Here is a 72089-nt window from a genome sequence, read left to right as displayed (position 1 = left end):
CTCGCTCCAGTCGAGGCGGCGGAGGCGGAGGCCGAGGCGAACGGTATCCGGCGGGAGCGCCGCGACGAGGTGGTCCACGACGCGGGAGTACCCGGCAGGGATCGTGACGTGCTCGCCGGGGAAGTCGCGGTACTCGCCCTCGGTGGCGAGGTCGAGGTCGCCGAGGTCGTCGGCGGAGGTGTCCGCCCTCTCCCGGTTGATGTGCATGGCGAGCAGCGCGTCCTCGACCTCCTCCAGCTCCTTGCCGCCGCCCGGTCGCGCCGCCTGGAACGCTCGGAGGCCGCGACTCAGGTACTCCTCGACGCCACCTCCGCCGCCGGCCTCGCCGGCGCGCGCGGCCTCCATCATGCCCCTGTACAGCTCCTCGATCGGACTGGCCACCCGGTCGGCGTCGACCTCCTCGCCGCCCTCGGCGACCGTGAGCACGCGGCCGGGGAACCCGTCCATGCGCTCGTACGGGGGAAGGTCCTTGCCGCAGGCGAGCGCGCCGGCGTCGCGCGCGAGCGCGTACACGGGGCTCCCATCGACCCCCTGCACCCACGTGGCGCCCATCTCGACGCGGTGGCCGGCGAACTCGGACGTGAGCACCCGCCCGCCCGCGCGGGCGCCGGCCTCTACGACCGTCACCTCGAACCTCTCGCCGCCTGCGGCGCAGAGCCGGTGCGCCGCTGTGAGCCCGGCCACGCCTGCGCCGACTACGGCGACCCGCGGCTTCGTGGCCACCATTCTCGCTCGTCGTTACACAGCGGCTCGGTGCCTGCCGGGCGCGTGTCGGTGTCGCACACCCGACACAATGCAAAGTGTCTCCCACGACTCCTGCGTTTGTTACAGAAACCGGCAGAGCTACGAGTCGTTTAAGGGTCTGTTAGGTTATCTCGGATTCAACATCCGGAACAATTCCACTTGGAATGATAGTTTAATCTATAAAGTAATTGATCATCTAGAATAGTTCCTAGTCTCGTTCTGATGTAACCGAACAGGCCCTAAGGGCTTCGGTTACACCAATCCGGAAGAGAATTAAAGGTGTTTAAATACTTTCTAGTCATTTTTGACTAGAAGAAGATTTAATCTTTTTCAATCCCCTTTTAAATTAGTGATTTAATTCCTTTCAATCCTCTTCTAGATTGGTGTAACCGAACATGCCATAACAAGGCGATGAGCAGTGCGAGCACCCCGGTAGCTACACGACTCTCGGTGAATGAGAGAGAGGTGCAGTGCAGGCAGCGCACACGAACAGCGAGCGTCTGTCTTGTCGTTGTCGTCCCTCGGACTCTCGGTCACCATCTGCGAACTGTTGCTTTCTTTCAAAGCACCAGTGCTTCCAAGTGGATTAGCTACGCTACTGGACCGCTCCGCAAACTCACCTAGGGCCAGTAGCGAAGCTAGCAAATAATTTATCGGGGTCATCAGTATTATCTACTGGATCTTTACTATAGAACTTTTGTTATTAACACCGTTTTTCTATTAGATATTCAAAAAATTACCGGGGTCAGCTGACCCCAAAATAAGGGCTGGCTCCGCCCCTGCCTAGGGCATGTTCGGTTAACATATTTTCATTCCAGAGAGGGATTGAATCCAGAGAGGGATTGAGTTAATCCTCTCTTTGTCACTTGAACCCCTTGGGGGTATAATCCCTTTCAGCTGTAATCCCTGGCTCAAATTGTTGTTCGGTTAATCCAGAGTATTGTCAAGTACGAGTCACGCTGTCAATACATAGCACTTCAGCTCCATAGAGACATGCAAGTTTTGTTACGATATAGACAACCTTATTACAACAAGCATAATAATCTCGTGTCTGTTGACACTAATAAGTTGCAAAAGACTACATCACTAGTGTGATGACCATGACGAGATCATGGATCCATATAATGATGCACCTCTCTTTGACAGAACAAGTACATAAAAATAATTTAGAAAATGTCTTCAATACATTAATTAGAATGAAACTTATATAATATAAATAGAAAAGACATTTTTTCTCTAAAGACTCGAGCTACTTCATGCATGACTTGACCCTTGTACCTGTCATAAAAATAAAAAAATACCATTGTGAATATATGTCAACAACTATAAACTCTTGAGGTGAACATTCAAAGTTTTGCTCCAGCGCAAGTCAACATGACTGTGTAGAGGTGCTCAACTGCTAGATTACAGTGCTCAGTAGAAATTTCATCGCAAGTTACAGTAGTAACGAAGTTGATTTGTCCTTGCAGGTAACAATTCATTTGCAAGTTCATAACAGTCCATTTGTGTCCCATCTCACAAAAACATTAACTTCTTCAATAGCAGACTAGCACACTACGTTTGTGTTCTAACTTTTAACCATTTTTGTTACTCTCTCCATCAATAATTGCAATTACCAAAGTGACAGGATCTCAACAAATTATACAGGATGTGAACCACACGGATCCAATCACGCATTGCATCTGGACGCCGTTGGTCCCTGCCACGGCCTCCGTCCGCTACATCTCGGAGAGCCGCCCTATCCGCACGGCCATAGACCCAGGGCTACTCCATTCTACTAGATCCAAGAAGAGACGCAAGAACGAAGAACCCTAAACGCACTAGTTGAGACATGGAGGAAGAAAAATACTGGTGAGACGTGGCCACCAGAGGGGATCGACGCTTGACAGAATCTTGTGTCCGTGCCGCCGCCGTCGCTTGCCCTTCGCGTGTGGCATGTGTCTGCCACCGCTTTGTCCTTCGCTGTGTTGCCCTGCGTTTGTTGCCTCGGGATATTTTCCACCCCTCACGGACCGGGTTTGGTTCCCAGGCCAGAGCGACGAGGAAAAGACGGGATATGACCCACTCAGGGCTTAACCGAACGCACATTTTTTCTGGACCGGGTTTATTTCCAAACAGGGTTGAGCCACGGGGTTTAGGCCCAGATCCCGGCCGGGAACAGGCTAAACGAACAGGGCCCTAAGGTTGTCGGCAGCAGCCTATTTTATGCCTTTTGGATTATCTGTGAACCTCAAATCCCTTTCGGAACTGAAGAAGATTGAGGCCTTGTTCGTTTGTCCAGAAATAGACCAGAAATCGTTTCGGTTGATCAAAACTTATATTAATTAGAGAAGCAAACCGGATAGAAATTGTTCCATGCCTTCAATCCGAAAAAACGAACGGCCCCTGAGGTGGAAAGTTGAAATGAACTAATTTCCACTCCAATCTCCTTCAATCCCGAAGGTGATTTGAGTTTCCAAACTAGCCTTTTATCTCACTCACTATTTTAAACTTTACTCTATAATTTATAGTGTTTTATATGGTATACGATAATGCACACGATCTGTTGAGCATGATCTACATGTCACACTCAAATATTTGCAGATTCGCAGTTGTCCACTAGGGTAGTGTTTAGTTTCGGAGTCCGTTGGGAAAGAACAACTCCATTTTAGAGAACAGCTCTATCCGAAAATTTTTAGAAAGACATATAGTTTAACATTTGGGCATAATTTAGTTTTTTTAAAATCACTCTATCCTACATAAAATCCATTTAAAACAAAAAATTAGAGCGAAGCGGCTCTATCCCAACCAAACACTACCAAATCAATTTTGTGGACGGTGACAGTTCTGCTGGCTTCACGGGTCAGTCCCGCATCGCCGTAAGGATCAGAGAAACTTGAGGAATTTTATCTGCCTTAATCCCCTCCAATACCTATGCAATCAAGATTTGTCTGGGAGAAAAAGAATAGAATGGCTAGATGATTTTAGCCCCTCTATTTCCCTTCATTCTTATTGATCTTAAACATGCCCTAAGAACTGTTAGCTTCTCCTATCTCTCGCATATGCCACGCATCAAGTTTAGAATCAGATAAAAGTAGAAAACACAAAAGAAAAGGATGGGTATCCCGATCAATGGCCGACGAAAGGAACCTACTTTTGGAAAAGACGACATTCGCTCAAGGTTCAGGCGCTCGCTTTCCGCACGGGCTCTGCTTTGCCTCTCGAGAGAGTAGTGAGTAGTGACGATATGGCGCGTGCAGCACTGCTGCGTGCAGGAAAGGCAAGGCCGGCACTGACCCCATGCAACAGAGGCCCGGGATACAAAAGTAATAGGGGCCTAATATTTAATATATATATCACAATATAATACACTAGTTTATATTTTATAAAACTCATCCAACCAAATAATCCATGTACTCATAATCTTACTAAATCTATCAAACAAATTGCATTCATATTTAACACAACATAAAAATCAACGGTTCAGATCATTGAAAAAAATCATCTTTTTGTACACTCAAATTTAATGGACAATATTATTTAGATCATCCTTCGGCCCTTTCGTCCTCATATCCACACCGCCGTCAACCCCTCTCCTCGTGTCACCACCATCGTCGTTCACCTCACTCTTCCCCTTCTTAGGAACGTAGCGTTAACACAGACTATATACTAGTAATAAAATAGTATATGTAGCTAACAAGTCGGTAGGGCTGGGTACACGGACCACGCGACATGTGTTGCCCACTGCCTAGTCATGACGCTCACGTCGTCGCGTGTCTGTGCGACCATACCCTCCACGTGATCGTCATTTACCATCTCGCCAATCCTGTGCCCTAGGATTCCAGGGCGTTCGGCACCACTCCTTCAGCCTCCAGGGCACGCACGGTCGAGCAATCAGGATTCATGTTATTTTGTGGCTGTCATTCTTATTTCTCAACTTGCAAAGTGCTAATCTGCACCGATATATATTATCTAGCATCTTAGATATTTTAAAAATCAATTTAAATGCACATCATCATCAGGGCCGGTCCTGACATTTTGGGGCCCTAAGCGAAAACCAATATAGAGCCTTATATGAAAGTTTGATTCTGCTATTTTTTCAAATATAATATCTGAAAAATAAAAGAAGTTGATGATTTACACATTTTTTCAAAATGACATGACTGGAGACTATTATAATATTTTATGAGTTATAAAATTATACAGATTATGTAATACAACTCTACATTTGCTTTGAGAGCGAGTATTTTACTTTTAATTTTTCAAACTAGCTTAAACCTTAAAATGCACAGTAAATCAAATTTAAATACATTAGAGAAAATTTTCTGAAAACAAATTTCAGCAAACTAAATTTGGATTAAGCGACGTAGGTTAGCAGGGGTGGGCCCTCCGGTAGGCTAGAATTAAGCAACACGAAAGGCACATGTGTACAACACCTTACGTCCTTCCCACATCAATCAATCTTTAGTATTCGTCATAAGAATCGAAGAGATGATTCCAAAAAATTAGAGAGACGCGACAAAGAAACGAGAATAGAGATTTAACTGTACCATATATATATTTGGACATAATATGGACAAACGGGGGCCCTACTGATCTTGGGGGTCCTGAGCGGTCGCATACCCTGCATACCCTCAGGGCCGGCCCTGATCATCATTTACATACGAAGTACTACTTTGCTTCGCTGCATATTATAGAATTTTTTATATAGTTTAGAGTGCCTACTATGAACAGTTTGTCTTGGGGCCCTCAAAATCATAGGACCGAAACTAGAGCAAGGAGAAGCCGAGGACGACGAAACCTACAGCGCTGGCAGCAATTGAGGCAGGGGGGTTGGGTTTCGGAGAATTGGTGAAACAGGGAGAAGTCCTTCTTCCAGGTTTGCTGGTTTTAACTTCTTAGAGCATCTTCAATATAGTGACTCAAAATTGTATCCTAAAAATTTAAATACTACATTATTTAAAGTGTTCAGACCTGTCGGGGACCATAATTAGAGGTACCCTCAAGACTCCTAAATCTCAGCTGGTAACCCCCATCAGCACAAAGCTGCAAAGGCCTGATGGGTGCGATTAAGTCAAGGATCGGTCCATTCAAGGGACGCGATCGCGCCTCGCCCGAGCCCAGCCTCGGGCAAGGGCAGCCGACCCCGGAGGATCTACGTCTCGCCCGAGGACCCCCTCCAGCAACGGACACACCTTCGGCTCGCCCGAGGCCCAGTCTTCACCAAGAAGCAACCTTGGCCAAATCGCCACACCAACCGACTAAATTGCAGGGGCATTTAATGCAAAGGTGGCCTGACACCTTTATCCTGACGCGCGCCCTCCAGTTGACAGAGCCGAAGTGACCGTAGTCACTTCGCCGCTCCACTGACCGGCCTGACAGGGGGACAGCGCCGCCTGCGCCGCTCTGACTGCTGTGCCACTCGACAGAGTGAGGCTGACAGCAGCCAAGTCCAGCCCTAGGTGCCATGGGAAACTCCGCTTTGCCCAACCCCAGGGCTCGGACTCGGGCTCAGCCCCGGAAGACGACGAACTCCGCTTCGCCCGACCCCAGGGCTCAGCCCCGGAAGACGACGAACTCCGCTTCGCCCGACCCCAGGGCTCGGACTCGGGCTCAGCCCCGGAAGACGACGAACTCTGCTTCGCCCGACCCCAGGGCTCGGACTCGGGCTCAGCCCCGGAAGACGACGAACTCCGCTTCGCCCGACCCCAGGGCTCGGATTCGGGCTCAGCCCCGAAGGACGACGAACTCCGCTTCGCCCGACCCCAGGGCTCGGACTCAGCCCTGGCATCAGTCGACGGTCTTCGCCTCGCCCGACCCAGGGGCTCGGAATCGACCTCGGCCTTGGAAGACAGACTCGACCTCAACCTCGGAGGAGCCTCCACCTCGACCAACCCAGGGCACGGACCAACCACGTCGACAGGAGGCGCCATCATTACCCTGCCCCAAGCTGACTCAGGCTACGGGGAACAAGACCGGCGTCCCATCTGGCTCGCTCCACTATACGAGTAATAATGGCGCCCCGCACGCTCTATGACGACGACGGCTCTCAGCCCCCTTACGGAAGCAAGAGGACATCAGCAAGGACTCGACAGCCCCGACAGCTGTCCTTCCGCCAGGCTCCGGCGCTCCTCCGACGGCCACAACATCACACGAACCGGGTGCCAAAACCTCTCCGGCTGCCACGATGGCATGTACTTAGGGCGCTAGCTCTCCTCCGCTAGACACGTTAGCACACTGCTACCCCCCGTTGTACACCTGGATCCTTTCCTTACGCCTATAAAAGGAAGATCCAGGGCCCTCTTTACGGGGGTTGGCCGCACGGAGAAGGACGGGACGACGCTCGCGTGAGGCCGCTCCCTCCCTCCCGCGTGGACGCTTGTAACCCCCTACTGCAAGCGCACCCGACCTGGGCGCGGGACAAACATGAAGGTCGCGGGATTTCGCCTCTCACGCCCGTCTCCCTCCGGCTCCTTCCCCCCTTCGCGCTCCGTCTCGCGCCGACCCATCTGGGCTGGGGCACGCAGCGATAATTTACTCGTCGGTCCAGGGACCCCCCGGGTTCGAAACGCCGACAGTTGGCGTGCCAGGTAGGGGCCTGCTGCGTGTTGACGAACAGCTTCCCGTCAAGCTCCAGATGGGCAGTCTCCAGCAACCTTTCCAGCCTGGGACGGTGCTCCATTTCGGGAGTCTTGAGTTCATGTCCCTCGACGGCAGCTACGACATGATACTCCTTCCCCCGCCGCGCGACAGCAATAATGGCGGTCGACAGCCCGCCCGCCGGCGGCGGAATCGACGACGTCTTCCCCACGTGGCGGAAGAACAACATTCAAGCTCACTCCGTCCCCTCCCCCGCCGACGGAGGAGGAGGCGGGGCAACCAAGGCCAAGCAGGAGGCGGCACCTCGTCGGCTGTCGAGCAAGTCGACGGCGCCGGCGCCCCAACGGGGGACACGTCAGGCATCGACCTCGCGTCTGAGACGAAGACGAGCGCCGTCTCCCCGCAACACGCCAACCCCGAGCGAACGGACGACGCCAGCACGCTCACGAAGGACTTGCTAGGCGTCACCCTCGTACCTGAGACGACGGTGCAGTCAGTCCCTGACGTGACTTCGTCACCGCCCGTCGACCAAGAGGTACCAATCGATTTCCATCTCACGCCTTTTGGATTCAGCCTCGACCCGTTAAACGACTTCGCTTTGGTGGACGCTCTAGTAGAGGCGAGTCCAAACCCTCTGGGTATCGTATGCGGTCACCCTGGGACCGGCTGACGGCCGTCTCGACTTACGGGCCCTCGGGGCCTGAGGAAGATGACGAGCCCGACTTCTGTTGGGATTTCTCCGGACTTGGTAACCTCAGCGCCATGCGGGACTTTATGACCGCGTGTGACTACTGCCTTTCCGACTGTCCCGACGGTAGCCGCAGCCTCGGCGACGAGGACTGCGGCCCAAGTCGTGAATGTTTCCACGTCGATCTAGGGGGTCCCGACGAAGGCAACCATCTTGGTATGCCGGAGAACGGCGATCTCCCTAGGCCTATGCCTCGCGTTGACATCCTTCGGGAGCTAGTTGTGGTCCCCGTCCCGGCGGGGGGTCATGACCCACAGACCGAGCAAATCCGCGAGATGCAGGCCAGGCTCGACGAGGGAGCAGGAACACTTGAGCCGATCCGCCGGGACATCGGGCAGGAGTGGGCGGGCCAACCTCCGGCCGGAGAAGTGTGTCATCTCCCCCAGGGCTTCTAGCACCGCATCGCCGACGATGTCAGGGTAAGGCCGCCACCCACTTCCAGTGGAGTCGGCCAGAACCTGGCTGCAGCGGCAATGCTTCTCCGCGCGATGCCGGAGGCATCAACCACCGAGGGGCGGCGAATTCAGGGAGAGCTCAAGAATCTCCTGGAGGATTCCGCGGTCCGATGGGCCGAAAGCTCCGCCTCCTGAAGGCAGGGGTACCCCTCGGAACATCGCGTCGCGACTTCCTGATTCATGCGGGAAGCCTCGGTCCACACCGGGCGCACGCGCAACACAGCGCCTGCGGCCCCGGGTCGCCTCGGCAACGAGCACCATCACCGCAACCGTCGGGCCCACCTCGACGAGAGGGTGCACCGAGGCTACCACCCCAGGCGTGGGGGACGCTACGACAGCGGGGAGGATCGGAGTCCCTCGCCCGAACCACCCGGTCCGCAGGCTTTCAGCCGCGCCATATGAAGGGCGTCGTTCCCGACCCGGTTCCGAACCCCGACTACTATCACAAAGTACTCGGGGGAGACGAGACCGGAACTGTGGCTCGCGGACTACCAGCTGGCCTGCCAACTGGGTGGAACGGATGACGACAACCTCATCATCCGCAACCTCCCCCTGTTCCTCTCCGACACCGCTCGCGCCTAGCTGGAACACCTGCCTCCGGGGCAGATCTCCAACTGGGACGACCTGGTCCAAGCCTTCGCCGGCAATTTCCAGGGCACGTACGTGCGCCCTGGAAACTCCTGGGACCTCCGAAGCTGCCGCCAGCAGCCGGGAGAGTCTCTCCGGGACTACATCCGGCGATTCTCGAAGCAGCGCACCGAGCTGCCCAACATCACCGATTCGGATGTCATCGGCGCGTTCCTCGCCGGCACCACCTGCCGCGACCTAGTGAGCAAGCTGGGTCGAAAGACCCCCACCAGGGCGAGCGAGCTGATGGACATCGCCACCAAGTTCGCCTCTGGCCAGGAGGCGGTTGAGGCTATCTTCCGGAAGGACAAGCAGCCCCAGGGCCGCCCACCGGAAGATGCCCCCGAGGCGTCAACTCAGCGCGGCGCCAAGAAGAAAGGCAAGAAGAAGTCGCAAGCGAAACGCGACGCCACCGACGCGGACCTTGTCGCCGCCGCCGAGTACAAGAACCCTCGGAAACCTCCCGGAGGTGCCAACCTCTTCGACAAGATGCTCAAGGAGTCGTGCCCCTATCATCAGGGGCCCGTTAAGCACACCCTTGAGGAGTGCGCCATGCTTCGGCGCCACTTTCACAAGGCCGGGCCACCCGCGGAGGGTGGCAGGGCTCGCGACGACGATAAGAAGAAAGATCACCAGGCAGGAGAGTTCCCCGAGGTCCGCGACTGCTTCATGATCTACGGTGGGCAAGTGGTGAACGCCTCGGCTCGGCACCGCAAGCAAGAGCGTCGGGAGGTCTGTTCGGTAAAGGTGGCGGCGCCAGTCTACCTAGACTGGTCCGACAAGCCCATCACCTTCGACCAAGCCGACCACCCCGACCGCGTGCCGTGCCCGGGGAAATACCCGCTCGTTGTCGACCCCGTCATCGGCGACGTCAGGCTCACCAAGGTCCTCATGGACGGAGGCAGCAGCCTCAACATCATCTACGCCGAGACCCTCGGGCTCCTGCGTGTTGATCTGTCCTCGGTCCGGGCAGGCGCTGCGCCTTTCCACGGGATCATCCCCGGGAAGCGCGTCCAGCCCCTCGGACGGCTCGATCTACCCGTCTGCTTTGGGACACCCTCCAACTTCCGAAGGGAGACCCTCACGTTCGAGGTGGTCGGGTTCCGAGGAACCTACCACGCAGTACTGGGGAGGCCATGCTACGCTAAGTTCATGGCCGTCCCCAACTACACCTACCTCAAGCTCAAGATGTCGGGCCCCAACAGGGTCATCACCGTCGGCCCCACGTACCGACACGCGTATGAATGCGACGTGGAGTGCGTGGAGTACGCCGAGGCCCTCGCCGAATCCGAGGCCATCATCGCCGACCTGGAGAGCCTCTCCAAGGAGGTGCCAGACGTGAAGCGCCACACCGGCAACTTCGAGCCAGCGGAGACGGTTAAATTCGTCCCCCTCGACCCCAGCAGCGACGCCTCCAAGCAGATCCGGATCGGCTCCGAGCTCGATCCCAAATAGGAAGCAGTGCTCGTCGACTTTCTCCGCGCGAACGCCGACGTTTTCGCGTGGAGTCCCTCGGACATGCCCGGCATACCGAGGGATGTCGCCGAGCACTCGCTGGATATCCGAGCTAGAGCCCGACCCGTGAAGCAGCCTCTGCGCCGATTCGACGAAGAAAAGCGCAGAGCCATAGGCGAGGAGATCCACAAGCTAATGGCGGTAGGGTTCATCAAAGAGGTATTCCATCCCGAATGGCTTGCCAATCCTGTGCTTGTGAGAAAGAAAGGAGGGAAATGGCGGATGTGTGTAGACTACACTGGTCTAAACAAAGCATGTCCAAAAGTTCCCTACCCTCTGCCTCGCATCGACCAAATCGTGGATTCCACTGCTGGGTGCGAAACCCTGTCTTTCCTCGATGCCTACTCGGGGTATCACCAAATTAGGATGAAAGAGTCCGACCAGCTCGCGACTTCTTTCATCACACCCTTCGGCATGTACTGCTATGTCACCATGCCGTTTGGTTTGAGGAATGCGGGTGCAACGTACCAACGGTGCATGAACCATGTGTTCGGCGATCACATTGGCCGAACGGTCGAGGCCTACGTCGATGACATCGTAGTCAAGACAAGGAAAGCCTCCGACCTCCTTTCCGACCTTGAAGTGACATTCTGATGTCTCAAGGCGAAAGGCGTGAAGCTCAATCCCGAGAAGTGTGTCTTCGGGGTTCCCCGAGGCATGCTCTTGGGGTTCATCGTCTCCGAGCGGGGCATCGAGGCCAACCCGGAGAAGATCGCGGCCATCACCAGCATGGGGCCCATCAAGGACTTGAAAGATGTACAGAGAGTCACGGGATGCCTTGCGGCTCTGAGCCGTTTCATCTCGCGCCTCGGCAAAAGAGGCCTGCCTCTGTACCGCCTCTTAAGGAAGGTCGAGTGCTTCACTTGGACCCCTGAGGCCGAGGAAGCCCTCAGGAACCTGAAGGCGCTCCTCATGAACGCGCCCATCTTGGTGCCTCCCGCTACCGGAGAAGCCCTCTTGATCTACGTCGCCGCGACCACTCAGGTGGTCAGCGCCGCGATTGTGGTTGAGAGACGAGAAGAGGGGCATACATTGCCCGTCTAGAGGCCAGTCTACTTCATCAGCGAGGTACTGTCCGAGACCAAGATCCGCTACCCACAAATTCAGAAGCTGCTGTACGCGGTGATCCTGACGCGGCGGAAGTTGCGACACTACTTCGAGTCTCATCCGGTAACTGTGGTGTCATCCTTCCCCCTGGGGGAGATCATCCAGTGCCGAGAGGCCTCGGGTAGAACTGCAAAGTGGGCGGTGGAGATCATGGGCGAAACGATCTCGTTCGCCCCTCGGAAGGCCATCAAGTCCCAGGTCTTGGCAGACTTCGTGGCTGAATGGATCGACACCCAGCTCCCAATAGCTCCGATCCAACCGGAACTCTGGACCATGTTCTTCGACGGGTCGCTGATGAAGACAGGAGCAGGCGCAGGCCTACTCTTCATCTCACCCCTCGGGAAGCACCTATGCTACGTGCTACGCCTCCATTTCCCAGCGTCCAATAGTGTGGCTGAGTACGAGGCTCTGGTCAATGGGTTACGCATCGCCATCGAGCTAGGGGTCCGACGCCTCGACGCTCGCGGTGACTCGCAGCTCGTCATCGACCAAGTCATGAAGAACTCCCACTGCCGCGACCCAAAGATGGAAGCCTACTGCGATGAGGTTCGGTGCCTGGAAGACAAGTTCTACGGGCTCGAGCTCAACCACATCGCCCGACGCTACAACGAGACTGCGGACGAGCTGGCTAAAATAGCCTCGGGGCGAACAACGGTTCCCCCGGACGTCTTCTCCCGAGACCTGCATCAACCCTCCATCAAGATCGACGACACGCCCGAGCCCGAGGCACCCTCGGCCTAGTCCGAGGCACCCTCGGCTCAGTCCGAGGCACCCTCGGCCCAGCCCGAGGCACCCTCGGCTCGGCCCGAGGCACCCTCGGCCCCCGAGGGTGAGGCACTGCGCATCGAGGAGGAGCGGAGCTGGGTCACGCCTAATTGAAACTGGCAGACCCCGTACCTGCAATATCTCCACCGAGGAGAGCTACCCCTCGACCGAGCCGAAGCTCGGCGCTTGGCGCGGCGCGCCAAGTCATTTGTCTTGCTAGGAGACGGGAAGGAACTATACCACTGCAGCCCCTCAGGCATCCTCCAGCGATGCATTTCCATCGCCGAAGGCCAGGAGCTCCTACAAGAGATACACTCGGGGGCTTGCGGCCATCACGCAGCACCTCGAGCCCTTGTTGGAAACGCCTTCCGACAAGGTTTCTACTGGCCGACGGCGGTGGCCGACGCCACAAGAATTGTCCGCACCTGCGAAGGGTGTCAGTTCTACGCAAGGCAGACCCACCTGCCCGCTCAGGCCCTGCACACGATACCCATCACCTGGCCTTTTGCTGTGTCGGGTCTGGACCTCGTCGGCCCCTTGCAGAAGGCTCCCGGGGGCTACACGCACCTGTTGGTCGCCATTGACAAATTCTCCAAGTGGATCGAGGTCCGACCCCTAAACAGCATCAGGTCCGAACAGGCGGTGGCGTTCTTCACCAACATCATCCATCGCTTTGGGGTCCCGAACTCCATCATCACCGACAACGACACCCAGTTCACCGGCAGAAAGTTCCTGGACTTCTGCGAGGATCACCACATCCGGGTGGACTGGGCCGCCGTGGCTCACCCCATGATGAATCGGGAAGTAGAGCGTGCCAACGGCATGATCCTGCAAGGACTCAAGCCGCGGATCTACAACGACCTCAACAAGTTCGGCAAGCGATGGATGAAGGAACTCCCCTCGGTGGTCTGGAGTCTGAGGACAACGCCGAGCCGAGCCACGGGCTTCACGCTGTTCTTTCTAGTCTATGGGGCCGAGGCCATCTTGCCCACAGACTTAGAATACGGTTCCCCGAGGACGAGGGCCTACGCTGACCAAAGCAATCAAGCTAATCGAGAAGATTCACTGGACCAGCTGGAAGAGGCTCGGGACATGGCCTTACTACACTCGGCACGGTACCAGCAGTCCCTGCGACGCTACCACGCCTGAGGGGTTCGGTCCCGAGACCTCCAGGTGGGCGACCTGGTGCTTTGGCTGCGACAAGACGCCTGAGTGCGGCACAAGCTCACGCCTCCCTGGGAAGGGCCGTTCGTCATCGCCAAAGTTCTGAAGCCCGGAACATACAAGCTGGCCAACAGTCAGGGCGAGGTCTACAACAACGCTTGGAACATCCAACAGCTACGTCGCTTCTACCCTTAAGATGCTTTCAAGTTGTTCGTATACCTCGTTCCCACGCAAAGTTTAGTCATCAAGGAAGGGTCAGCCTTGCCTCGGCAAAGCCCGACCCTCCCTCGGGGGTTAAAAGGGGGGAACCCCCTCTGCGTCAAAATTTTCCTTGGAAAAAGATTTTTTCTGCCAGAATGTCTTTCGTGCTTTCTGACTACTTCGAAAGTGGATTCTGAAAACGACGGAGTACACGTAAGCAGCCAAGGCTGACCGAGCCGAGGGATTCATACGCCTCCGGGATACGGATACCTCACTCATCACCTTCTGCGATAAGTAACTCGCGCTCGGATAGGTGATTCCGCGGACCGAACAAGTCTTCACGCTGCCGAAACGATTCTTCGGGCCTTCTCGACTGCGTCGGTGACAGAACCCTATGGACGAGTAAGAGTGCGCGTAAGCGGCAAGGCTGACCGAGCCGAGGGATTCCTACGCCTCCGGGATATGGATACCTCACTCATCACCTTCCATGAAAAGTAACTCTCGCTCGCACAAACAATTCTGTTACCGACAAATAAGTCCAGATACTCGAAACAAGGGGAAAAGAAACACAGCTTTACAACACGACGATTTTGTGTTTGGGCCTCGGCGGCCGCAGAAAGCACACACTACAAGATAATCCGATCCTGCAGGCTCGGATCTTGACAATTGAAGGGAGCAGCAGCACCCTCGGCGTCAACTACACCTTCGGCGAGGTCCGACCTAGCCTCGGACGGCGACGCGGTCGGAAGATCTCCACTCTGAAGGACGACATCAGCACCACGCCCAGGCCATCGCTGCCAGGGCCTCCTCCAGGAATCCGGCTCGAGCAGACGGCTCGGGCCGGCCACCCCGAAGCCTCAGCCAGCTGTCCCCCGAGGACATCAGCTCGGCCCGTGGCCTCGGCAACTCAACTCCGGCGTCGGTCCCGCCAGTGGACGACCCGGCCAGGCTCCAGCCGACCAAGTCTTCTTTTTGAGCCAACTCAACCTCTGTCCGTGCTCACACCGCTACCTTCGGCTTCGGCTCATCGAAGAGCAGCCGAGGGTTCATTTGACTAAGCAAGAGAAGCCTCGGACAGCAAGGCCGACCGAGCCGAGGGACTCCTACGCCTCCGAGATATGGATACCTCACTCGTCACCTTTGCACGAGGCAACTCACGCTTGGTGAAGCGGTTCAGATAGCCGATAGGCGAGTCTTAGTGCTCGAAATAAGGAAAAAACACGGCTCCGCGCCAAAAATACATACATGTTCAGGCCCCGACAGCCGCAATGAACAAAAGACCGGCATTCAAGGTGCCATTACAAACGGAACTCCGGTTCCGTCCCCGCGGGTATGAACAACCTCCACACCGGGGAGCCTGCGGGGCGGCAAGTTCCGGGCGACTCGCCAGCGACCTCTGCAGCAGCAGCTATGGTCCCAGGACGGACGCGGCCACCGGAAGGCTCTCGTTCGCGTCCCCGCTCAAGGGATGCGAACCAGACATCAAAGCCAAAGAGCCGGAGGCCGGCCCGTAGGTGGCGCTGATGGCCTCGACGGTGGGGAAGCTTCCCCCGGCTGCCACCGCGTCAGCACCGACGGCGGCGTCCGCCTCTCCACCAACGCCGCACCGGCGAACGAGGGCCGCTCCAAAGCGTACCGGCAGGTCCTCGCTCCCGTCCTCGCCACGGAAGCGAGGAAGAGGACGGAATGTTGCATCCTAGCTGGGCAGCAACAGTTCGCCTTCCCCGGCATGGCTGGAGGACGCCTCCTCCGCAGAGCTGGAGGATAGTTTCCACCACCAGAAGCTGGAAGAGGAGGCGGCCAGCCGACCCGTGCGGGAGGTAGAGCCCTGGCTCGCCTCGCCCTCCGCCCCAGCAAGGATGATAAACATCCTTGAAGCTGAGGGAAGGGCGGGGGCCGCGGCCCAGCTTGCTCCTCCCCATCCAGGGGCTGGTGGTCACCGTCTTGGGTGACCACCGGCGAGGGGATGCGGCCGGGCCGCGTGATGAAAATCCTTGAAGCCGAACGATGGCTGAAAGGTACCAACTTCCACGAAGTTGCGTTCCTCCAACGACAAGGCAGAAGGATTGCGGGTGTTCCCCATCCGGGGGCTCGGAAGGTGGAAAGACACGGTGCATAAGGGAGCGCGAAGACATGGTCGCCTTTCAAGGGGGTCATCCCCCTTTTAAAGGCGACTCTCCCTACTTGCGTCCCCAGCTGTCGCGGGCCGAGTCTTCTCCAACACGCTCCAAGGTCCTCCTCCTATGGCGTGGGGGCTGGGTCCCACGCGTCATGCAGGCTGGCCCAGAGCAGAAGAAGCCAAACCGCCGCGCGCGGTGCATGCAACTGCCCAGCGGTTACAAGCGTTCCTCCACTTTCGCCTGGACCGGCGGGTGAAAGGGCGGACAGCCATGCAGTCGGCATGCAACCGCGCCAAGTGGGTACACCCCTTCGACTCCAACGCGCCCAGCATGGAGGCCTAGGCCCACACGTCACGCAACCGGCGCGCCAGTTGCTACGTGCGAGCAGCCGTGCCGCCCCTTGCACCACTACCGCGCCTCCTCGACTGCGGAACCAGTACCACGACTCGAGGCAACCCTGCGTATGACCCAACAGTGCCAGCCAGGCGCATCGGTCACGGGCCAGTCAGCCGCGGGAGAAGGCGCGACGGTCGATGCGGCCAAAAATGGGCCGACAGTAATGGCGGTGGCAGGTGGGCAGAAGCAGCGGTCACGTCGTCAGCCAAGCTCACGTCACCTCGTGGGACAGTGAGAGAACCCTCTCTCACGGCGTGAAGACGACGCGCCCGTGCTCCGTTCCTCGAACGGCCCGCGCACGCGCAACGGCTGCCCCGCAAACCACTCGCCACGTCGCATTAACTCCGCGGCGGGGCAGGCGGCGCCTCTGGCAGGAGAAGTGAGCGACGCTTCACCTTCGCCATAATGACCGCGTCAAAAAAGGTACGCCACGACATTCGATTTCGTATCCTTTTCCTTTTCCTCTTTCTCTCTCTTACAACAGGGACCGGGAAAGGGGGATACCCCGAAAAGGATCCTTCTCCGTGAAGGAAACAGGCCCCGAGCCTCAATACTGATCAGAGGTTCAAAGGCTGGCCCCTCGGAGGGGTTTAACAGCCGCCTTAGAGCGCTTGGGCTCCGCACCCACTACTGGTCAGAGGTTCGAAGGCCGGTCCCTCGGAAGGGTTCAACGGCCGCCTCAGGCCACTCGGGCTCCGCGCCCACTACTGATCAGGGGTTCGTAGGCTGGCCCTCGAAGGGTTCACAGCCGCCTCAGACACAGAGCGAGGGATAACCCTAGGTACGTTCGATACATAACCAAGGCTCGGGCTACGCTCCCGAGGTACCCTAGGACATTTCCGAGACCAACGGGAACGATCTTGTAACGAAATCCCATCAGAGGGAGGCATCGAGCCCTCAGACCCCGTCGAAAGAGGACCGGGTCCGGCAGATCACCCGCAGGTACTTTTGGAGCGCGCCTCCGGGCCTCTAGCCGACCCCTAACAAATGGGGCACGGACGTCCACTCGAATTACCCGTCAGCAGCTCGCTGGAGACACCATGTTCGGCGCCCTCCAAGGGTAACATGGCGCTTTCCCCCCTCCTCCTTGCGGAAAGGCGACGCAGGGGCGTATGTAAAAAAAGTCGAGTCTGTCCTTGACTGTCCTCTCGCCCTGTGCAGAGGCTCGGGGGCTGCTCTCGCAAACCCGGCTCCGGCCAAACCGTTGACAGCGTCAACATACCAGCCCGAGAACTTGGGACCCGACCGTGCACCCAGGCTACGGCCAGCTCGCATGAGGGAACGACCAAACCGGCCGAAACATTGCAAAATGCATTAAGACCTCGAAGGAGTCAAACCACTCCTCCGAGGCCTCGAGGGCTACACCCGGCGGGTGCGCTCGCGTGCACCCACCGGAACAAGACGCAACCGAGAAAGGCTGGTCCCCTTGCAAAAAGTGCGACAAAAGCCTCCAAGCGAGTATTAACACTCCCTTCGAGGCTCGGGGGCTACTATCAGGGACCATAATTAGGGGTACCCTCAAGACTCCTAAATCTCAGCTGGTAACCCCCATCAGCACAAAGCTGCAAAGGCCTGATGGGTACGATTAAGTCAAGGATCGGTCCATTCAAGGGACGCGATCGCGCCTCGCCCGAGCCCGGCCTCGGGCAAGGGCAGCCGACCCCGGAGGATCTACGTCTCGCCTGAGGACCCCCTCCAGCAACGGACACACCTTCGGCTCGCCCGAGGCCCAGTCTTCACCAAGAAGCAACCTTGGCCAAATCGCCACGCCAATCGACCAAATCGCAGGGGCATTTAATGCAAAGGTGACCTGACACCTTTATCCTGACGCGCGCCCTCCAGTTGACAGAGCCAAAGTGACCGTAGTCACTTCGCCGCTCCACTGACCGGCCTGACAGGGGGACAGCGCCGCCTGCACCGCTCTGACTGCTGTGCCACTCGACAAAGTGAGGCTGACAGCAGCCAAGTCCGGCCCTAGGCGCCATGGGAAACTCCGCTTCGCCCAACCCCAGGGCTCGGACTCGGGCTCAGCCCCGGAAGACGACGAACTCCGCTTCGCCCGACCCCAGGGCTCGGACTCGGGCTCAGCCCCGAAAGACGACGAACTCCGCTTCGCCCGACCCCAGGGCTCGGACTCGGGCTCAGCCCCGGAAGACGACGAACGCTGCTTCGCCCGACCCCAGGGCTCGGACTCGGGCTCAGCCCCGGAAGACGACAAACTCCGCTTCGCCCGACCCCAGGGCTCGGACTCGGGCTCAGCCCCGAAGGACGACGAACTCCGCTTTGCCCGACCCCAGGGCTCGGACTCAGCCCTGGGATCAGCCGACGGTCTCCGCCTCGCCCGACCCAGGGGCTCGGACTCGACCTCGGCCTTGGAAGACAGACTCGACCTCGACCTCGGAGGAGCCTCCACCTCGCCCAACCCAGGGCACGGACCGACCACGTCGACAGGAGGCGCCATCATTACCCTGCCCCAAGTTGACTCAGGCTACGGGGAACAAGACCGGCGTCCCATCTGGCTCGCTCCACTATACGAGTAATAATGGCGCCCCGCACGCTCTATGACGACGGCAGCTCTCAGCCCCCTTACGGAAGCAAGAGGACGTCAGCAAGGACTCGACAGCCCCGACAGCTGTCCTTCCGCTAGGCTCCGGCGCTCCTCCGACGGCCACGACATCACACGAATCGGGTGCCAAAACCTCTCTGGCTGCCACGATGGCATGTACTTAGGGCGCTAGCTCTCCTCCGCTAGACACGTTAGCACACTGCTACACCCCCGTTGTACACCTGGATCCTTTCCTTACGCCTATAAAAGGAAGATCCAGGGCCCTCTTTACGGGGGTTGGCCGCACGGAGAAGGACGGGACGACGCTCGCGTGAGGCCGCTCCCTCCCTCCCGCGTGGACGCTTGTAACCCCCTACTGCAAACGCACCCGACCTGGGCGCGGGACAAACATGAAGGCCGCGGGATTTCGCCTCTCACGCCCGTCTCCCTCCGGCTCCTTCCCCCCTTCGCGCTCCGTCTCGCGCTGACCCATCTGGGCTGGGGCACGCGGCGATAATTTACTCGTCGGTCCAGGGACACCCCGGGTTCGAAACGCCGACAAGACCACTAAGGCCTTGTTGAGGCTAGAATTTTTTACTTTTTAAAATTGAATAGTGATTAATTTTAGCTCCCTAGATCCCTCATATCCCTCCCTTCGATACTCTTGCTCCCAAATAAGTCTTAAAAATAAATTGTGGTCCAACAGTTATGCCCTAAATTATGTATTTTGGGAATTGAATTACTTTATTACGAAAGAAAAAATTGAGAATAATGTAGAAACAAAAATAGGACACTAGTCTAAGATGTAGTATATTTAGGTCACTTAATTGAGAGCTCCATATTTTTTTCCATAAAAAATGTAAAATAGAATAATGTTGGAGTTGTTTTTAATGAGTTAAACTCTATATATAAGACAATGCACTTATAATTGCTTCCTCTGCTCTATAGTGGGCTCGACAGAAGAAACAATCTTAGCCCACAACCACTTGCGGCTATCCCCGTAAGCTACAAAGTACTTCCTCCGTCCATAAATGTTGGTCGTTAAAAGTTATTCAATTTTAATTTTGACTATATTTATATAAGAAAATATCTCTACTACTTATTAAGGCTGCAATGGTAGTCTGCCATTCCGCCAGATGATACACCATCTAGGTGAGGTTGGCCGAGGCCCAACAAATTAGGATTACCCGAAGTCCAACAATTCTTTATGCACACCCAACTCAAGGAAAGGCCCAATCGCCCCAAAAGACTAGTCCAATGGGGAAGGGTGGCTCTCCCTTTTAAAGTGGCTTCCTCCTCCCAAGTTAAGCGAGGTGGGATAATTCTGAGAATCACACGATCGCCGTCCGACTACAATTGGGCCAACTGGGCCAATTGCGTCTTTGCCAACGGGTAATAGTGGAGGATGTCCTCATCATTTCCACCTTCTTAAAATGGGCCCTAGCACCGATACCAGATGATACACCCAGCCCAGGTGGGGTTGGCCGAGGCCCCACCATTCTATATCTATCATTCTCATTCCCCCTCCCCGCAAAGCTCATTCCCATTCCCATTCCCCCGTACAGCCGACGCCTAGCTAAAATTTTAAAAAAAAATACACATGGCCCCAAGGGGATTCAAACTCACGACCTCTCAAGCAAATGCTAGCAGTAGCTACCACTACATCACATGTGTGTTTATGTCTACATCTATAACAGAAAACACATCTACTACATCTCTCCCCAAGCGCACCTGCTACCCTTGCACAATGTGTAGTAGTAGATAAGTATCACCGAGATTCTTGAATTATATTTTTGGATGGAGAGAGTAGTATTTAAAGAAGAGCCTTGCATGCAATTATTTTGTTTGAATAATGTTTTCAACTTAAATTCCTTTTTTGCATGCGTGACATTTATTCTTCGTAATATTTTTTCTATGGACCTGACTTGTGAGTCATTTTTATAAACCAACGCCAAACATGAATCCATGTTTCTTACTTGAAAACCCCGAACAAACACCATTAGCAGGAGGCACTCGCGTTGGAGTCGCTCATCGACGACAAGAAGAAACTTGGCGACTGCCAGTTCGACCTCTAGGAACAGTCCTACGTGGCCGCATGTGCCGCTATCTACGACAAGCTCCGGCGCAGACGCCGCTTGGACGCGGTGCAGAGCGGCTGCTCCGCGCTGTCCATCGTCAAGCAGGGGGACCTCATGGTCGTCGCCAACGTCGGCGACTCTCGGATTGTTCTGGGCAACACATTCGACGACGACACCATCACGTCGTCTAGCTCATCGTCCACCTGAAGCCCAACCTGCCACGTAAGTCGCTACTGACTGGCCATGAATTCTTGTGCGCTGAGACGATGGCCGTTGCTGACGTTGTATGAGTGTCCTCGAACACGATGTATGTAGAGGAGTACGCATCCGGTGGGGCAACAGCCAGGGGTACTACCTTGCTGATGAGCCCGGGGTGCACTTCGTTTTACAGCCCAGCCAAGAGCCATCAGTACTCGGTATGTCGCGCGCGTTCGACGACTACTATATCGAGGACTGTGGCGTCATTTTGGCGCCAGGGGTGACGCAGAGGAGGACCGACAATAATGACCAGTTTGTCATCCTCGCCACCGTTGGGGTAGCTTTTGTGCCGACTTGCCTTTAATTCTCTTCACAAACACACACTTGCCTTTTTGTTTAAGCAAAAGCGTATGGTGGTACGTGTCTGATGACTAACGATGTACGAGGAAATTTCTTCCGGTATGTGTGGAACGTGCTCTCCAATGATGAGACCATGCAAATCGTGACATATATCGAAGTCTACATGATACTGATGGTTGTAATGTAGTGGTGAAACAAATAGATTATAAATAACAAAATTTATGTATGGCCAGAATCACAAATTGATTATGAAACATTTTCTCATAACGGTATAACACACATTTTGTATATAAGTTATCGTAATATACTGGTATTATATATTCCCGTTGCAACGCACGAACATTTAGCTAGTTAATATTTATAGTACATAATTAATACCATTAGATAGATTTTAAATCTATTTTTATAGTAAATTATTCCAAGATATACATATTGCTAATATATTCTATAAATCAAGTTAAACTTAAAAAATCTGACTGAAACAAATAACATAGTGACAAACATTTGTGGACCGATGCATCACGAAAAATGGTTTTATGGGGCGGGTACTAGCGCATGGACAACAATTAGGGGTATAGATATTATTTGTGCCATATTATTTTTATATTTTTTGTTCGGATCCGAATCAGATACAAATATTATTAAGTTGTGTCCGATAAAATTTAAATAGCTATCGACATTTTAATATCCAACTTTGAGTATACATATATATGATATATAAATGGAATACCGAATACCTGGACTCGAATACGGATCGAATCCAAACCTTCTTGGATGAATTCGAATACCGACGGATAATATTTAACTTTGATTATACATATTTACAATGTTGCACGTGCGTACATGTACCGTCTCAATTGCGTGACAGCGGCTTCCCAGTCTTGGTTATATGATCCTGCACGCTTCATTGCTTCTCAGACCGACCCCAACACGACATGCAAAAGGAGTTGCATAGTCGTTTTGCCTCGTGTATGCCAGTGTAGTCGCAAAATGCATATAAGCAATGCATTCTGTATGCCCTGGCCGAGGAGAGCTAAAAATGTGCACCCTCTCTCGCCTCAATGCATATGGCGTATGGTCGGCTGAGCATTGAATACGACATCTTTTTGCCTATACATGCCTATATGCATGTCCGGTTGGAGCCCTTTTTTTTGTGCCCACCCAAACACCGTAGCACGAACGAACTGTGCCATTTGCATGATGTTTTTTGTCTCTCCTTTGGGGCCAGTCTCAGTCACATGGAACTGTTCCTTTAAAGAAATTATGGAGAGGAGGAGAGATTTCTCAAATAATAAAAAGAGAATTACAGATACAGCATCGGGGGACTACCATTGGCCCTGATTTACGGGTACACAGAGGACTACCATTGGCCCTGATTTACGGTTACACATGAGCGAGGCTCATGTGTAACCGTAAATCAGGAGGCCGCCCGCGTTTGCGTAACGCATGACGTGATTTACGCCCTGATTTACGGTTACACAGAGTACTACCATTGGCCCTGATTTACGTCAGCAAACTCCTGTGCCCGATGTCTTCCGCTTCTGGTCTGTAGAGATCTATCCGTTCCTAGCATCCCACAATCGCCGTACAATCGTAAGAATACAGAAGGCCAGGTTACTGGGTCCTCCTATTACCCAAACATGAAGATCATTCATCATCACGATCATCCGATGGCGCTTCACACCTCGCTACTCTGGAGCGGAACGGCCGTTGTGTTGCTGTGAGTCGCCTGACGCCCTGACGTCCTGTCCTTCTTGAAGATGCAAGCCCTCCAAAACAGCTAGGAGAGAGTATACTTGCTGCTCCGAGATGTTGGGCCGAAGGGTGTGAGAAAACAAGGATGGGTGAGTGGCAGCGAGAGGCCCGGCGCCGGGCGACAGCCAGTGAAATACACCTTGGCTAAGAGAAGAAGTATATGGCATGTTTGCATGGCGAAATGTCAAAAATGTACAAAGCATAGTAATTAAAATAAATTTTTACACAAGGTTGTATAAGAGCTCAATCCTGTAACTATGTTAACTGTGCGACCGTTAGAAGGATCGACCATTTGCGGAATTTGTGCTTGCCACTATTCTCGAGCCATCCAAGAGCCTACGAAAATAGAATGCCATCGTCGCGAGTTTCTATTTGTGTTTGCTAGTATCACCTAAATTCTCTCATGTTCGAAGCTTATACTTATCCATGTTATGTGTCTTTTACTTTGAACCATTACTTATTTTAAACACCATGCTTTCGTATAAAAATGATCAGGTGATTATGTTCGAAAGTGAAGCCCGATACCCCATCAAGTAATAAAAGAAAGATAAAGACACTCACTATTTTTTTTCCTTCCGAAGCAAGGAGGGAGAGGAGGAATTCGCAACAGTGTTGTTGTTCTTCCAGAACCGCGACAGAGGTCCCAACACAAACCGATACAACAGTAGCAAATATCCTCCAAACATTCAACCATTCAGTTATCGACAGACTGATTGACCCCTCTAAAGCATGCCGAGAAAAGCTGAGTCCCGAGCCGATTCTTATCCTTGACCGGTGTCTTCGTCTCCTTACTAGCCGTGGCAGTAGTGGTGGTGGTGGCAGCGACATGGTCGTCGTCATCGATGACCTTCCCGGTCACGAACGGGGGTACGGGCTCCTCGCCAGGCGGTTCGAGCTGCCACAGCCCGGTTTCTCCGATGACCATCCCCTTGTTCCGCTCCACCCACCACGACTCCGGCACGAGGTTGTCGTCAGTGAGGAACGCGGACGACTTGTTGACCAGCGCCACGCTGCGGTGCACCTGCAGCTTGAACTCGCCGTCCTTCCCGTTCCAGCCCGCCACCGTGTGCAGGATGCCCTGCAGGTTGTGGTAGTCCCCGACGTTGGTGGAGTCGTGCTTCACGTACGGTGACTTCTTGGAGTCCACGGCCAGGAGGTCGCCGGCGTTTGCGTAGCCCAGGAGGCCGCTCGGGTACAGCGGGATCACGTCGGGCATGTTCCTGACGTGCAGCGCCCGCAGGTTGGGCAGCTCCTCGAACCTCTTCTTGAACTCCGGGTTCCCGATCTGCGGGCTCCCGAACACGATGGCCGTGACGGGGATGTCGGCGCCGCCGACCCTGGACACGCCGTTCACCGCGAAGTCGAACGCGGACAGCGTGGCCAGCGACGCGCCGAGGCTGTGGCCGGTGCACACGATGCTGAGGCTCTCGCCCTTGTACCGGGCCACCAGCTCGCGCACCGCGGCGAGCAGCTGCTCCCGCGCGCTGTACTTGGAGAAGGGCGACCGCTCGTCGCTGGAGGTGTAGATGAGGTACCACCCCTCCATCACGCGAGCGTGGCCGCGGGCCGGGTCCCCTTCCGGCAGGATGGCGTCGGGCGAGACGAGCTCCGGCTTGAGCACGTCGACCCACTCCAGCGTCCGGATGGTGCCGCGCCACGCGACGTAGATGACGCGCTGGCCCGTGGCGGCCGCGGCGGCGTCTGTGGACACGGAGACGTAGCCGATCCAGTTGGACTCCTTGTTCCACGCCTCGCGGGAGAGCGAGAACACCATGATACCGCCCGGGAACGACGACTGGGAGGTTGCGTAGAGGTACGCCGCCGGGAAGATGTCGGCGGCGGCCGGGAACAGCGTGCGGGCGAAGAGCGTGGACCTGGAGTAGCGGCAGCTGCCACAGTACTTGGAGTGGGTGTCGGAGTTGAAGGAATCGTAGGTGACCTGGCAGAGGTCGCCGCAGAGCAGGATGAGGCGGCGGAGCGTGAGATCGAGAGGATCGAGGAGGCCCTCCCAGTGCGCGGAGCCGAGCAGCTCCGGCCATGACGCGGAGCCCTTGGCGCCGCCGACCAGGGAGCTGGACAGGAGGACGCCCTGGCTCGCGTCCATGTGTGCAGTGCGGTGAGAAAGAGGATCAGCTTAGTGTACAAGTGGTCAGAACTTGTGAGAGAAGATCAGGAGAAGGGAGCTGCTTGGTTCACAGCCTCGGCTGCCACGCGCATCTGCCAGGCATATCGACCTCACCTCAGCCAGGATCCAACGGTAAAGGATACTGACCGCTGACGTATCACTACCGACCACATGGATTTCAATAATGATTGATTCAGCCGGTCACGTTGAGTGGGTCTATAGATTGACCAGTCCGACCGTGTTAGCATCGATATTAGCTGGTATCGATGAATCCGTCGGTCGGTACAAATTCGGTCTGTCCCGAGTACCCACCGTCTATTATCGTGTGTTTTTTTAGAAAAGATTAAAAATAATTATTTATAAATTGTGTAACCTTATATCTTCAGAAATCATATATTTTTATTTATGTTTTATAAATTATGTAACTTTTATTTATAGTTTATAGATAGGGCATTTGTGATTATATCCCTCTCTAACATTGCAATTGTAATTTTATCTCTCGATTTTTAACTTTGTGATTTACCTCTCTGTTTCGAAAACGAATCTGCAGTTGTCCCTCACTCTTAACACCATTAGTGAAAATCAGAATTAATGATTAAAAGATAAAAACGGGAGACATAGTAAAATCATAGTTGTAAGGTGAGAGAAGGGTATAATCACAATTAACCCTAAAATTCTCTACTAATCCTTAAGGATGGACGGAGGACGTCCACCACCGCACCGTGCCCCCGCCCGCAATTTTGGCCCCAGCGCGCGTCTTCCTCCCGCCCGCGAATCACGCCTGCGCGCGTCGCCCTCGCCGCCGGGTATCCCGCCCGCGCCAGGCACCCCGGCGCGCCATGACTCCCGCCCCCGCGCGCGCCGACACCTCCCGCCCACGCCAGACACCCCGCCCCCCCTCTCCCGGCGCGTCGTGACTCCTGCCCCCGCGCGCACCGCCACCTGGCCTGCGTGCACGAAGATGGAGCTCTGGCCGCGCGATGGGCCTATGGGCTCCCCAAGCGACGCCTCGGCCACGACCGTGACACCATCTACATGGTGAGGTGGCCTTCTGCAGCCAGGAGTGTAGGCAGCAGCAGATGAACCTCGACGAGCCCCTAGAGAAGAAGTGCTCCACTCCGGCTAGCAGAGGTGGTGGCGGCTCAGATCAGTCGGCGCCGCCCCTTCGTCCCCCACACGTCTTCGGATCTGCAACCCCCCCTGCGCGCAGGTCCGTTCTCCAGCGTCGTGATGCCTGAGATCGGAAGCGGCGGCCTCGCTCCTACCACTGCCGCCACCAAGCCCTTCGCCAAGCTCGCCGTCAAGGCAACAACCATCGCCGACATCCCGCACCTCGTCTTCCAGGCCCTCGCCGCCGCCATGTCTGGCCGTCCCGGAAGGTGCTACCTCGATATCCCGTCCGACGTCCTCCACCAAACCCTCCCCGAAGGCCCGAATCCGAGGCCACGACTCTCATAGCAGCAGCCGGCGCTAATTCGACCGCATCCGATCCTTCCCCATCAATGCACAACTCTCTTGACGAGGGAATCACCAAAGCTGCGGACCGGCTCTGGTGTGCGGAGCAGCCTCTAGTTGTGGTTGGGAAGGGTGAGGCGTATGCACGCGCGGAGGAGGCGATTCGGAAGCTGGTGGACACCACGGGCTTCCCTTTCCTCCCAACGCCGATGGGGAAAGGGGTCATGCCTGACTCGCATCCACTCCCCACCACGGCGGCACGCTCACTCACACTGGCGCAGTGTGATGTGGCTCTGGTCATCGGTGCTAGGCTTAATTGGTTGCTTCACTTTGGCGAGCCACCCAAGTGGTCCAAGGATGTCAAGTTCATTATTGTTGACATCTCCGAGGAGGAGATTGAGCTCCGGAAGCCACATTTGGGGATTGTTGGGGACACGAAGAGAGTAACTGAGATGATCAATCGGGAGATCAAGGACATCCATTCTACCTGGCAAGGTCGCACCCATGGGTCGAAGCGATCACCAAGAAGGCCAATGACAATGTTCTTAAGATGGAGGCGCAACTAGCGAAAGATGTTGTGCCATTCAATTTCATGACATCATTGCAGATCATCAGGGATGCGATCCTTGCCGAGGGGAGTCCTGCTCCAGTAGTGGTCTCAGAAGGGGCAAATACCATGGATGTTGGCAGGGCTGTGCTTGTGCAGAATGCACCAAGGACAAGACTGGATGCAGGGACATGGGGGACGATGGGGATTGGATTGGGGTACTGTATTGCAGCTGCAGTAGCTGAACCTGAATGACTCGTGGTTGCTGTGGAGGGCGATTCTGGATTTGGCTTCAGTGCAATGGAGGTTGAGGTACGAATACAAACATGACAGCTTAATCTTCTCCCTTTTTTTCTTCATTTTTTTACTAGCAAGATTCATTCGATCCATCCATTGTTTTGTTGTGTTATTACTGCTACATAAGAAACCTCACGGGAAAACGATGAGCAAGCAAAGCAAGAAGACCAAGTTGTTGCTGTTAAAAAAAATTCAAAAATAATGTATACAGTGAGAGAGAGCAGGGCCAGCTGAATCCAGCACAGATGTCGATTTCACAGGCATATCATATTGCCAGTTTTGGGTATGAACATCAAATATGCTCAGTAGCCATGTCATCGTTTAGCTCTCCTTGCTAATTGTAAGACTGGAAACTGAAACTGGTTCCTACAAGTTGTATTTCACAGGCATATCAGATTTTCAGTCTGTATACCATACATGTCGCACTCTCTAACATGGATTGGGGCTATGTTTTATTAAATTCTGATCTGTAAGTTTTGTGTATTGAATGTCTGTTAATCAATTGAAGTTTCATCGTGTTTCCAATCCAACAAAATATTTATTATATTTATATGACCAGCTATGTTCTGGCTATCAAACAATTGAAGTGTTATCATGTTTTCAATCCTAAACAAACGGACGAGATATATATGTTTCCTTTTTTGCACTGTTAAAGAAAAGTAGATATAAATATCTTACTATGTTGCTTCTTTTTTTTATCTCTAGGTTATGGACAATCAGAAAATGTTTAATACAGTCTGTTAATCTGAATTGTTCCCATAGAGTAAAAGGTTCATCCATTATTTTTTTGTTTTTCAGATGTGTGGTAATGGAGTCCGTTGCTTCGGTCGGTTTATAGCCGAGATTGAAAATCTGCAAGGGACAAATAGGTAATGCATTGCAGCATCACAGTAAAACAATTAGAATCTATATCGAAAATTTGCATATGGAATCAGATTGAGCATGCTCAACATCTGGCTCCAGGCGCAGCAATCCGCTTTGGCAAGCATGGTATCATTGCATCCGTGCAGGCCAAATATTTCATTCCATTGCTACTGTGTATTCGTCTTTATGCTTTACAAAGCAGATTGTGAATTGAAAACCCTTTTCTGAATTCCTTTTAAAAATCTCCAAGTTCAAATATCTCCTTTACTGTTGACAGCTAGATCATCTATTAGACGACGCCAACCGTGCTGGAAGCAAGATTAGGATGGAAAGGGCTGAGCGAAGCTCCTACACATTTCAATCACTGTTAGATGGCGGTGCACAGGTAGCTCTTGGTTCTGACTGGTTTATACATATTTCTACAGACACTTCCAGTAACTGAACTCTATTTTTTAGTCGTTCCCATAATAGTCAGCCACCTGGTATACTGTTATTGTCTTTCAGATTTCAGACATCAACCCCTTGCAGCTATCTGAAACTCAGTGTTTGGCCGGGGCAAGGGAGATTGGGAAGGAAGTGGAGGAGAGCGTGCTCCCGACACCGCTAGAGAATTTTCAGTTTTTTTCTCTTATATCACGTTCCTAGGAGCTTCGTGTTGTTTGCATGTGTTGATGTATATAAAAGGAAATATATCTTTTTTGTGTTCTGCCTCTAACCATTCTGAACATGTAATTTTGGATTCTTAATTTATGTATTGGTGCTACTTGGTTATGTTATCAGTTGCTGTTGAGAGGATATATTGATGCTTGACAATTCAAATATTTGTTGCTAACTTGAAGATTGTTATTTTACTTCTCATTGCAGTCTATTCTAGAAAGTGTGAGCCATGGAACAAAGCTGGTTGAAAAAAGAACTACACGCATTTACCCTGTTTTTGGTTTTATCTTATTCTTTCTTTCACGCGCTTTATTGTAGGTGGTTCAGAGTTCTGTGTATCACAAGAGGCATCTAGGTTGACCTCACTCTTCATACTACGAGCCTTTTTTCTACTTCAGCACGTTCTTTGATAGAGGACAAATTTGCATGAGGTGTTATGAACTGTAGGCGGATGTGAGCAGTGGGAGCGTTTGCGTATTAAAGTGCACTGCACTACAATACTTGTTTGTGGATGTTGAACGTTTACTTAATGTTATCTTTGTCGTCCATGCAAGAGGATCTCTATCGTGTTTCACAAGATAGGAACCGCCAAGCACCTGTTTGGTTTTGTGTAGAACTTCACGCTCCTTCCTATCCCGGATACTTTTTCCTTATTCGAATGATGGTGCCTAGCAACAACGATAGTCTGTCATCGACTTGGACGAGCAGCCATAGATCTCTCTCAACAACTTATGTGTCGTTGTAACGCACGGGCACCTACCTAGTAATATTATTAAGTTCTCTGTTTAAGCAATGAGATAGTTTATCATCTTCTCACTCTTCACTTTCTTGTTTAGTTTGTGAAATTAAATGGGTTGATCTATCACTATTTCATTCTTCATAAACCAATAATTAATAATAATATGATAAATGAGTTCATTTCACCAAACTTGTGGAATAGACTCATGATGCTCCATCCCATCTAGAATGAATTGATAATTCAAATAAGCACCCTAACGTTCGTGCCGTCAACTAGCACCCAACGATCATGAGAAGTTGAGAGCTGAAGTGAAGGGGAACCCAAGAGGCATTGACCATTTGGTACAGCCGCTCGCGAAGTACCATTACATTACCGACACTTTTCTTTGAATCACTTCTTTGATCATTAATCCTGTTCCCCGAGCAACCCGATCCGATATTCCTTAACTGCTACCTTTCCTTGCTTTTAAATAAACAACTACTTCATTTCAATTCATTTGCAAGACCCAGCTTGCTCTCCGAGGTGGCATCCCCTCCTAAGCGAAATACTAGAGTAGAGGGCTTCCCGTCTTTACTTGCTTCTGGTTGATGACAGCTACATCCTTAAGGGCATGCTCGCTTACACTAATCTAGAAGGGGATTGGAGGGGATTAAATCCCCTCCAAGTTAAAAATGACTAGGAGGGGATTTAAACCCCTCCAATCCCCTTATGGATTGGTATAACCGAACAAACCCTAGCTGGTTTGACAACCCTTGCTAGCTTCTTGTGCATTGTACAACACGTGGAAGACAAAATCAATGGCCATAGATCATGCAAAACCGGAACATCAATGCCAAGCCAGCAGCATATATTATACTGTCTTGACGCTGAAGGCTGCAATTGATATGTACTAGTGTCTGACACGCGCGCTGCACGCTAGTTTTTTATCGTCCTATTAAAATATGTACATTAAAAAATGTCAATGTATATAATAGCACATGTATAGCATAATATTGATAGTTATTTTGCCACACAAACAAACGGAAGGTACAATTATACATACACAGTCTTTCTACCGGTTCGAAATTTTTCGTCTTCCAAAATTTACAGGTTGTAATGATCATTTAGCTTGAGTAAGTAGTACCAAAATTTACATGTTGTAATGTTCATGTAGCTTGAGTAAGTAGTGAGAGCACCTAGAGGGGGGGGGTGAATAGGTGATCCTGTAAAAACTTAAATCTTAAAGCCACAAACTTGATTAAGTGTTAGAGCAATAAAGTCAAGTGGCTAGAGAGGAGTTCTTGCGAAACACAATAACCACAAAAAGACCAACACAGAGAGGCACAGTGGTTTATCCCGTGGTTTGGCCAAGTCCAACACTTGCCTACTCCACGTTGTGGTGTCCCAACGGACGAGGGTTGCACTCAACCCCTTTCAAGTGGTCCAAAGACCCACTTGAATACCACAGTGTTTCTCTTCCTTTCACTATATCCCATTTGCGAGGAATCTCCACAACTTGGAGTCTCTCGCCCTTACAAAAGATGATCACAAATGAACACGGAAGTAAGGATGGGATGAGCAACACACACAAGTCCACAGCAATACGCACACACACGGCCAAGACTTGAGCTCAAATGAATATCACAAAGTTCTCACTAGAACGGAGCTCAAGTCACTAAGAATGTCAAACGAGTGTGCAAAGACGAAGTGTGAATGATCAAGAATGCTCAAAGTATGCTTGGTGTTCTCCTCTATGCGCTTAGGGGTCCCTTTTATAGCCCCAAGGCAGCTAGGAGCCGTTGAGAGCAATCCAGGAAGGCAATTCTTGCCTTCTGTCGACTGGTGCACCAGACAGTCCGGTGCACCACCGGACACTGTCCGGTGCAGATTTCTTTCCTATTCTGGCGCAGCCAACCGTTGACGATTTGGAGCCGTTGGCGCACCGGACACTGTTCGGTGCACACCAGACGGTCTGGTGCCCCCATCAGACCGTTGGCCCGGCCACGCGTCACGCGCGGATTACGCGGCCGACCGTTGGCTCGACCGACCGTTGGCTCACCGGACAGTCCGGTGCACCACCGGACAGTCCGGTGATTTATAGCCGTACGCCGTCGTTCAATTCCCGAGAGCGGCCTTTTCACCAGAGCCAGCCTAGCGCACCGGACACTGTCCGGTGCACCACCGGACAGTCCGGTGCACCACCGGACAGTCCGGTGCACCCAGACTGAGCAGAGTCTTGGCTGCTTGAGCCAAGTCTTTTCCATTTGTCTTTTCTCTGATTCTAGCACTTAGACAAATATGTTAGTACACAAAAACCAATGTACTAAGTCTAGAATCATACCTTTGTATTGATTTGCACTTTGTTCACCATTTGGCATAGTTTTAACACATAAACATTTGTGTTGGACATTTAATCACCAAAATACTTAGAAATGGCCCAAGGGCACATTTCCCTTTCAATCTCCCCCTTTTTGGTGATTTATGCCAACACAACAAAAAGCAACATATAGAAGTGCAACATCACTGCAAATGAGAACAAGAATTTGTTTTGATTCAAATTTGGCATATTTGGATCATTCTTTGCCACCACTTGGTTTGTTTTTGCAAATCAAACTCAATTTCCTATCTCTAAGTCAAATTCACTTGTCGAGGCATAGAGAAAGGTATTCCAAGAGAAATTGATCAAAGATTCAAAAACTCCCCCTTTTTCCCATAATCAAATAATCTCCCCACAAGAGACCAACTTTTGACAAGAAGAGACATTAAGAGGATTTTGACAAAACAAAAACTCTAACTCTACTATTTTCAAAATTCTCAAGTGGTAGCTGATCCGTTTCTTGCTTTGGCCTTATTTTCTCCCCCTTTGGCATCAAGCACCAAAACGGGATCAATCTTGGCCCTTAAACCCCATTACCTCACCCAAAATCTTCAAATAAGAGTAAAAGACAATAAGAGTATGGAGATGAACTTGGAGTAAGTTACCCTCTCATCGGAGTGCAGTGGAAGTCTTTCATGGTCCAAGTCTACCTTTCCCTTTCAATCCACCTTTGAGACTAAATCAAGCAAGCTCAAACACATGGTTAGTCTCAAAGGGTCAAGTTGTAGCACATCTCCCCCTAAATATGTGCATCACTCACACATGGACTTTTGAGGTCCGGGGAGTGCTTGTACAACTTGAACACCATAAATAAACAACAATATGCATAAAGGAACATGATCAAAGGCATAAGACACATGTATGCTATAAGTCAATCCAAGTTCCGTGAATCTAAGACATTTAGCTCACTTCGCAGCCTGCAAAAGGTCTTCTCATCTAAAGGCTTGGTGAAGATATCGGCTAGCTGGTTCTCGGTGCTAACATAAAACACTTCGATATCTCCCTTTTGCTGGTGGTCTCTCAAAAAGTGATGCCGGATGTCTATGTGCTTTGTGCGGCTGTGTTCAACAGGATTATCCGCCATGCGGATATCACTCTCATTATCACATAGGAGTGGGACTTTGCTCAGATTGTAGCCAAAGTCCCGGAGGGTTTGCCTCATCCAAAGTAGTTGCGCGCAACACTGTCCTGCGGCAACATACTCGGCCTCAGCGGTGGATAGGGCAACGGAAGTTTGTTTCTTAGAACTCCAAGACACCAGGGACCTTCCTAAGAATTGGCACGTCCCTGATATACTCTTCCTATCGACCTTGCATCCAGCATAGTCAGAGTCTGAATATCCAATCAAGTCAAAGGTAGACCCCTTTGGATACCAGATCCCGAAGCAAGGCGTAGCGACTAAATATCTAAGAATTCGCTTCACGGCCACTAAGTGACACTCCCTTGGATCGGATTGAAATCTTGCACACATGCATACACTAAGCATAATATCTGGTCTACTAGCACATAAGTAAAGCAAGGAACCTATCATAGACCGGTATGCTTTTTGATCAATGGACTTACCTCCTTTGTTGAGGTCGACGTGTCCGTCAGTTCCCATTGGAGTCTTTGCGGGCTTGGCATCCTTCATCCCAAACCGCTTGATCAAGTCTTGCGTGTACTTCGTTTGGGAGATGAAAGTGCCGTCCTTGAGTTGCTTCACTTGGAACCCAAGGAAGTAGTTTAGCTCGCCCATCATCGACATTTCAAACTTTTGAGTCATCACCCTGCTAAACTCTTCACAAGACTTTTGGTTAGTAGAACCAAATATTATGTCATCGACATAAATTTGGCACACAAATAAGTCACCATCACAAGTCTTAGTGAATAAAGTTGGATCGGCTTTCCCAACCTTGAAAGCATTAGCAATTAAAAAGTCTCTAAGGCATTCATACCATGCTCTTGGGGCTTGCTTAAGTCCATAGAGCGCCTTAGAGAGCTTACACACGTGGTCGGGGTACCGTTCATCCTCAAAGCCAGGGAGTTGCTCTACGTACACCTCCTCCTTGATTGGCCCGTTGAGGAAAGCGCTCTTCACATCCATTTGGAACAACCTGAAAGAATGGTGAGCGGCATAGGCTAACAATATGCGAATTGACTCTAGCCTAGCCACAGGAGCAAAAGTCTCCTCAAAGTCCAAACCTGCGACTTGGGCATAACCTTTTGCCACAAGTCGTGCCTTGTTCCTTGTCACCACCCCGTGCTCGTCCTATTTGTTGCGGAACACCCACTTGGTTCCCACAACGTTTTGCTTGGGACGTGGCACCAATGTCCAAACTTCATTTCTCTTGAAATTGTTGAGCTCTTCCTGCATGGCCAACACCCAGTCCGGATCTAGTAATGCCTCTTCTACCCTGAAAGGCTCAATAGAAGAGACAAAAGAGTAATGCTCACAAAAATTAACTAATCTAGAGCGAGTAGTTACTCCCTTGCTTATATCACCCAGAATCTGGTCGATGGGATGATTCCGTTGAATCGTCGCTCGGACTTGTATTGGAGGGGCTTGAGGTGCTTCTCCCTCCATAACATGATCATCTTGTGCTCCCCCTTGATCACACGCCTCTTCTTGATGAACCTGTTCATCGTCTTGAGTTGGAGGGTGCACCATTGTTGAGGAAGAAGGTTGATCTTGCTCCTTTTGTTTCTGTGGCCGCACATCTCCAATTGCCATGGTGTGTATTGCGATCGTTGGAACGTCTTCTTCATCTACATCATTAAGATCAACAACTTGCTCTCTTGGAGAGCCATTAGTCTCATCAAATACAACCTCGCTAGAGACTTCAACTAAACCCGATGATTTGTTGAAGACCCTATACGCCTTTGTATTTGAGTCATAACCTAACAAAAACCCTTCTACAGCTTTGGGAGCAAACTTAGAATTTCTACCTTTCTTCACTAGAATATAACATTTGCTCCCAAAAACACGAAAATATGACAACATTGGGTTTATTACCGGTTAGAAGCTTATATGACGTCTTCTTGAGGAGGCGATGAAGGTAGACCCGGTTTATGGCGTGGCAAGCCGTGTTCACGGCTTCCGACCAAAATCGCTCGGGGGTCTTGAACTCTCCAAGCATCGTCCTTGCCATGTCAATGAGCGTCCTGTTCTTCCTCTCTACCACACCATTTTGCTGTGGTGTGTAGGGAGCGGAGAACTCGTGCTTGATTCCTTCCTCCTCAAGGTACTTCTCCACTTGAAGGTTCTTGAACTCGGACCCGTTGTCGCTCCTTATCTTCTTCACTTTGAGCTCAAACTCATTTTGAGCTCTCCTTAGGAAGCGCTTGAGGGTCCCTTGGGTTTCTGTTTTATCCAGCAAAAAAATACCCAAGTGAAGTGGGAAAAATCATCAACAATTACTAAACCATACTTACTTCCCCCGATGCTAAGGTAGGCGACGGGTCCGAAGAGGTCCATATGCAGCAGCTCTAGGGGTCTTGATGTAGTCATCACGTTCTTGCTGTGATGAGCATTTCCCACTTGTTTACCTGCTTGACAAGCTGCACAGGGTCTATCTTTTTCGAAAGTCACATTTGTTAGACTTAACACATGTTCTCCCTTTAGAAGTTTGTGAAGGTTCTTCATCCCCACATGTGCTAAACGGTGATGCCACAACCAGCCCATGCTAGTCTTAGCAATTAAGCATGCATCTAGACCGGCCTCCTCTTTTGCAAAATCAACTAAATAAAGTTTGCTGTCTAGTACACCCTTAAAAGCTAGTGAACCATCACTTCTTCTAAAGACAGACACATCTACATTTGTGAATAAGCAATTATAACCCATATTACAAAGTTGACTAATGGATAACAGGTTATACCCGAGTGACTCAACTAAAAACACATTAGAAATAGAGTGCTCGGATGAAATAGCAATCTTTCCTAGTCCTTTAACCTTGCCTTGGTTCCCATCACCGAATATGATTGAATCATGGGAATCCTTGTTCTTGACGTAGGAGGTGAACATCTTCTTCTCCCCCGTCATGTGGTTTGTGCATCCACTATCGATAATCCAGCTTGAGCCCCCGGATGCATAAACCTGCAAGGCAAATTTAGGCTTGGGTCTTAGGTACCCAACTTGTGTTGGGTCCTACAAGGTTAGTAACAATGGTCTTAGGGACCCAAATGCAAGTTTTATCTCCCTTGCATTTTGCCCCTAATTTCCTAGCAATCACTTTCTTATTCTTCCTACAAATTGCAAAAGAAGCATTGCAAGCATGATAAATTGTAGAAGGTTCATTACTTGGTTTTCTAGGTACATGAACAACATTTCTCCTAGGCATATCTTTACCATGCACAAAGGAAGAACTTGAAGCAAACATGGCATTTGAATCATAAGAACAATTCCTATAAGCATTTCTGGAGAACTTTCTATCACTATAAATGAAAGCATGATTCTTTTGAACACTATTAGTCATAGGGGCCTTCCCTTTCTCCTTGGCGGAGATGGGAGCCTTATGACTTGTTGAGTTCTTGGCTTCCCTCTTAAAGCCAAGCCCATCCTTAATTGAGGGGTGTCTACCAACAGTGTAGGCATCCCTTGCAAATTTTAGTTTATCAAATTCATTTTTTCTAGTCTTAAGTTGGGCATTAAGACTAGCCACCTCATCATTTAATTTGGAAATGGAATTTAAGTGTTCACTACAAGCATCAACATTAAAATCCTTACAATTTACTACATGATCAATGCATGAGCTAGATTTATTAGCTACTTCTAACTTAGCATTCAAGTCATCATTAATACTCTTTAAGTTAGAAATATATTCATGGTATGTAGATAGTTCACATGAAAGCATTTCATTTCTTTTAACTTCTAGAACAAGAGAATTTTGTGCACTAACAATTTTATCATGCTCTTCATATAAAAGATCATCTTGTTTTTCTAACAATCTATTTTTCTCATTCAAGGCATCAATTAATTCATTGATCTTATCAATTTTAGTTCTATCTAAACCTTTGAATAAACTAGCATAGTCTACTTCATCATCACTAGACTCATCATCACTTGAAGAAGCATATGTAATAGTACTTCTAGTATTTACCTTCTTCTCCTTTGCCATGAGGCATGTGTGATGCTCGTTGGGGAAGAGAGCCGACTTGTTGAAGGCTGAGGCGGCGAGTCCTTCATTGTCGGAGTCGGACGAGGAGCAATCCGAATCCCACTCCTTTCCAAGGTGTGCCTCGCCCTTCGCCTTTTTGTAGGTCTTCTTCTTTTCCCACTTTCAGCTCTTCCCTTGTTCCTGGTCACTATCATTATCGGGACAATTAGCAATAAAGTGACCAATCTTACCACACTTGAAGCAGGAGCGCTTCCCCTTCATCTTGCTCTTGTTGGGGTGCTCCTTGCGACCTTTGAGCGCCGTCTTGAAGCGCTTGAGAGCAACGACCGCCTCAACTTGCGCCACCTTGCTAGGTAGCGTCTCCCTGCTACTTGTTGCTTTGAGAGCAACAGTTTGAGGCTTGTAGATTGGGCCATTCAACGCCTCATCAACGTACCTCGCCTCCTTGATCATCATTCGCCCGCTTACAAACTTTCCGAGTATTTCCTCGGGCGTCATCTTGATGTACCTAAGATTCTCACGAATAGAGTTTACAAGATGAGGATCAAGGACAGTGAAGGACCTTAGCATGAGTCGGACGACGTCGTGGTCCGTCCATCTCGTGCTTCCATAGCTTCTTATCTTGTTGACTAGGGTCTTGAGCCTATTGTACATTTGAGTTGGCTCCTCTCCCCTGATCATTGCGAACCTTCCTAGTTCGCCTTCCACCAACTCCATCTTGGTGAGCATGGTGACGTCGTTCCCCTCATGCGAGATCTTGAGGGTGTCCCAGATCTGCTTGGCATTGTCCAAGCCGCTCACCTTATTGTACTGTTCCCTGCACAAGGATGCTAAAAGAACAGTAGTAGCTTGTGCATTTTTATGGATTTGTTCATTGATAAACATGGAGTTATCGGAACTATCAAATTGCATCCCATTTTCTACTATCTCCCATATACTTGGATGAAGAGAAAACAAGTGGCTACGCATTTTGTGACTCCAAAATCTGTAGTCCTCTCCATCAAAGTGTGGGGGTTTACCAAGTGGAATGGAAAGCAATTGAGCATTTGAATTATGCGGAATACGAGAGTAATCAAAAGAAAAGTTCGAGTTAACCGTTTTCTTTTTCTCCTCGTATTCGTCGTCCTTTTGAGAAGAGGAAGATTCGTCGTTGTCGTAGTAGACAACCTTCATGATGCGCCTCTTCTTCTTTCCGTCTTTCTTCTTTTGACTTGAGTCGGAGTCATTGACTTTGTCATCCCTTGGCTCGTTGAAGATGGACTCCTTCTCATTGTCGTTGACCACCATCCCCTTTCCCTTAGGATCCATCTCTTCGGGCGATTAGTCCTTTTCTTGAAGAGAACGGCTCCGATACCAATTGAGAGCACCTAGGAGGGGGTGAATAGGTGATCCTGTAAAAACTTAAATCTTAAAGCCACAAACTTGATTTAAGTGTTAGAGCAATAAAGCCAAGTGGCTAGAGAGGAGTTCTTGTGAAACACAATAACCACAAAAAGATCAACACAGAGAGGCACATTGGTTTATCCCGTGGTTTGGCCAAGTCCAACACTTGCCTACTCCACATTGTGGTGTCCCAATGGACGAGGGTTGCACTCAACCCCTTTCAAGTGGTCCAAAGACCCACTTGAATACCACAGTGTTTCTCTTCCTTTCACTATATCCCGTTTGCGAGGAATCTCCACAACTTGGAGTCTCTCGTCCTTACAAAAGATGATCACAAATGAACACGGAAGTAAGGATGGGATGAGCAACACACACAAGTCCACAGCAATACGCACACACACACGGCCAAGACTTGAGCTCAAATGAATATCACAAAGTTCTCACTAGAATGGAGCTCAAGTCACTAAGAATGTCAAACGAGTGCACAAAGACGAAGTGTGAATGATCAAGAATGCTCAAAGTATGCTTGGTGTTCTCCTCTATGCGCCTAGGGGTCCCTTTTATAGCCCCAAGGCAGCTAGGAGCCGTTGAGAGCAATCCAGGAAGGCAATTCTTGCCTTCTGTCGACTGGTGCACCGGACACTGTCCGGTGCAGATTTGTTTCCTATTCTGGCGCAGCCGACCGTTGACGATTTGGAGCCGTTGGCGCACCGGACACTGTCCGGTGCCCCCATCAGACCGTTGGCCCGGCCACGCGTCACGCGCGGATTGCGCGGCCGACCGTTGGCTCACCGGACAGTCCGGTGCACCACCGGACAGTCCGGTGATTTATAGCCGTACGCCGCCGTTCAATTCCCGAGAGCGGCCTTTTCACCAGAGCCAGCCTGGCGCACCGGACACTGTCTGGTGCACCACCAGACAGTCCAGTGCACCCAGACTGAGCAGAGTCTTGGTTGCTTGAGCCAAGTCTTTTCCATTTGTCTTTTCTCTGATTCTAGCACTTAGACAAATATGTTAGTACACAAAAACCAATGTACTAAGTCTAGAATCATACCTTTGTATTGATTTGCACTTTGTTCACCATTTGGCATAGTTTTAACACATAAACATTTGTGTTGGACATTTAATCACCAAAATACTTAGAAATGGCCCAATGGCACATTTCCCTTTCAAGTAGTACCACGATTGAAAGGCTAACTTTGTAGGGAACATATCGAATGCAAACCACGTTTGGTGCAAACTCCGTGCAAACCTATAAAAAAGTTTCAAAAAATTCTGAAAAACATAAATGTACATCTCAGCTTACCTCATCCATATACAAAATTTCATGGTAAAATTCATTTTACTCTAGCAGTTACAGAAAAGACAAAATTTCTGACAAACAGTAATAGTTCAAATGCATCAAAATTTGTCTTTTTTGTAACTGCTAGAGTAAGATGAATTTGACCATGAAATCTTGTATATAGATGAGGTAAGTTGAGATGTACATTCATGTTTTTTTAGAATTTTTTGAAACTTTTTTTAGTAGGTTTGCACCAAAACGTGGTTTGCATTCGATATGTTCCCAACTATGTAAGCATGCTTTGTACCTACTTAAAAACAGTAATACATGTAGAGTGTTGATGCCATATCTAAGTGGAGTGATGGTGCTTTAAGTTGCTCTTTAAAAAGATTTGTGCCTTTGGCCCGTAGTTTCTTCGTGTAGTACATATGTAAGAAAATAAGTGTAATTAGACAAAAATTCATATTTAGCTTTCTAAAATGAGAAGTGGTAGAAACACCGTTAAGAGGATCGAATTCTCTTCAGCTTGCCTCATAGGTAAAATTTTACCTCATGCTAGTGCATTCATCTGTAGTTGACTGATTCCAATCTGAATCTAAAATAGACTCGACTCTCGAAACCGAAAACAATTTGTCGCGCATAAAACTATGTATCCTCTTCGCTAAGCCCATTGCTAGTTGTGTTGCATTTCATCAGCTGCTGTCGCATACTCATGAACATGTCATTCCAACTATGTCACAAACATCAGAACATGTGTACCTTAACATATGTATTGATACTAATGGAGAACTAAATCTGACCATTGTTACAGTAACGATGGAATAGGTCTTCAACTTGTTATATATCTTCTTCCGTAACTCATCATCGCTTGCTCTTGTGCCTGTCAATTCAGGGAGCGCTTGCACTGACCACAGAACCCCAAACGATGTGCTCATGAAGAGGACTCCTGTTGGAAGGAGAGGGAACTTCATCAGCAACATCATGTGGAGGAACATCATGGGGCATGCCTTGTGCTCTGGGTAGGCCTTGTACCAGTTCCTTGTGATCCGATATCTGCCCAAAAGGCCTAATGAAAACATGTTACGCTTACATAAAAGTGGTTAGACATGACATGATAAGGAACAAAGAATAAACCTTCTGGAACTCAAGAAGACAACAACGTGAAACAACAACGATTGGTTTTATTACCTTGGCAGAGAATGACTAAGACTTCCACTGTGGCTACAAAGCCTATATCGACCAACTTCGGAAGCTTTTTCCTACCTTTGTTTTTCTTGCTCTTGTTTCTTAGCAATCTCAGCAGTTGTGTCCTTCTGAATGTACCAATTAGAACGTTCCTTGCTTGTTAAGTTGTTTATTTAGCAGTAGAATTCTATATTTGAGATGAGATTTTAACGAAAAAGACTTTTTCTTTCAAGCGGCAATAAGTTGGTACCTTGGGAGCATGAAGGGTTGGTGCTTCTTGCTACCTAGCTACCGGACAGAACGCTCGTACCGGTCCTTCCCATTCGCTCCTTGGGCAGCAGTGGATTGAAGGTGCGTCATTCAGATATGCAGGGACGACGGGTATGGGGTAGCGACACGGTGGTGGAGAGGGCCAAATCTTCAATGAATGCAACCGGCACCTGATCCATCTAAGCGTCTGGAGGGGGGTGGAGCCTTGGAGCTCCATCACGCAACGAAGATAGCACTGGCGGCCGGAGCCCGAAGGGGCCTGGAAGCATCGCGTAGTGAAGATGGTACACAGGATAGGAGTGCTTTCGCGGGTGGGGACATGGCTGGAAGCCATTGAGACGTGATCCAACGACTGGAGCATTTAGAGCTGACGTGGACGCACGGTGCGCGCGTTTGAGTCACGCTCTATATAATAGTAAAGTAATTTGTTTACGTGACATGCAGCGGCAGGATACATACATTAGTTCAAAATAGTCGCTTTACGGCTTGTTCGATTAAAGATGGATTCAGTGGATTTAATCTCTCCCTATTCAATTTTAAATAGGAATAAATTTAATCTCCCTTAGAGTTTGTTTGTTTGCATCATCAAAGTGGATCAAATTCCCCCATAGTTAAAATTAAAAAGAATGTGATTTAATCTCCCTCAGAGCTTGTTCGGTTTGAAATGGATTGGAGATTAAATTCATTTCTATACAAATTTATATAGAAATGGATTTAACGGGATTAAATCCCCTCCTATACAATCCCCTCCAATCATCCTCAATTCAGCCGTAACCGAACAAGCTTTTAATATCTTTCGATACAGACGCATCCGAACAAGTACTTAATCCTCTCCAATCCACTTGCAACCGGAGCCTTATAAGACTATAACCCGTGTTGATTGCACTGTTACGACCTATCATTATCATCATACAGTATAAAACATGTTGGGTTCCTATTATATCTGAATGACGACATGTTCGTGATTATTTCTGCAGTGGGCCGGGGCAGCCACGGAATGACATGGACGAGTGGCGGTCCTGCACTCCTGCTGCCTGTGCGTGTTCTGCAGAGACAGAAAAAAAGGTGGTTGTAGACAGGCATATGGCCTAACATCTATTTTTTTTGTTACTTACCTGAATATTAAATGCATATGAAGCTGGTAAAGTTTTTTTCCACTGGTCATTAGTTAAATAGCATTTCTCGTTTTAAATTAAATTATAAAATCTTTTAGCTTTTTGAAATCTATAGTTTTCGTTACGCACCTACATATACATTATATGTTTGGATATATAATTATGTATTTAAAAATAACAAAATATCATATAATTTAGAGTAGAGGAAGTATAACACTATAGTCTAGGCTCTTTGTTCTGAATCCAAGTTTGTTTGATTTCACAATAGGAATTTTACGGTGTATAATCTCAAAAACCTAAAACCCTAGCAAAAATGTTTGTGTGGTGTGAAATAGACACTGTCACAAGGATTTCAGATAAGGTGGAGCTAGTCTAAAAGGACGTGCCACGGGCTGGGTTGGACGGTTGATTGATGATGTTGCATTCGAAATTGACTACCACATAGCGTGGAAAATCGTTGAAATTGGAAGTCCGATCGCAGATGGTTGCAAGACTGCAACTCAATAATCGCGCAGTTGCTATCACGTAGGAAACTACACGATCTGAACCTAACAGCACACCAAATATTTTAGTCAGTAGTCGACATTTTTGTTCACGGGTAGGCCACAACCACCTGCAATAAGATAATTATCATATAAAATAGAAAATAATGGGTGCGACAGAAGATGCACACGTGGAAAACCAAAGTACCAAGACTGCATCATTGTGCACTGATTTGTCAGCGATGAGCAACTAGGGATCATATTTTCATTTTGTAATTTCCAAAATCCGTTTTGTTGACCAAAGTTTCATTTTTAAAATTTCAAATTTTAAACCATAATACATAAAAAAGCAGACCGGTTACGAGAAATTTTACCGGTTCCACTCATATATGTTTTTTTAGAAAAAGAGTCCTATATGATTTGGATGTGGTGTCAAATGACTAAAAAATATATGACGTTGAGACACCCTGAATTTGGAGTATAAATTTTTTATCTAATATCTACCAAATTCAGGTGTTACTCCTTTCTCACCTCTATAGATTTTCTCTCTTCTTTTAATAGAATTTTGGGTATTTATTTAAGAGGTGTATTATTTCTCTAGAATATTAAAACCTAAGGGGAAACCTGAGTTGTTGCATCATACTGAGTTTAAACTTTGTTTTTGGTTGATGCACATGTTTGAAATATTTAAGTCCTGTCGCCGTTCACGCTTCACCCGAGGTGAATTTCCTCGCCGAAGTCCCCTCTCTCTCTCTCCTGTCTTCCCTGCTCCGTAGATTAGCCGTCGTTGATCACCAGCAACGGCACCTCGCCGCCGTGACGGGGCTCTCCGGCCAACCGCCATTGCCCCATGCCCTCCTCTGCCCGCGTGTGGCCGCCGGCTCCAACCATGGCGCTCGCGCCGTGCTCACGGCCAAGGTTGACGGCAACCCTGACCAGTGGGACCCGCCTGACAGCCTCCCGACGTCTATTCTCCCCCTCTCTCCGGGCCACTGACCCATGGGTCCCGCCCGCCAGAGCGCGCCCGCGCTCGCTTCGCGCACCAGGTTTGCCCGGGCCGCTGACTCATGGGATCCGCCGGTCAGTTCTCGCGCCCGCTCTCGCACGCCCCGGTTCTAATCTCGATCATCTGTTTCTGATCGGGTGGCCAAGAAGCCTAGAGACACCTTCGTTGTGGGCGGTTTGCTTAAAACCCCCTCAATTTCCTAGAAATAGAACCCACCGTCCCCAATTCTTACAGTCGTGCCCCTGGTTTCTTGCAGAGAGGACACCGGGTTTGTATTTAATTAGAGAAGTGGGTTTAAATCTAGTGTTTTTGAATCCTAAAACTTGTATATTTCATATTTTTTGCATATGAACTCCAAATTAGGTGGTTCAAATTGCAAAATGGTCATAATGTTATTCTCTATCTATTTAAATTATATTCATCTGCCGTTTGTATGTCTCAATTTTGTGGTTAGTCTCTAGACTAGTCTAAGGTTATAGAATATGTATTAATGGTAAAATAAAAGTGAAACCCTAATGAATGTTCAAATGCTTAACTTTGTAGATTTAATTTCAATTAATGTATGGTCCCATCCCTAGAATAAATTTATCTAAATAAGTAATTCACTAAGATAGACATAGTTAAGTAGTTAATCTACTGAGATAGGCAGTAGTCGGAAAACAATAGACCATTAGGTATATTAACCCACCCTAGAATCTAGAGTTCACTTGTGTGTTTGTGCTTTTCCACTGAACCTATGTTTACTATGTTGCATATGATTGGTGTACTGTTCCCTTGTCATTTCCCAAGTGTGTTGAATGAATGATTGTTTTGCGTAGACAACGAGCAGTCCGAGGTTTCCGAGTGTGTTGCAAGAGACTTCTCTGAGCACCAACCTGGTGAAGGCAAGTGTCCTCCGACCCATTATGTCCTACTTACTTCATAATTCACTGTCCCACATACCATGAACAACCTAAGGATGGACTAGTATTTTGTTTTCTGTCCGTGTTTACCCTTTGGGAATTGGTTACTATGATTAGTATTATGCTATTGCTTTACTTTAATCAATGAACATGATGAGAACATTTATGATACGATGACGCTATCTTGATTATGATGATGAACTTGTGATATTTTAGGAGACTCGGGTTGTTTCCCGAGTACCTCTCCGTAAGGACCTGTCCACTGGATGACCACCCGGGAAAACAATACAACCATGAGGGTGAAATGGGACGCCCTTAGCTGATTAATTAGAGGAACTTGGGGGTGTAGCTAGCTTCGTCGTTGTGCCGTCAATGGGGTCGGGGCATAGTGCTTGCTCTGCTATGGGTGTCGAGGTTCATTCAAGTTGGTTTTGTTAGTCACCCATCTTAGGGAGGAGTATTGTGTTTGTACGACTGGTGAAACCTAACCGGCGACTACACACCAGGGAAATCTTTGTAAAGGCTACATAGTCACCCACCTTAGGTAGTGAAGATTGGGTCTTGCAAACCCAAGCTGGAAAGGAATAACGGCTCGTGGGTAAAGTGTGCAACCTCTGCAGAGTGTTAGAAACTGGTATATCAGCCGTGCTCGCGTTTATGAGCAGCCTTGGGAGCTCCTTTGATTAGAGTTAATCTGGATACTTCGATGATGATGATTAATGTTGAGAATTATTGTTATGGTTTCTGGTATTTCCTCTTAGAGGCAGTGCCTTTTGGATAATAACTTGGGATTATTGTTAAAACTTGGCTTTCTGCTAGTAATAAATACCTGACCAACTAAAAGCAACTGCTTTAACCTCAACCCCACATATAGCTAGTCCACTTTAGCCAAATGGGACATTTGCTGAGTACGTTGACGTGTACTCACCCTTTCTTTTAAAAACACCCAAACCCAGGTTGTCTCCATTGCAATCAGTGCTCAGGAGAAGATGAAGGCAACATGGAGGACTTTCAGGAGTTCCAGGACTTCGACGAGTTCTAGTTTTGTTTAGTGGCAAACCCCCAATCAGCTGCCTGTGAAGGCCTTATCGTACTACATTTCGTATTCACACTTTGATTATGATTATGACTTAAGTTAATGACTCTGTGGATGTCTTGTCATCTTGATGCAATAAAGTACTATTTCCTCTATTATTTTTAGCAATGTGTGATGATGTCCAACTATATAATCGCTATGTACGTGAATTTCTGATCCTAGTACGTACATGGTTCGCATTCGGTTTGCCTTTCAAAACTGGGTGTGACATATGTGGGCCTATAAGAAGCATGATAAGGCCAGATTCTCGCTTTATCAAATGACTCTCCGCATGTGACAACTCTTTTCATGGGCCAATATGGTTGTGGGACAAGCACACAAAAAATTATATATGTTGTGTCGTAGTATCTTTTTATTTTTATATGCAAAAATAATGGAAATTTCAATTTTATATCTCAACTTCACAAAACTATTATAGGTGATTGCCATCTGATCATGGGATGGTAGGGATCTAAATCATTTTTTGTTTTTTACATTCTACTCCCTACCGTCCGAAGGGGGTTGTAATCCGATAGAGGGGCGATAGGCCCACTACCAGGGTAGCGAGGTATAGGTTGCATTCCAACCTAATATGTATCTCTAGGGTTTCATTTTTAAGATACATTGCTTCCTCGTGTATGTTTCAAAATAATTTAGGGGTGAGCTCGACGGAGACAGGCTAACTCCTTTGTCTTTTGGATTCTATTGGGTCTAGATATTTTACATTTGTTTGAGTACTCAATAAATTTATTTAGATAATTAGTATACTTTTAGTTCTAATTTAAACTTTTTCACATGATATAGATCAGGAAGTTACGGAACTCTATGTATGAAATGTTTGTTATGCATAATTAGGTGGAGGGTTTTTTTAACGCAAAATGGTTGGAAGGTCTAGTCCACTAATTATGTGGACCTTGAGGAGGGTTTTTGGCTTTTTGCATCGTTCGGGATATTGCTATATGTTGTTAGGAGGAACATATGATCCTCTTGAGGAACATTATATTATAAAAGCGGTCTCAAAGTTGAATGCAACAATTATGTTCCGTGGTAGTCCATCTGGTCTAGTATTGACCAGAGAAGCTTTAAGAGCTCTTTTGTGTGAGTATCGTGCACGATATTATAGAATTTTTGCAATTGCCGACTTTCATTATTGTCACTTTCATAATGGTCATATAAGCTATTTATGTTTTTAGTGGCCTACGAAAAAATGTCAAGATATGTCGTCATTCGCTGTTAGATCTGCTCTTTCGTTTATCTTCACCAACTTTGTGTATTGCGGTTGCGATGTAGGATTATCCGGAAGATGTAGAGATCATCAACATAGAAATCCCGAACTTCTCACGATATATATGTTGTTTGGTGGTGGTGTGCTTCCTAGTAGAAGCAAACATAGATGGATGTTGGGGCAAACTGTTCATGGGAGATCGTGGGTGCATATGACAAAAGCGAGCACTGCAACTGGCTCATGTAGAAATGTCTAGAACTCTCCCGTTGTGACAGTTGAGGACTATAATGATTATGATGATTTTATACCAATGCCCCAACGTCGTCCACCCCAATGTGATAGGTGAGAACCATAATGATGACGATGATTTTATGCCAGTGACCCTCGATATCCACCCTAATGTAATAGCTAATGACTACAATGATAACAATGATTTTATGCCAATGCCCCCTCACCCCTGCCGTCCAACGCAACCACTGGAGAAATCGGAAGATGAGGCACCTTACAATAACTATTTGCCCCTATACCACCGATACCCTGGCTCGATTCAATGTTGTGTTATGCCCTGCCTCAACCATGGGTAGGACACTAGGATCCATTTAAATGAACTAGTGTAACTCTTAGAATGTTGTTGCACTTTGATGATCTTGTTTCGAAGTTATCATTGTACAATGTTTATATGCAATGCTTTTTCCATCAGGATAACCATTGGCCAAATGGAAGTTCAATTGGACTTTTGTATGAGTATGATGCACCATATGAAAATATTGTTTAAAGATGTATCACACATTTACATAACTCACAGATGATGTTATTAGAACAAAAATCACAACTTGGTGTCTGACAACGTTGCATTGTTAATGACATAACTTGCTTCATGAAAACTATGTACTACATTGTAGTTTACGACCTACCACTCAACATTAAAACTAATTAATACCTCTAGACTAGTTGTTGTCATAGTTCATCCCCCATTCATTGCATAGTTGTTGGATAGTCTTTGGTGTGCATGTTTGTGGGAGACATTTCATTTCTGCAAGCACAACTTTGTCTTCACTTGGGATGCCTATATTTAGGGCCATAGGGCTATGGCCTCTGACAACTTCACTGCACTATATGGACACCTTATCGATCCAATATGTAAGCTCTGGAATCTATTTGAATATATCTTGGGTACACAGACTTGTGCTTCTAACTTGACTTTGTTTTGACAAAATTTTTCGAATCTCATGTGTTGTCTTGAGGACGTCCCAAATTTCTTTGGCACTCTTCAACCCTTGCAACTTGTTATACTCCTCCCTACACAAGGAAGCGAGGAGTATGGTGGTGGCTTGAGAGTTGAAGTGCCTCACTTGGGCGGCCTCATCGAAGCCATTGTCCTCATCGCCTACTTGTGCTGCCTGCGCTCCAAACTCAACAATATCCCAAATGCTTTCGTGGAGTAAGGTTAGATGGGGCCTCATTTTATCACTCCACATAGAATAGTCTTCATCAAAATATGGTGGTTTTCTTAAGGGGACAGAAAGTAAAGGAGCACATTTAGGAATGCGAGGATATCAAAAAGGAATCTTACTATAGTTCTTGCGCTCTTGGCGCTTTGAAGATGTTTACTTGGCATTGGAGGTTGAGGGCGCAGATGAGTTGGTCTCGTAGTAGACCATCTTCTTCATCTTCTTTTTCTTCTTGTCGCCTTTCTCCTTGTGCGACTCGATGGAGCCGGCTGATTCTTCCTTGTCCTCCTTGTGCTTGTCGCCGGATACCTTGACCTCCTTTGATGAAGTCTTTCCTTCATGCATCTTTTCTGAGGATCCAGGATTTCCCCCGATGGGAACCTCTTTCTTGGCGTGTTCACCCGGTATCACTTTGAGTTGTTAGACTCTAATGAAGTGTCGCGCTCCGAAACCAATTGAAAGTCGCCTAACTACTAGAAAACCCCCCTTGTAGCTATGCTTTTTTGGACAATAGGCACGCTTTAATTCGTCTCTATATGAATGTACGCACGCTTTCCAAAAACGTGTTAGAAGCGTCTTCATATGGACCGTATCAGACTTTGTAGAAACGATAATCGTAAGCGTATATATTAGATGAATAGACGTTTCATAGACACGTTAGATGCATGTTTAGACACATTGATACACTTTTATAGATGCGCATATAACATGTGTCTATTATTGTTGTTACATCATATAGTATCGTTTCATTATATGTGAAAAATATAGATACAATATTATAGATACATTCATAATTCATGTGTATTACTATAGTCACGTTTTATAGTGACGCTTTATTGCACATTAAGGAGTATAGAGACAATATAGTAGGTGACATGAATGATGACATGGCAGGTGATGTGGATAGGTGACATGGCAGGTGATGTGGAAAAATGACGTGGCAGGTGATGTGGAACGGTGACGTGTCAGCTGAACTGGCGAGTGACACATTTTATAGTAATGCCAAAACGCGTGTTAACAAAAGTAGAAACAATACTATAGCCACGTTTGTATTGTGTGCCTACACATATCAATACGTTATATAGTAACGTCAAAGTGTGTATTAAGACCTGTAGAAACGATTTTGTACATACATCTATATTTGTTTGTAATAATATAAACACGTTATACTGTAACACTTTATTACGTGCCAAAAAAGATGTTTTCATTTATATATTTATATATATAAATGTGCATCGAGATGAATGTTAAAAAATCAAATTATAAACCCTCAATAATATTGCTTTTGGCCTTGGCAAAATATCAAGAAGCTAACTAACTCGATAGCAAACATGTTCAGTAACTGTCAATTGTGTTCACAAAGAAGCAAAGCCAAAGTGGCAATATCATACAAATATCACTTAAAAATTTTAGTAACTACTAGAATCTAACCGATTCACTTTGTAATTATACTAGGCTTCTCATCTAGCTTTGTCCACGTGCTGCAGGTACCAACTTGTTGCGGGTACAAGATGAGCTTCTAGCTTGCTTCACCTATGAAGCATGTGTTAGATCAATAACTCAATTTGAAGTTGTTATGGGGACACATGTACTATTTCAAATAAAAAAGAAACTTACATGTGTAATTGGCCAAGGAATAACATAGCCAATAGCATCAATTAGTGTACGAATCTGATTAGATGGTCTAGGTACCTCCTCATCTATAATATTGCCAAGTTCAATATTTTCAAGGCCTTGAACAAGAACCCCACAATATTCTGGTCCAAGCTTTGCTCCTAATATTTCTCTTTGGCTATTTGTAGTCACTAACTTCCCTTTGGCCACAACTCTGCCTTTGTTTACCAGTGAAATAAGGTAGACTTGCTTTTGTCTCTACAAATTACAAAACATGAACATATGATCTTTTGGTAAAACAACGTCATAATTGGAAAGAAATAAGGCAAATAAAACCACATACTGATTCTGATATGCCCATGCTGGCAGCTTGAACCCTTCGAGTTCTCTATAATAAACATCAAATCATAGCATCACATAATCAATTATGCTTTATATTTTAATTGAAACAATAATATAATTAGCTTAGACATACCATGTTGTCCAATATAGGATCACTTGGCAAATCTGTGACTACATTGCCATCAAGTTGTACCTCCTACAGGCATAGTTTCACTCAATTATTATAGAAAAAGAAAATTATAAATATTAGATTTTAACAGGGAATGTAGACGAACAGGAACCAATTACTGAACCCTAGAGTTGCAAAAGAAAGCTAATTGATTAGGCAACTAAACTAAAAGGGAGTTTTAATGCTTTTCACTTAAGTTTATATAGGCTAAATGAGACGGATTAACAACTGAATGAAAGCAGAGTACATGCTACTTCAGTACTTCTTCTTAAAAAACTACACAGAATCAAAGAGCAATAAATCAACAGGTGAAAAGAAACTTTGCAAAAACAGACTTGTAGATTTTGGAAAGTTGAACAACTTCCATGTATGGAGAATTCCAAGTTTTAGAGGAAAAGTTGGAGTAAAAAGCTTAATTCAGTTTTGAATCAGACTTGAAGTTTGCTGAAAATAATATCAACTAGTTGTTTTTGGGCCTTCATAACTTTTGATTTATAAACAGTTTGAAGATGGTCATTATAACAAAGTTATAGGGCCACATGAGGAGTACAAGTTTTGTTAAGTCACCTAGCTCTAAAGTTATATGGAACTTAGAGTAAAATTAGTCCAAAGTAGAGCTAACAGAGTTTCTGGATTTCAAACTTAGTAGATTTCAGAGGCTGAATTTCAGTATTTGGATCCAACTTTGGGCCTTGATATTTTGGAATCCAGGGGGTTGTGGTTAATGAACACTATACCAAACTCGTAGAGAAATGATAGAAGAACAATTCTTATTAAGTGATATAGCCCCGAAGCTATATGCTACTGGTAGAAAAGATAGTCCAAAGATTGATTGGCAGATTTCTGAGTTTTCAGACTTACAACAGTAACAGAACCTGAAGTTAGTGTTTGATAGCAGTTTTGGGCGCTTGTTTGTGACTAATCCCTAAGTATTTGGGCTGAGAGATCCATAAAGGGATTGAAGACCATATGTTGGTGAATCACTTTCCTTAAGTGAGCTTGACATAACCCCATGCAAAATTTGGAGTAAAGCTTGCCTAAAAATGGACTGTCAGTGTATTGGGGACTTAGTGGTTCAGAGCTGAAACTCTGAAAAACAGCCAATGGTGCTCTGTTTGGAGCTCAGTTGTGATTAATCCATATGGTTTTAGACCAAGAGCTGTATAGCAAAATGGAAGACCATATATAGGAGAACAAATTTCTTTAAGTAAGATTGGTTTGGTGCTACACAAAAAAGGAGTAACAGTAGCTCAAATTTGGACTAGGTGGCTGAATTCTGAATTTTCAGATTTGGAATTGTATAAGTCTGAATACCTGTCTGTCTGCTCCACTTTGAGGGCTTGTAAGGGCTGTTCTGTGTAGCTTTGTGCTAGAATGTCTTAAGCAAAGTTGGAGAGATTGTATCCATAAGCAAAGTTTATTAAGGGACCCTGGCTTGACATTGTGTAAATTTGAAAGATTTGGGCACCCCAAAAGGCCTCTGTCGAAAGGGGGATGAATCAACTGAACAAAGCTGAAAATGGGTTCAGGAAAACAGAAATGGTAATCAGATTTTGTAGTCAACTTTTGGATGCCATAACTTCTATTCTAGGAGGTTTGGGTCTATGAAATCTGTAGACTTGGTAGACCTTGGACTAATAAATAAGTTCTATTAATAGTGATTAATTTGTCTTACTCAGAAAATGAGAGAAATGGCTAGCTGAAGATGGGTGGATCAGTCAAGAGTTGTAGATCCAAAATTGCAGAAATATCTAGCTGTGATCTTTTTACTCCCTGCTGATTTCTCTGCTAGTGTTACTCGAATTTTGGATAATGGTAAAGTAGAGATATTTAACTGAAGGTCTAGAGACCTCACTAGCTGCTGGGAAAATATCTAGTTTGGACTAACTTGGGAGCAGTGGCAGTGAGGTATTTAATTGTGTTGTTTTGCTGTCTGCAGTAGGGGACAAAAGAGATACATGTATGTGTATAGTTGAGATAAGTGTGGAGGGTATAATTGAGGTCTAGAACCCACCCTCAGCTGGAAAGAATATCCAGTTCTTGGACATATTAAAGCATTTCCCCAACAGATATTTGGCTGTTGGAATGGCCCAAGTTCAATGTTCCTGGCTATACCTATGAGTCTGTGCTAGATTGGGGCATGGAAGCCACGTTGGTCAGCCCATATGCTACTGGCACCTCAAGAATACTTCCTCACTGCATTCTAGGTATATCAAGCAGAGCTTCTAGCTTGCTTCACCTATGAAGCATGTGTTAGATCAATAACTCAATTTGAAGTTGTTATGGGGACACATGTACTATTTCAAATAAAAAAGAAACTTACATGTGTAATTGGCCAAGGAATAACATAGCCAATAGCATCAATTAGTGTACGAATCTGATTAGATGGTCTAGGTACCTCCTCATCTATAATATTGCCAAGTTCAATATTTTCAAGGCCTTCAACAAGAACCCCACAATATTCTGGTCCAAGCTTTGCTCCTAATATTTCTCTTTGGCTATTTGTAGTCACTAACTTCCCTTTGGCCACAACTCTGCCTTTGTTTACCAGTGAAATAAGGTAGACTTGCTTTTGTCTCTACAAATTACAAAACATGAACATATGATCTTTTGGTAAAACAACGTCATAATTGGAAAGAAATAAGGCAAATAAAACCACATACTGATTCTGATATGCCCATGCTGGCAGCTTGAACCCTTCGAGTTCTCTATAATAAACATCAAATCATAGCATCACATAATCAATTATGCTTTATATTTTAATTGAAACAATAATATAATTAGCTTAGACATACCATGTTGTCCAATATAGGATCACTTGGCAAATCTGTGACTACATTGCCATCAAGTTGTACCTCCTACAGGCATAGTTTCACTCAATTATTATAGAAAAAGAAAATTATAAATATTAGATTTTAACAGGGAATGTAGACGAACAGGAACCAATTACTGAACCCTAGAGTTGCAAAAGAAAGCTAATTGATTAGGCAACTAAACTAAAAGGGAGTTTTAATGCTTTTCACTTAAGTTTATATAGGCTAAATGAGACGGATTAACAACTGAATGAAAGCAGAGTACATGCTACTTCAGTACTTCTTCTTAAAAAACTACACAGAATCAAAGAGCAATAAATCAACAGGTGAAAAGAAACTTTGCAAAAACAGACTTGTAGATTTTGGAAAGTTGAACAACTTCCATGTATGGAGAATTCCAAGTTTTAGAGGAAAAGTTGGAGTAAAAAGCTTAATTCAGTTTTGAATCAGACTTGAAGTTTGCTGAAAATAATATCAACTAGTTGTTTTTGGGCCTTCATAACTTTTGATTTATAAACAGTTTGAAGATGGTCATTATAACAAAGTTATAGGGCCACATGAGGAGTACAAGTTTTGTTAAGTCACCTAGCTCTAAAGTTATATGGAACTTAGAGTAAAATTAGTCCAAAGTAGAGCTAACAGAGTTTCTGGATTTCAAACTTAGTAGATTTCAGAGGCTGAATTTCAGTATTTGGATCCAACTTTGGGCCTTGATATTTTGGAATCCAGGGGGTTGTGGTTAATGAACACTATACCAAACTCGTAGAGAAATGATAGAAGAACAATTCTTATTAAGTGATATAGCCCCGAAGCTATATGCTACTGGTAGAAAAGATAGTCCAAAGATTGATTGACAGATTTCTGAGTTTTCAGACTTACAACAGTAACAGAACCTGAAGTTAGTGTTTGATAGCAGTTTTGGGCGCTTGTTTGTGACTAATCCCTAAGTATTTGGGCTGAGAGATCCATAAAGGGATTGAAGACCATATGTTGGTGAATCACTTTCCTTAAGTGAGCTTGACATAACCCCATGCAAAATTTGGAGTAAAGCTTGCCTAAAAATGGACTGTCAGTGTATTGGGGACTTAGTGGTTCAGAGCTGAAACTCTGAAAAACAGCCAATGGTGCTCTGTTTGGAGCTCAGTTGTGATTAATCCATATGGTTTTAGACCAAGAGCTGTATAGCAAAATGGAAGACCATATATAGGAGAACAAATTTCTTTAAGTAAGATTGGTTTGGTGCTACACAAAAAAAGGAGTAACAGTAGCTCAAATTTGGACTAGGTGGCTGAATTCTGAATTTTCAGATTTGGAATTGTATAAGTCTGAATACCTGTCTGTCTGCTCCACTTTGAGGGCTTGTAAGGGCTGTTCTGTGTAGCTTTGTGCTAGAATGTCTTAAGCAAAGTTGGAGAGATTGTATCCATAAGCAAAGTTTATTAAGGGACCCTGGCTTGACATTGTGTAAATTTGAAAGATTTGGGCACCCCAAAAGGCCTCTGTCGAAAGGGGGATGAATCAACTGAACAAAGCTGAAAATGGGTTCAGGAAAACAGAAATGGTAATCAGATTTTGTAGTCAACTTTTGGATGCCATAACTTCTATTCTAGGAGGTTTGGGTCTATGAAATCTGTAGACTTGGTAGACCTTGGACTAATAAATAAGTTCTATTAATAGTGATTAATTTGTCTTACTCAGAAAATGAGAGAAATGGCTAGCTGAAGATGGGTGGATCAGTCAAGAGTTGTAGATCCAAAATTGCAGAAATATCTAGCTGTGATCTTTTTACTCCCTGCTGATTTCTCTGCTAGTGTTACTCGAATTTTGGATAATGGTAAAGTAGAGATATTTAACTGAAGGTCTAGAGACCTCACTAGCTGCTGGGAAAATATCTAGTTTGGACTAACTTGGGAGCAGTGGCAGTGAGGTATTTAATTGTGTTGTTTTGCTGTCTGCAGTAGGGGACAAAAGAGATACATGTATGTGTATAGTTGAGATAAGTGTGGAGGGTATAATTGAGGTCTAGAACCCACCCTCAGCTGGAAAGAATATCCAGTTCTTGGACATATTAAAGCATATCCCAACAGATATTTGGCTGTTGGAATGGCCCAAGTTCAATGTTCCTGGCTATACCTATGAGTCTGTGCTAGATTGGGGGCATGGAAGCCACGTTGGTCAGCCCATATGCTACTGGCACCTCAAGAATACTTCCTCACTGCATTCTAGGTATATCAAGCAGTTAATGCAAATGCTTATGATGACATGTTAGAGTTTTAGTTAACGTAACACTAGGGATGTTACAAAAATCCTTTATATCTCTTCTATCTGCAAGAACAATCTATATCCAACTACAAGTATTCAAATTTGCAAAATAACAACTTTGAAGCAGGTAACAAAATACAAAAAATACAAGATACATGCGCATTGGTAATTGAGTAGGCCTTTCTAACATACCTTTGAAGGTGTTTGCTCATGTGGAGTAGATGTATGGACTTGAGTTCGTCCAAGACTTCTATGGACAGATTGTTGTTGTTGCTGCTCAACATGAACCATGTTCTACAAGCCATTAGCAAGAGCTTGAATTTTATTATATAGTAGCTAATGTAATAATTGAAATAAAGGAAGTATACATGCACTTCATTTGTTCGAGAGGTCACATAAGCATTTGAATCTTCTTGGATGCTACTCATATCTTTGGCAGCATAATTTTCAGATTTGTCATCTTCAGTGCATTGGTCATAACTATCACCACCCTGAAATATTTGAAACAACATACTGTTAAAAATATGCTCTTATTATAGAGAGGGAGGGGGGCCATGGTTGAATGCAAGCTTACTTCATTTTGTAAAGCTTCTCTCATCTCTGGGGTTAAATCTTCTGGATACTTTTTTGACATAAAAGTAAGCCAATGCTTCATGAGACCACTCACGGATTCCATTTTATTGTCAATTTCATTTACTTTCTCTTGGTACATTCTTTCTTCCTCCGTTTGAATAACAAATGGTAAACCTTGAAAAGCTTGTACTTGACTCCAGTACTTATCATCATAGTACCCACGTGCTTTGAAATCCTTGGCAACAATATCATTGAACACTTCATTGTAATCTTTAGATGAAAGACGATTACCATCGTTGTTCCCTCGCCTTTTTTTAAATTCCTCATAAGATGCAGCCTATTGAAACAAGTATATAGGAAGGTTAAGGAACTATAAGCTGATTTTTATATCAAGCATAAATCATTTATACCAGAAAATGTACGTACCATCAGTGTCTCTGCCTTTTCTGTTGTGTATCTACCATTCTTCTTTTTATGAGCTGCCTCCCATAGTTCTATCCTATGAACCTTTCGTTTAGTTCTGGTTTCCTGCATAATTGAGTTATTTGGCTATCATTTGAATCATCAGATAGATGATAGTGAAATTTAACAAATATGGATGAATATTTATCACCATCTCTTTTTTTAATCTAGCAAGGCTTTTCCTCCCACATGTGTGTGCAGTCTTTTGTTCTTTTGCACAATGAGAGTTTGTGGAACATAATTTCTGCAAAGACAGGCAATGATTAAGCAATAATGTAACATTCCTTGATTAAAAATTGATATAAATGTGTTGAGTAAATAGATGGCACCTTATGTTGCTCTTGGCACCAAATTCCAACTAGAGATCTCCATTGATGTTCATTAGTCGTTAGTGGCTTCTCTCTTAGGATTTCTTCTAGAGTTCTCTCGTCACGATTGAAGTATTGTTTCTTCAACTTAGATTTGTACGCTCGCCACCTATTATTAACTGTCCTTAGGATCCAGTCCCTTGTAAGATGTATGGTTTGCCTTGGGAAGGCAAACTTTAGCTATATACAGGAAGGTAAATGTTAGTACATATATAAAAAATGAAGGTCATAGATGTTGCTGAGCTGGAGCAGCTTCAAGACAGTATTGTGATGACACTTTGTGATATGGAGAGAATTTTCCTGCCATCATTCTTTACTATAAGTGTGCATTTGATGGTGCACTTGGTAGAATAAGTTAAACTAGGCGGTCCGGTTCAGTACCGGTGGATGTACCCCATGGAGAGGTATGTAGTCAACTTTAATTAATTTGCACAATGATAATCAATAATTCAGTTTTAACTTACATGTGTCAATTATTGCATTTAGATATTTTGTTAAGCTGAAGGCACTTGTGAAGAATAAAGCTCAACCAGAAGGATCAATAGCTGAAGGATATTGCATGGAGGAGTGCTTGACCTTTTGTTCCTGATTTATAGAAGGAACTACACGTTTTACATGGCCATCTAGAAATCCTGGACCATCTGATGAAATAGCAAACATGTATTTGTTTGATACTGCTGGTGAACCTATTGGAAAGAGTACTGTCGTCAACCTTGATAAGCAGCTTCTTGTTCAGGCTCATCGATATGTGTTGCGGCATAATGATGAACTTGAAGATTTTCGCAGGTGCGTTCAGTATTTCTAAAACACACAACATCACATTTATTATAACCAGTAACCTTTATTTATTTTTTACTGCTATTTGCTGACATGACACTGATACTATTGTTGTAGAGAATTCTTGGATGAGGAGAAAAGAAAATTACATCCCTCAATTAATCTAACACCTTCCTCCATTCAGAATTTGATGGATCAACACTTTCCTGACTGGTTGGAGCAAAAGGTCTGTACATCTAAAATTGTTGCAAATTTGGCATGGAACTAATAAAAGAAATGTACATGAGCGTTTTTCCTTATATACAGGTTATATTAGGCGATGGAACAGGGATCACGACAAAGGTCCGAGCTTTGGCTGCAAAACCAAACAGATATGGAGTGACATACAGTTGTTACATTATTAATGGTTCGAGGTTCCACACTTTGAGTCGTGAGGCTGCACGGTTGACACAAAACAGTGGTGTGGTCAACATTGCTGATGATGGGGTTAATTATTTTGGCAGATTATTAGATATAGTTGAATTGTCATATGCAAACTACAAGGTAGTGCTTTTCAAGTGTGAATGGTATGATGTTCATCATAAAGCTGGGTTGCGACAAGATGAGTTCGGATACAGTCATGTGAATTTTTCCCGGAAAATACACACTGGTGATAAACTAGATGATGATCCTTTTGTATTTTCATCACAAATTCAGCAAGTCTTTTATGTCCAAAACCCAAAAGCTGAACCATGGAACACTGTGGTGAGAGTTAGCCCAAGAGATAATTTTGACATGGGTGTATAACTCGATGAAGAAAGTTAGACAAGGCTTAGGTTTTCCGGTCATCTAATGCTATAGAAGAATATTGTGGGTTTTTTTACTTGCACTGAATCAGAATGAACTAATATGTGTTACTTCAGATAGGAGGTGCCAACTTGTTGGGTTAATGTTGTTTAGTGTACAAATTTTCCTATTTGATTAAATACTACAATCCATGAGACTTGTAACATGGCTTATTTAATTATTCTTAGCTTTGATGTTTTCTGGTTATGAGTGTGCCCAAATCAGGCGCTTTTTCTATTTATTATTATCGAGTGAGTGACCATACTTTTTCCCATTTCAAGTGGGCATGACCATATTGTTTTCTGATTTCTTCTTCTTCTTCTTCTCCTTATTATTATTATTATTATTATTATTATTATTATTATGCCTTTATTAGACCTATACAACATACACTAGCTAAACACAATTAATGTTAACATTGTTTTAGCCTCCTATAATATATGCCACGTTAGCTCTAGTGGAAGATATACCACACAACAACTATGGTGACTAATATACCTCGGTAGGTTACATGTTTTAAATTTTACACCAAAAACATCTCTACATGGTTAAGGATAAATTGCTAATACACATTAAAACGTGTCTTCAAGTAGTAACGGTTAAAAGCGTATCTAATTTCATATCAACTAGAGATATTTCGTTATCACATAAAAAACATCTCTATGTGGCTAAGAACGGTTATTCGATGCACTTTATGACGTATCTTCATGTTAGTCACGTATTGAAAGCATGTCTAACTATGTCATTTTTATACGTTTTTAATTGCATATCAAAAAGCGTCTTAAGGTTTCTATAGACGATTTTAATACGTGTTTTGCAACGTGTCTATAGGTTACTGACGATTGAAAGCGTGTCTAATTTCGTGTCATTCTAATACGATTTTAATAGCGTGTTAAAAATTGTGTTTAGGTATCTCTTCACGTTGAAAGCGTGTCAAATACCATAACATTTTGATGCGTTCTTAAAATTGTTTCAAATAACGTCTTTATGTACCGCCGTAGAGACGCTTTTGTGTGCGCTACAACTAAAACGTACATACAAGGGGGGTTTTCTAGTAGTGCTAAAGGGGGGTGAATGTGCGAAACCTAAAAATTTTAAACTTTGAACACAAACTTTTAGTCAAGATTAGCGTTAGAACAAATAATAATGAAATTAGAGTGTGGAAGATAGTTCTTCTTGCCACGAGTTGCTCAATCAATACGGATAACTTTGGGAGCTACTCAAAATGATTACAGGCAAGAGAACTTAGATTGAGGGTAGAGGAAAAATCAAATCGCAAAGTAATGATCAACACAAATGAACACGATGATTTGTTTCTCGAGGTTCGGTTCCAAAGAACCTACTCCTCATTGAGGAGGCCACGTAGGCCGGGTCTCTTTCAACCATTTCAATCTCTCAAACGATCACTTAGACTGGTCTGAGTGCTTCTTCTTAATTTCGAGGGTCACTTAGACCCCGCAAGGATCACCACACAATTAGGTGTCTCTTGCTAGCTTTACAAGTCACTTGAGAGTTTAGAAGGAGACGAAGAAAGCACGACCAAGAAACCAAGCAGCAAAGAGCGACAAATGAAACACTATCTCACACTCTCTATTATCTCTCACAAGCCACTTAATCACTAACAAACACAATCACAATTGTTGCACTTGGAGGATCTTTGATGCATGTGTGAGCTTTGGAGTGAACTTTAGCTCTTTGCAATGAATGTGGGAGTCGAAATACTTGGATATGTTTAATGGAGGTGGTTGGGGTTGAATTTATAGCCCTCAGCCACCACATAGTCGTTGCCAAGTTTCTGCCACTTGCGGACGGTCCGCTCCTCTAGGCCGGACGGTCCGCCCATGCACATCGATGGCTGGAAACACAACGGTCAGGAGTAACAGCTATATTAACGTCTCTAAGTGCATTAAATGCGTCGTCAGATGTCAGTTAAAGAATTCACGGACGGTTCGGCCATGCACCCTGGACGGTCCATGAGGACGCTAAAAATGAATTTTACCGAACCCAACACCTTTGGGTTTCTCTGGTTTCCAATGGGCGGACGGTCCGCGTTTGAGGGCCGGACGGTCCGCGCTTGGTCTCGGATGGTACTCTTCTCTCCTTCGGACAGTCCGTAGTAGAAGTTCTGAGACTTGCATAGTTCCTGTCCGAGGTGCACCGAGGTGTCGTGGATGGTCCGTCGGAAGGGCCCGGACGGTCCACGCATAGGCGAATTCTCAAAAAAAGTTTTCCTCCAGAATAATCTACGGTATTCCAGACAATCGACATAGAATTAAGATGGTTGGACTCATGCACCTAAGAATCAATCAACTAGGCAAACTAGTTAGTCTATTATGTTATGATGGTCATCGATCATCAAAAACAATCTAGAGAAATTGGTAAAGGCTATTTCCCTTTCAAAGACATTGTAGAACAAGCGAGGGACAAATTTTGTGGTCATTTGTATGTGGAATATAATTGTTCACAAAACTTGACTCTCACATTGCATAGATAAGGTCCCCTAAGTGTATGTATACATATGTGTAACACCCTAAATTTGGGGGTATAAAATTTCTTCTCTAGTATCCACCAAATTCAGGTGTTACCTCTCTTCTCCTCCCTCCATTTTCTTTTTCTCTCTTCCCTATAGTAGAGGAGTGGCTATTTTCTTTGGAAATGTAATAATGCTCTAGTAGATAAAACTCCAAAGGGGTATGGATTATTCATCATGTTGAATCCCAAACTTTATTTTTGTTTGATGCATATGCTTGAAAGGTTCAAATTTGAATTTGTGGCATGGTTGAATTTGAATTCAAAAGAGAAAATAAAAAGGAAAAGGGAAACAAAATTCAGAATAAAAGAAAAACCCTAAAGAAGCCTGCAACCTCCCCTCACTTGGTCTTTCGGCCCAGTCAGCCCAACTCCCAGCCCGCGCACCCACTCCCTCCTCTCTCTCTGCGTGGTGGGACCGCCCTGTCGGCGCCACCCCACTCGCTCGCGCGCCCGATTCCTTCTCTCCCTCTGCCCATTGACCCACCCTATCAGCGCACGCTGCTCGCTCGCCCGCTGACGCTCTGGCCCCGTCTGTCAGCCCTGTCCCTTTCAAATGTCCGCGTGCATGCCCCGCGCGCACGCCGAGGTCTCCACGCCCATGTCGTGCGTCAAGCCCGCGACCGCGCCACCCTAGGGCACTTCTACGTCCTAGAGCCCACTCATTCTCCCCATCCCTCATTCGCGCATCTGCAGAGCTCCACCCCAACCTAGCATCGTGCGCACGCCAGGGAAAAACCATCGTCGTTCGCCGTGGACTCGAGCTTGTTCCGCCATCGATGTTGAGACCCTACCTTGCCCGTTGCCTCGGTAAGCTTCGCCTCGGCGTCCACAGCTTGGGACATGCCCCAATTCGATCCCTCCTCCCCATCTTGTTTTCCCTAACCGCGCTCACCCGCCCACACCCACGTAGCCGTAGTGCCGCCGCCGTCGACCCGAGCCACCGCCATGCCCCTGCCGCCGTCTAGAGGTCTCAGAGCCTCCCCTTGAGGTAACCAACCCCCTGCCCCCTACTTTCCCTTCCATGCTCTCTGTTGCGCGCAATTCCTCACCGAAGTGAGGCAGTGTTACCGCCGAGCTGTGAGCCACCACCGTTTGGTGCTCATGTGTCGATGTCGTGCCCACATTCGTGTTCGCCGCACTCCCCTAACCTCCCTGGGCCTTTCCCGTCGCTCTGGGATCCTCAGCACGCCCACGTCCTTGTCTCTAGCGAGCCTTCGGCACGGAAATGGGTGGCACCGCCGCTAGCGGCCAGGGAGAGCTGACCAGGGTAGGCCGTCTGATCCCAGGCATCCATCTCAGATCGGACGGTGCCATTTCAAATAAACTTGACTCAATCCCAATCATCCGCTTAAGATCCAACCACCCAGACCGCCCCTCCCCCGCGCATCTGTCGCTGGGCCTGACTGATCAGTCCTCGCCTGCCAACCCCGAGCCATTGACCTCCCTGGCCCACCTGTCAGCCGCCCGCGCCCCACGCACCCGTGCGCTCGCCCGCCGGTTCTAATCTCGGCCGTGGATCTGAGATCCGACGGTTGAGGGAGCCTGATACACTTTTGAGTGGCAGTATTGTTAAAGAAACCCCCGGGTTCCCGAGAATAGAACCTGTCGTCCCTGGTTCTTTCACCCGAGCCCCTGTATTCTTGCACAGAGACCCTCAGACTTCTACTTAATCAGAGAAATGTGTTTAAAATAGGGTTTTTGAATTCTAAAACTTCCAAAATTCATAACTTTATCATATGAACTCCAAATTAGGTGATTAAAATTGCAAAATGTTCATTATGTTGTTGTCTATATATTAAAATAATGTTCATTCATTGGTCTCATGTCTCAATTTATAGTTGATCTATAGGTTAGAGGTCATGCTATAGGAATTGTAATAAAGATAAAGTAAAGGTAGGAGCCTCTAATGAATGTTTCATGCTCAACTTTATAGATCTAACACTATTTAATGAGTAATACCATCCCTGGAGTAATTATATTTGAACAGATAATAAGATAAACCTGATTAGGGAGTAAAGAATCACATGATATAGTAACCTTCCTCAACTTAGGAAGCACTTGATTGTGTTTACCTTTTATTGAACCTAGGTTCACTTTGTTACACATGTTTGGTGTACTGTTCTTTTGTTATTCCCCAATTGTGTTGAATGAATGATTGCTTTGCGTAGACAACGAGTAGTCTGTAGTTCCCGAGGGAGTCGTAGAAGATTTCCCTGAGTAGCAACCTGGTGAAGGCAAGTATCCTCTGACCCATTATGTCATACTTACTTTATAATTCCGTCCCGCATACCATGATCAACCTAAGGATTCTCTAGTTTCCTGTTTATCGTGTCCTTGTTTACCCTTTTGGAATTTGGCTATTATGGTTAATATCATGCTAGTGCTTTACTTTAATCAATGAACATTATGAGAATACTTTATGATATGATGATGTTATTATGGTTATGATGATGAACTTGTGGCACCAAAGGGGACTCGAGCTGTTTCCCGAGTACCTCTCCGTAAGGACCTGTTCGTTGGATTACCGCCCAGGAAAATAGTACAACCATGAGGGTGGTATGGGATGCCCTTAGCTGATTTATTAGAGGAACTTGGGGTGTAGTCGACTTCGCCGTTGTGCTGTCAATGAGGTCCGAGCACATTACTTGCTCTGCCAAGGCTAGGTGCCGAGGTTCGTTCGTTTTGCTTTTGTTAGTCACCCTCCTGCGGGGAGAGGTATTGTGTTTATCAAACTGGAGAAACCTAACAAGCAGCTATGACCTCTAGGGAATCCTTGTAAAGGCTACATAGTGAATCCCTAGCCATTCACCTTGGTAGTGAAGATCGGGTCTTGCAAACCTAGACTGGAAAAGAGATCACGACTCGTGGTTAAAGTGTGTGACCCCTGCAGAGGGTTAGAAACGGGTATATTAGCCGTGCTCACGGTTATGAGTAGCCTTGGGAGCTCCTTTGATTAGAGTTATTCTGGATACCTTGATGATGATGGTTATAATGATGGATTCTTGTATTTCCTCTTGGAGGGAGTACTTTTTGGGTTAATAACTTGGTGTTATTGCTAAAACTTGGCTCTCTACTAGTAATAAATACCTGACCAACTAAAAGAAACTGCTTTAAGCTTTACCCCACATATAGCTAGTCCATTTAAGCCAAATGGGACATTTGTTGAGTACGTTGATGTGTACTCACCCTTGCTTAAAACACCAAACACTAGGTTGTCCCCATTGCAACCCCTGCTCAGGAAAAGATGAAGGCAATATGGAGGAATTTCAGGAGTTTCAGGATGTTGGGGACTTGTTCTCAAATACTATGAGTTAAGAACATGGCAACACAAAACGTTAATGGTTAAAGTCCTTCGTCCTTCGAAGCATTATCTCCCTTAGGATATAATGATCTTCAGACGAAGGTTATTGTCACACCCGGTTTTAGAAGGCAAACCGAATGCGAACCATGTACGTGCCAGGATCAGTTATTCACGTACACAGCAGTTACATAACATGGACATCATCACACAGTGCTCAAAATAGTATTAAAAGGGAAATAATAGTCGATTACATCATACGTCTGAGACGTCCATATAGTTCTTACAATAAATCAAAGTGCGGAAAAGAAACGTAGATAACTGCGGCCTTCACAGGCAGCCGACTGGGGGTTGCCGCTAACCCACGCCTAGAACTCGTCGTAGTCTTGGAACTCCTGGAAGTCTCCTTCCACAGCTTCATCTTCGCCTGAGCAGTGGTTGCAATGCTGACAACCTGGGGATGGGGGGGGGGTTGGTGTGTAGAGCAAGGGTGAGTACACATCAACATACTCAGCAAGTATCCTGTTTGGCTGTAGTGGACTAGCTTTATGTGGGGATAAGTCAAGCAGTTGCTTTTAGTTGGTCAGATTATTATTTACTAATAGAAAGCCAGGTTTTAGCATTAACCCAAGTTATTAACCCAAACGTACTCCTTTCCAAGCGGAAAGAGTACCACTTACCAGCACCATAGTCATAACCAGAACCATCGATCTCATAACCACCTGTACCATAATGTCTCTGATCAAGTACCACTAATCACTGGAGCTCCCTTGGCCGCTCATAACCGCGAGCACGGCTGATATATCAGTTTTCAAACACTCTGCAGAGGTTGTGCACTTTACCCACAAGCCGTGATTCCCTTTCTGCCCGGAGAGAGCTACTCCCCATTGACCACTACCTAGGTGGCCTAGCAGGGCATCACTACGTAGCCTTTACAAAGATTCCCCGGGGCTGTAGCCACCCGTTAGGTTTCCTAAATGCACCGCACTCCTCCCCAAGGGGCGAACCCAAACTTGGCAGAGCGAGCCGCATACACCGAGCCCCATTGACGGCACGACGGCTAAGTGAACTACACCCCGGATCCTCTAATTATTCAGCTAAGGGCACCCCATTCCACCCTCATGGTTGCACTGTTTTCCCGGGCGGTCATCCATAGAATAGGTCCTTACGGAGAGGCACTCGAGAAACCGCTCGAGCCCCCTTGAAGACCACAAGTACAACATCATCATAAGAAAGGGGAAAACAGCGTATCATAGATAATCTCATCATGTTCATTGATTAGAGTTTGAGCAATAGCATAAAGCTAAACAATAATAATAATCCAACCCATATAGGTAAACAAGGACATGGATAACAAAAACTAGTCAATCCTTAGGTATAGATGTGTAATGCGGGAGGTGAATTAAATAATGAATAGGACGGAGATAGGTCAAGGGACACTTGCCTCCACCAACCGACTGCTGCTCAGGGGCTTCTCCTGCGAGTTCCTCGGGCTCTTCAACCGGATCGTTCTCTATGCGATTGCAAACATACATACATCCACATATTTAATACAAAAGAACAGTACACCATACAATAGAATGCAATAAGTAAACAGACGTTCCACGCGGGTTCGCGAGTACGGTTAAGAGAGAAAGAGGAAAAGACAGTCGAGAAACGATCACGTTACATGATTATAAATTAACCACTCGCTTAATGGAAGGAAATTTAATGTAGACACTATGTTTAGCGTAAAGTAAAGTCATGTTTCATGTCTAATCATTATAAGCAGGTGGAGATAAATAAAGAGGATGGTCGCGCGGCGAAACGCGCGACAGCATACGTCGACTAAACTGAGTCCAAAGTGGAACGTCGCGTGAATACACACGTGGCGTTACACCTTAAACAACCTGAAATTAAAATGGATCGTCGCGCGATGAAGCGCACGACGCAGCACATAGATAGAATCTGAATTTAGACAATCCGTCGCGCGGCGAAGCGCGTGACGCAGCACGCTAACTAACGGAGTTTGACATTAACTATCGACTAACAAATAATCATCGCGAGCGCGGGCGAGCGAGGATACGGTCGGGCGAGGCTGGGACGGGGGTGGGGCGACCGGGCCGAGGCTGTTGAACCGGGGGGGGCGGTTGAACCGGCCAGGGGGCGGTTGAACCGGCCAGGGGCCGCGCCGGGGCCATGCCGGGGCCGCGCCGCCGCTCCGGGGGCCGCGCCGGGCGAGCAGGGAGCCATCGGGGCCGCACCGGGCGAGCAGGGGCCGCCGGGGCCGCGCCGCCGCGCACGGGGCTGGGACAGGGGCGAGCGCCGCCGCGGGGAGGCCGGGGCGGGGTCACGGGCGCCGCCGCGAGGGGAGGCCGGGCGTCGCCGCGCCGGGGCTGGGGAAGGGCGGGGGGCACCGTCGAGCGAGCAGGGGGCGGGCGGGGGCCGCGCGCCGCCGCGCGGGCAGGGGGCGGGGCCACGCGCGAGCAGGGGGAGAGAGAGGGCGCACGCGGGGGAGAGAACAGGAGGGAGAGGGAGAGAGAGAGGAGAAGGGGAGGGGAGGGGAGCTCACCTCGGGGTCCAAAATCCGGTGATCGCCGTCTCCAAATCCTAGGGCACCACGGGGAGAGAGAGGTGGAAGAGGGAGAGGAGAGGTTGTTGCGCGGGAGATCCAAATGAGAGAGGGAGGAGAGGAGGGGGCGCATGGGGGGGGGGGTTGGGCGCCAGGGGCGCGCAGGGCCGGGTCGGACCGGGCCGGCTGGGCTGGGCTGGGCTAGGCTGGGTCGAGCCACTTCGCGGATTGAAAACCCACGACGTGCGCGGACCACTAAACGGAATTAAATCGCGAATCGAAATCCGGAACGGAACGAGACAAACACTCAACATCAGACAAAGAAAAGTGCTTCGGCATGATGCAACACCCATGACACTTAGGTTTTGGTTTATACATGACACGGGCACTTGTCGCTATACTGGTTTGAAATTGGGAAGAAGGAGCAAACGGGGAAAGAGAAAAGAGAGTAACGCCCGAATTTGGTGAGAGAAAAGAAGAAAAAATTCTACCCCCAAATTCAGGGCATTACAAACCTATCCCCCTTAAAAGAATCTCGCCCTCGAGATTCAGGGTTGGCTAGCAAAGAGCTTAGGGTATTTAGCCATCAGATCATCTTCACGCTCCCAGGTTGCTTCTTCCTCAGAGTGGTGATTCCATCTAACTTTGCACATTCTGATGGTCTTCCTCCGGGTGACTCGGTCTGCGACCTCAAGGATTTGCACTGGCTTCTCAACGTAGGTCAAGTCCTCCTGGACTTCAAGACCTTCCACTGGCAACTGCTCTTCTGGCACACGCAAGCACTTCTTCAACTGAGACACATGAAAGACATCATGCACAGCAGACAAATTCTCTGGCAAACTGAGCTGATAGGCCACTTCTCCACGTCTTGCAAGAATCTGATACGGACCAATGTAGCGGGGTGCTAGCTTGCCTTTGACTCCGAATCTTCTAACTCCTCTGATCAGTGACACTTTCAGATAGACGAAGTCTCCGACTTCAAAACTCAGCTCTCTTCTTCTTGTGTCTGCATAGCTTCGCTGCCTTGATTGCGCTATCTTCAGATTCTCTCGGACCATCTTGATGTTTTCTTCAGCTTCGAGTAGAATGTCTGGCCCAAACACCTGCTTTTCTCCAGGCTGATCCCATTGCAACGGAGTTCTACAACTCCTTCCATAGAGCGCCTGAAATGGTGACATCTTCAAACTGGCCTGGTAACTGTTGTTATAGGAAAACTCTGCATAAGGCAATCTCTTGTCCCATCCGGACTGATCTTGCAACGCACAGGCTCTCAGCATATCTTCAAGAATTTGGTTGGTCCTTTCGGTCTGGCCATCTGTCTGCGGGTGATAAGCTGAACTGAAATTCAGATGGGTGCCCAAGGCTTCATGCAACTGCTGCCAGAAATGAGAGGTGAACTGCGTTCCTCTATCTGATACTATCTTCTTTGGCACACCATGAAGACAAATGATCCGAGACATATACAATTCTGCCAATACTGCACTGCTGTAGTTGGTCTTGACGGGTATGAAGTGGGCTGACTTGGTCAAGCGGTCCACTACTACCCAAATGGAATCGTAGCCGGCTCGAGTGCGAGGCAATCCGACTATGAAATCCATACCGATTTCGTCCCATTTCCACTGAGGGATCTGCAACGGTTGTAACAATCCGGCTGGTCTCTGGTGCTCTGCCTTAATCCTTCGACAACTATCACACATAGCCACATGCTCTGCGATCTTCCTTTTCATTCCGTACCACCAGAATTTCTTCTTCAGATCCTGATACATCTTCTCACTACCAGGGTGAATCGAATAAGCTGTCTCATGAGCTTCCTTAAGAATCAACTCCCGAATGGACTGGACATTGGGAACACACAAGCGGTCTTTGAACCATATCACGCCTTCTGCATCTTCTCGAAAATCTTTGCCTCTGCCATCTAGAATCAGTCGCCGGATCTCACTGATCTTCTCATCATTCTTCTGCGCTTCTTTGATTTCGCGCTCTAAGGTAGGTTCCAACTCAACTGTGACTCCTCGCGAATTGTTCAGAAATCCGAGACTCAACCTGTCGAACTCCTTGGCCAACTCATAAGGCATTGGACGAGCGACCATCAGATTGACTTGACTCTTCCTGCTCAAAGCATCTGCCACTACGTTTGCTTTGCCTGGATGATAATGAATCTCCAACTCATAATCTTTGATCAACTCTAACCATCTTCGCTGCCTCATGTTCAACTCCGACTGAGTGAATATGTACTTCAGACTCTTGTGGTCTGTGTAAACATCACATTTCTGTCCATACAGATAGTGCCTCCATGTCTTCAGTGCGCGAACCACTGCTGCCAACTCTAGATCATGGATTGGGTAATTCTTCTCATGAACCTTCAGCTGTCGGGACGAGTAGGCCACAACTCTTCCCTCTTGCATCAACACACATCCCAAACCTGTGTAACAAGTATCACAATACACCGAGAAGGGCTTGTGCACATCAGGCAAGACTAGGACAGGCGCTGTAGTCAACTTCTCTTTCAGCGCTTCAAAGGCCTCTTGGCATTTCTCGGTCCACTTGAACTCAACCTTGTTGCCTAGCAACGCTGTCATTGGTTTCGCAATCTTCGAAAACCCTTCAATGAATCGCCGATAATATCTGGCCATTCCAATGAAACTCTTGATTCCTCGAGCTTCTGTTGGCGCTTTCCAGTTCAGAATGTCTGCCACTTTCTTCGGATCCACAGCCAATCCTTCTTTGTTGATTATGTGACCCAAGAACAGAACTTCATTGATCCAGAATTCACACTTGCTCAACTTTGCATACAACTGGTGCTCTCGCAATCTCTGCAATACCATCTTCAAATGATCTACATGCTCTTCTTCGCTTTGAGAGTAAATCAGAATGTCGTCGATGAATACCACCACAAACTTGTCAAGGTAATCCATGAATACACTGTTCATCAAGTTCATAAAGAACGCTGGCGCATTGGTCAAACCAAAAGACATCACTGTGAACTCATACAAACCATACTTGGTAATGAATGTCGTCTTCGGAATGTCCGAAGGTTGGATCCTGAGCTGATGATAACCTGACCTCAGATCAATCTTGGAGAACACACTGGCTCCTCTCAACTGGTCGAACAGATCTTCTATTCTGGGCAAGGGATACTTGTTCTTGATCGTGACTTCATTCAGACCTCGATAATCGATACACATCCTTTTGGTGCCATCTTTCTTTTCCACAAACAAGACAGGAGCGGCCCATGGTGAGGTGCTTGGCCGGATGTAACCTTTCTCTGACAGTTCATCAATTTGCTCCTTAAGTTCAACCAACTCTGGTCCAGATATTCTGTAAGCTCTCTTAAAGATAGGGGCGGTGCCAGGAAGAAGCTCTATGGCAAACTCAACTTTCCGCTCTGGTGGCATACCGGGTAAGTCCTTTGGAAACACATCTGGGAATTCGGACACAACCTTGATCCTCTCAATTGGGTCTGCTTCACTGCTATCGACAGCCATCTGGTAGCAACTTCCCTTCTTTGGCTCAGGTGGGACTAACTCGGTCACCACTTCCTCTCCTAGTGGGGACACCAACTTGATTGTTCTCTTATCACAACTGATAACTGCCTGATACTTATCTAGCCAATTCATCCCTAGGATGACATCTATTCCCTGAGTACCCATTACTATAAGGTTGGCGGGAAACACTATCCCCCTTATTTCCACACATACATTCAAACAAATGCTATCGGCTCGAATTCTACCACCGGCTGAGTCGATTTGAATGGGGGTTGACATGGTAGTAATTGGAAGATTATGTGCTTCTACCCATGATGCAGTAATGAAAGAATGTGTTGCTCCAGTATCAAATAACACTTCTGCAATATGGGAGTCGACTGGGAACATACCTACTATCATGTCGGGGGTTTCCTGAACTGCTTCAGCCTCCAAGTGGTTCAGTCTTCCATGATTATAGCGTGGCTGAGAGCGGTTGCCTGCTCCAGGCTGAGGCACATTCTGCTTTGCTGGGGCATTGGGGCCTGACTGCTGCTGGGCTGCCTTCTTCGGACATTGCATCACCCAATGGCCTTGCTCTCCACAGTGGAAACATGCCCTGTTTCCAACCTGAGATGGTGCTGCCTGACTGTTCTGCTGGTTTGCTGGGGCAGGAAGACGAGGTGCTTGCTGATTCTGCCTCTGAAACTGACCTCCTAACTGATTGTTCTGACGGTTCTGGTACTGATGCTGAGGATACTGCCTTTGGAATTGCTGATGCTGCTGAGGTGGACGCTGGTTCTGCCTGAACTGCTGAGGTTGATTGCTTGAGAAACGAGGACGATTGCTGCTTCCAGGCTGGGGTCCACTGATCTTGCGCTTACGATCCTCCATCTCCTTACGCTTCCTCTCTGTCATGATTGCTCTGTCAATCAGGTGCTGGAATGTCGGGAAGGTATGATTCATCAGCTGATAATGCAGAGGGTCAACCAAGCCTCTCAGGAAACGGTACTGCCGCTTGGCGTCGGTGTTGACATCTTCAGGAGCATAGCGAGACAGCTGCAGAAATCTGTCCTGGTATTCACTGACAGACGATGACCCTTGCTTGAGAGCCAGGAACTCCTCCTTCTTCAATGCCATCAGACCTGCAGGTACATGGTACTGACGAAAGCTACC

General features: G+C 47.4%; 3 protein-coding genes, 2 long non-coding RNA genes and 1 pseudogene across 5 annotated transcripts in view; 1 reads left to right on the top strand and 5 right to left on the bottom strand.

Moving 5' to 3' along the window:
* The window catches only part of LOC100383200 (uncharacterized), a 1696-nt gene extending 921 nt beyond the window's left edge, over positions 1-775 (bottom strand). Inside the window, exon 1 of the mRNA NM_001175862.1 lies at positions 1-775. This exon is cut by the window's left edge and continues 921 nt beyond it. Within this exon, the coding sequence (NP_001169333.1) occupies positions 1-726 (726 nt within the window). The 5' untranslated portion in view covers positions 727-775.
* A 23116-nt stretch (positions 776-23891) lies between these two features.
* Positions 23892-25585, bottom strand: LOC103651272 (phospholipase A1-II 5). Its single transcript, XM_008676892.3, has one exon. The coding sequence runs from the start codon at positions 25459-25461 to the stop codon at positions 24052-24054; it is 1410 nt and encodes a 469-aa protein (XP_008675114.1). The 5' UTR covers positions 25462-25585; the 3' UTR covers positions 23892-24051.
* A 1127-nt stretch (positions 25586-26712) lies between these two features.
* LOC103652521 (2-hydroxyacyl-CoA lyase-like) lies at positions 26713-29290 on the top strand (annotated as a pseudogene).
* Positions 29291-41316: 12026 nt separating this feature from the next.
* LOC103651271 (uncharacterized) lies at positions 41317-41865 on the bottom strand. Its single transcript, XR_002268474.2, has 2 exons — positions 41591-41865; positions 41317-41468 (listed from the first exon to the last, which is right to left on the bottom strand). It is a non-coding gene; the product is annotated as an uncharacterized lncRNA (long non-coding RNA).
* An 8242-nt stretch (positions 41866-50107) lies between these two features.
* LOC118476749 (uncharacterized) lies at positions 50108-50596 on the bottom strand. Its single transcript, XR_004857357.1, has 2 exons — positions 50484-50596; positions 50108-50399 (listed from the first exon to the last, which is right to left on the bottom strand). It is a non-coding gene; the product is annotated as an uncharacterized lncRNA (long non-coding RNA).
* A 2607-nt stretch (positions 50597-53203) lies between these two features.
* Positions 53204-55371, bottom strand: LOC118471937 (uncharacterized). The gene is made up of 5 exons (XM_035966593.1): positions 55138-55371; positions 53787-53849; positions 53655-53699; positions 53315-53569; positions 53204-53230 (listed from the first exon to the last, which is right to left on the bottom strand). The coding sequence occupies exons 2-5, from the start codon at positions 53787-53789 to the stop codon at positions 53204-53206; spliced, it is 330 nt and encodes a 109-aa protein (XP_035822486.1). The 5' UTR covers positions 53790-53849; positions 55138-55371.
* Positions 55372-72089: the final 16718 nt, after the last annotated feature.

The sequence above is a fragment of the Zea mays genome, chromosome 3 (assembly GCF_902167145.1).
Source record: "Zea mays cultivar B73 chromosome 3, Zm-B73-REFERENCE-NAM-5.0, whole genome shotgun sequence".
Classification (NCBI taxonomy): Eukaryota; Viridiplantae; Streptophyta; class Magnoliopsida; order Poales; family Poaceae; genus Zea; species Zea mays.
This window is presented reverse-complemented; position numbering and strand designations above follow the sequence as displayed.

Coding starts and splice junctions, on each gene's coding strand:
- LOC118471937 (XM_035966593.1), bottom strand. Junction 53,570..53,654: donor GCATGGGCATATCAGAATCA/GTATGTGGTTTT, acceptor TGTAATTTGTAG/AGACAAAAGCAAGTCTACCT. Junction 53,231..53,314: donor TTCCTTGGCCAATTACACAT/GTAAGTTTCTTT, acceptor CATGCTTCATAG/GTGAAGCAAGCTAGAAGCTC.
- LOC103651272 (XM_008676892.3), bottom strand. CDS start 25,461: ATGGACGCGAGCCAGGGCGTCCTCCTGTCCAGCTCCCTGGTCGGCGGC.